We start from the raw sequence: 72089 nt of genomic DNA on the forward strand, positions 1-72089 counted from the left end.
AAATTTTGTTATAACAATAAAATATATCCTTTTTATCCGCAACAATAAGATATATTTTTGGTAATTATTATAGTCTTATATTTAAAAATATAAATGATATCATAGTATTACATCAAAACTTTGTGATCTAAACACGCAAAAATATGGTTTTATTTTGAAATTTTAAAATTATAAAATTATTCTTTACTTTTACAAAATTATGAGTCTAAGTTTAAATTTGAAATATGTTCTTAAAGTTTCTTATAATTTATTCAAATAGCAATAACGGAATATCAAACTAATAACATGTCATATATTTTGTTTAACGCTAGAAAAATCAGGAAGAACCTACAAATTTTGAATTGTTTTTGAAGGTTTAGCAGACAATCAGGAACGCTATCATGAATAGTCTGATAAAATAGAATTTCATACAAAAACCACATCTAGAAGCTTCGAATGGTTATAAAACAAAGTTGGCTTACTACATTGGTACGTATCATACCACTCCATGTTTGTGTGATTTAGTATCAACATTTAACTACAAAAACAGATTTATTAGGAACAACATGCAAAATTCGAGTTTTTTTGGAATGATTGATATATATTTAGGAAAGTTATCATGAACAATTTAAGAAAGAAAAAAACATACAAAAACCCACACAAAAGAGGTGTGAAATGATGTATTTGTTGTTCTCTTTGCACAATATGACCAACTGCTATGTTGGTTTTTGAAGTCCCTATATGAACATGATATAAATTTTGAATAAAATTCAAGAGAACTGAAAAATCACTTATATCACAAACTGGCTTGTTACATCTAGATGAATAAGAAAGAACCTGCAAATTTTGAATTGTTTTGAAAGGTTTAATACATAATTATGAAGGCAATCATGAATAGTCTAAGAAGTAGTTTTGAGTCTCTCAGAAGTTCCAGTCATTATGAACGAAACAAAAACAGAAAAGACAACAGAGACTACCAGGAACAATCCTGTATCGCACTTTTTCGCAGTACAACTTCCAATATTTCTCATACCTTTTACAAAAAAAAAGATGTAACAAATCGAGAGTGAGAATTAATAGAATGCATATATATATCATATGACAAAAAAAAAAAATTCAGGTTTGGTGGCTTACTTTGATCGGCATCGGTCATCGTGTCTCTTGGCTCGATCAAAGAGAAGAATCGTGAGGTATATGACGTAGAAGTATGGCAAGAACTGGTTCAAACAATAGTCTTTAATGCATCTCTTGCAACAAAAGATTATAAAACAGACCAAAGAGATGGAAATGGAGAAAATTTTACGTTACTAAAGAGAGCAGGTACGGTCCAGAAGAAAGAACTTAATCTCAGGAACATAATGAAAATGTCTAGCCAATCCCCACCTGCACCATCAAAATACATTTGATCTGATGTACAACATGTAATATTGATTGTTGTAATAGCATAAAATAGTGTAAACTCACCATCCAGAGGTTAAGAGAAGACTGGTTTTAGTTTCACTAGCTGTTGTCTTATATGTCGCCACAATCTGCAACAAACCGAGAGAATAAAAATTGTTCATACACATAGAAAAAGGTTACGACTTGGAAAAAGGAGTAATCTAACTTCATAAGAGTGTATTATGATTGTACCTTTGATGGGCTTTGCCCCAAACCGAGCATTCCCCGTTTGTCCTCCTGAACTCTTGCCTTTGTCTATCGCAGTCATAGTTTATGTAAATGCAGAGAATCCCCGCCACCAGAATGTATATTGCCAACTGCAAACCAGTGAAGGAGATTATGAAGTCTAAGAGATAGAAATACGCATAGATGTCCCACCTATTGTACCATCGATAGCGTATCACTAATAGAGTCATGCTACTGCATAGACTGATATCTGAAATATATAATCTTGAGCCATAGTACGCAACGACTTAAACATATGTTTAAATTGTAACTCTCTTATTCCAACTGTAATGAAAGATAACCAAGTATTTCAATCACCAGACTTAAAAGGCAATTTCTAGAACTACCTTAGAAAACCTGAATTGTTTTTTCTTTCCCATGAAAGTGGTATCTTTAAGACTTTTTTCATTTGTAACATACAGGGTATTATTTCTAATGTACCTATTCCTTCTATATTCATCTATGAAGTTCAAATATTTTGCACCTGAGTTCCAAGTTGGACTGGGTGATTCACAAGGTACATGCCTGGAGATGTATAAATAGAAGGCAACCACACTAGACAGCCCCAGCAAATGTAGAAGCCAGCTGAAAATCAACAATTATAAAGTATGGAAAAATGACCAATTATAAAGCTGAAAAATCTGAATCATTTTCTTCTGCACCATATAAACAAAACCCGCAAGGATATTATGGCCAAATAGTGCAGCAAATTTTGTTCCTGGTGATGTAATTTTGATATATGTACCAGACGCGTACCTCGGTCATGTGCGATATCCATGCTGTTCCAGTAACCAGCTTCCCACCCGAAAAATTTCGTGACATACACAAGCATTAGAATGGTGTTCACAAGCATTGAATCAGATACTCTCCCATTTAGAAAAGTAAAAGTATAGGGACCACATATTAGAAGGGTGAGGCTCTTTGATCAAATAAGGACTCAAAGAAACATCCAGGTTATGTCGTAACAAAGTGGGAATATATCTAAAAGTACCTGCTTAATGCAGTAGGTGACGGCAAGAACAGCCAAGACATCATACCAAATCTGCAATTAGTAAAAACCTTGATGTCAAAGTTCTTACCAATTCGAGGGTATAACTCCATGACCTGCAAAGCCCAACGCAAAGGATACATTGAGAATAAGTTGCCACAAATTGGATTGTGATAATGATAATCTGGACGCAAAGAGTGAGATAAGTTCTCATCTATGACTGTTATGATAACTATTGAATACTTTATGATCAGCAGGAATAACTCACCCAATAGAAGTCGATAATCAGGTTACCACATGAACCAGAATCACTTGATGAAGGTGCAACATGACCCTGGTACAAGACAAAAAGACAGAGTTTTAAAAACATTAAAAATAAACAAACTCTTCATTAGTAGACACACTTACTTTTACGTATAACAGAACACAAAATATGAAGCATCCGAATATCAGTGCCGAAAATATTGCACCCAAGTGATCGTAGACAATCGCAGGGTTGAATATCCCGAACCTGAATAGCAAAATGCAACTTAACTCATATACGTAAAGCATAAATACTGTCAAAACGTAATCCAACATAAAGCATTCGAAAGAATTAAACATTGCTAACCACTAAAGACCAAGATAGGTGGCTAGTGTCACAAAATAGGCAGCCAAACCATTGTCCTACAAGAACAGAACCACACAGTTGTTTATTTGCATCACACACAAGGCTAACTGATACTTAAGTAGAGCCATCTGTCGAACCTTGTAAACTGGTCGGTTTCCCGTTGGAGAAACTGGGCCTTCAACTCTTTTACCAGGAAGAAGAAGCTGAAGAGCAGCCTTAAATGCTCCGTAGCAAAAGATAATCTTCCAAGTGATGGCAGTGGGTTTTGGCCATATGTTGATGAGCCCTTGAACTCCATTCTCCCACAAGAAGCCAAAGATCTGAACAACAGAACCATCCTGGTGAACCATCTGCATTATCAAGGAATGAAACTAAACATCAATAAAAGAGATGTAAATATTACGTTTCAAGGAGTCTACTGCAGTCAAACTCAACTCTCCATATCTGGAATATAATGAAAGATCTAAATAATAAATTACATAATAAAAATGGCACACAGGTCCCCATAAATTTATAAGCAAACAAAAGAAAATTGTATGGACCAACAAATGTACCACCCATGTTTGCTTAATTTGAAAACTCACAATCTCAGTAGTCCTGGCGTTCGGAAGTAAACCGAACCGAGATTGTCGGTTTCCGGTTTCGGTTTCAATACAGTTTCGATCGGCGACTTGTAAATTCGATCGCTTCTTGGTTCGGTCCATCCCAATCAATCGGTTTAAACTAATCCACGTGTTTTTTAATTCTAGTTTTGCGCTCAGACTTTTCTTTTCCAATCCCAATCAGTTGCTCTCAAATCTCATGAATCGGTAGACCGGAGTAAACAGGATCGAACAAACCGGGATTCTCGGTTTTTAGTTTCAATACGGATTATTGCTAAATACCGATCGGCTACTTTTTCTAAATTCGATCTGTTCTTCCAACCGATCGGTTTACTAATCCACGTGTCACTAACAGATCGACATATTTTTAAATTCCAGTTTCGCCCCTCAGACTTTTCTTTTCTGATCTCAATCAAATCTCCTTTCATCATCTTTTCATCTCTCTCAAAGCTCAAAGATCTTCGTCGTCGGCTCTGTATTTAACACATAGTGATGAATTGATCGAGACAATCAAATAAATCCTTACCAACACTCTGATTCGCAGCTATAGTTCACCAAGCAAAGGCTGAGCGAACTACAAGCAATGCTTGGCTTCGAAGAAAATCATCGAGAATTGGTTGAATTCGTGTAAGCTTCCTTTGAGAATTACCCTAGATCGAGTTTTCTGATTGAGAATTTTGTTGATTTCAAGATATTTTAGAATGTTCAAGAGATGCAGTTAGTGCCTAGTGATGATGACCGGAGGAACGAAGAAGAGATTCTATTCGACGAATCCACATCCACCAACGAAATCGTAGCAGCGGAAAGGGGTGATCGTGTTGTAGAGATAGCTGAGAGTGGTGATGACGATGACGATGACGAAACTACGCATCTCGTTGCTGTAGATCAACCCCAATGTCGAATTTGCCTAGACGTTGGAGGTATGAACAAGGCTTTCTTGATCTCATAACTGAAAACGACTTTGATTCTTGTTGTAAATGGTTGCATTTGCAGGGGAAGATCTGATTGGTCCGTGCAATTGTAAAGGTACTCAGAAGTACGTTCACAGATCTTGTCTCGACAACTGGCGCTCCACCAAGGTATATACTAGTTGCTATCAAGTTTCTTCTTTTTTTTGTCTGTTCTGAATGCTGGTTTATGTTTCAGGAAGGTTTTGCGTTTTCGCATTGTACAGAGTGTAGAGCTGTGTTCAAACTCCGAGCCAATGTGCCTCCTGATAGATGGTGGTTGAGATTGAGATTTCAGCTCCTCGTTGCTAGAGATCATGCTTTCATTTTCATCACTGTCCAGATGGTACACTACTTGTTCTCCTATCTAGACTAGAATACACTTTCTTTTACCTTGTTTATCTGCTTCTTGACTCTCGTTTTGACCAAATCTGTTGTTTAATGTTGCATTCATAAACCGACACATGAGATCCCTTATGTATATTTGGATTTGGATGATGATACCTGTGTGAAGTTAAGTCAATGAATTTATATTGATGAATAAAGTCTTCATCTCTCAACAGGTTGTAGCGTTCTTGGGGTTACTGGTTTACAAGTTCTACGGTGAAGAACTACGTGAGATGTTCGGTTATGAGGAACATCCTTATGGCTTCTACACATTAGCTGGTAACACCTCTTCTCGCTTTCTACCATCATCTTTGAGATATGGCTCTCAATATCCAATGAGTCTATTTTATGTTGCAGTTTTGGCCATTGTCTTGGTAGGACTACTTTATGGGTTCTTCATCGCAATTATATGTGGTCAAAGGATCAATGAGCGGCACTACCATGTTCTTGCCAAACAAGAACTCACAAAGGTGCAGATTTTTCTCTTTTTTATTTACTTACTGTGATTGGTTTCCTTGATATACAACATTGTCTTTCTGTATCAGGAGTATATAGTGGAAGACCGAGACTGCAAGAATGTTCCTGACCTTGACCAGAGTCATGTAATGGAACTTAGAATGTTGGGACTTTATTGAACATAAATATGAGAAAAGAGTTTGCTGGATCTATACTCTTCATTTCACCTGTAAATTATACTCTTCATTGATTCTAAGGTTGTTTCAACGATTCTGTTAAGTGATTTTCTCGAAGTTTATTTTATGTATACTCTTCATTTCAACGATTCTGATGAAACTGTGAGGTTTACACAGTAATGTATTGGATGATCATCTCTTTTTCTTCTTCATCGTTTCGTTATCCTAGCGTTGGGATCTATATATACCATACCCAGCCGAACTGAACCCAAATTGTCTGCTTCTCAATTCAGAACCGGTTATAAGTCTGTTCAGTTTAGTAGTCGGTCCCGTCGGTTGTTTCGGTTAGGCAAAAACAAAATTAATCTGATTCTGATCAAAATTACGCAAACAAACCGAGAAAATGAACTGAACTAACCAAAATTAATTGAAAATAATCAACTTTAAATAAAAAAAAATCAGTTTAAACATAAATTTAACTGGAACAAAAAAAAAAGGTTAAATTTACCATAATTTTAGAATATAAAATAACAGAAGATTGAACCGAAATTTTCTAGTTCAATTCGTAAGTGTGGTCAAACAAACTAACCAAAAACCTAATTACCCAAAGTGATTTAACCGAATAAAACAAAATTGTATGCCTATCTATACTATTAAAAGTGAAGGATTTTTGTTGCACATTTTCTTTTTAGTCCAATCTATTATATATAATCAAATATTATAACTAAGCAACCAAATAATATTTTCTAATATTTATAATATATTGTAACATTTCCTTTAATTCTAAAATTTTGGGACCCATTTATCTTATCTACATAATAATATGTTTCCAAACCTACGCATAGGATCTACAACTTACAAGTGACAAAAAAAAAAAATCTACAACTTATAACATCTACCATTAATGCTATACCAATATCAACACTACTAAAAACAAATTATATCAAACATCGTGGACAAGTAGAAGGTTTTGTATAATGTTCTTAGATTATTGTTGGGATTGCAATATTAAATTAGAAAAATGTGCCAAGTAAATCTAAAATCTCATCAACTTAATAAATGTAGCTTTTATAAAATGCACACAAAATATAATAAGAAAGAGTAAGCTTTAGTATTTAGATCCTCCGACCGGGTATGAATCGATTCTTTTTGGGTCCTAGATATTTACACCAGCTAGGTGTTTGAAAATTTTAGAATTCAGATTAGTTCTTTTTGGGTCTGGATCGGTTCAGAACCATAATTCAAATAACTATAATTTTTGGGTACATGACGGGCCTGAGTCAGTTTGGATATTTAGGACCCAGAAAGATTCAGAGTATCCAAAAATTCAAAAATACCTAAAACACGAATTTTTTCGAAAATTAAACAAATACTTAAAAATATTCAAATACCTTTAATGACCCAAATTTTTTACCCGAAATATGAACCAAAGATCAGATTAAAAAAAAATTTATTCGAATACCCGAAATATATAAGTAAACTTTTGATAGTATCACTTTTTCAACTTAAAAGTATACCTAATATACACAAAATAGGGTACTTTGGGTAGCCGATTAGGTCTAAAATAGGACTTGGATGCCGAGATCCGCGGGTCCAAAAATATATCCAATACGTACTTTGTATTGGATCTGGACTCAAACTGAATATGTATTTCAAGATCAGTTTTGGTTCGGTTTTTGGGTTCAGATAAATGCCTATACCTAATAGAAAGTTGCATAAAAGTATACACACAAAATTTCAAATAAACTAATTAAGTTAAACAAATATCCTTCTTCGATATAATACAATTTTATAACATAATAATAATAATGTACAACAATCCAAAATACTAATCTATATCAAAGTGTGTTTTGTTTATAATCCACCAAACCCGCGCTTTCAAAGCGCGAGTCAAAATCTAGTTATATCTTTAAAAATTCACCTTTTTCCAGATAATTTCATTTACTCCTTTGCATATGTATTGTTTATCTGTATCTAGATTTTCAACTGGTTAGAATGACCTAATTCGTAAATTCTTGATTGGTCTTAATCTTATCTCAATTTAAATTTTGGTTTAGTTGACTTTTACCATTTTTATTCTATGTCAAAAGCGGTCCAAGGTGAGTTGACTCACGGATTCTCCATTAGCTTTTTTTTTCTTGCATACAACTTTTTCATCTCTTTCTATCGCATTTTCCAGGTAAATCTCCCCGAAAACCCGGCTTCTTCGTATGAGTTTGGTTAGAAAATCATTTTCGCTGGTAATAATTTATGTATTCTCTAATTCTTCTATGTTTGGGTGATTTTTAAGTTTGAATCTGAGTTTTCTGGTTCTGTCTAGGATGTAGGATCTCTTCTTTTGTGTTTCTCTAATGTGTGTGTTTTTGTTGATTAGGTCTAAAATACGACTTACACACTTTAGTAAATACTGGAAACTTTTAGACCAAACTGCAATTTCTTGAAACTCATTAAACTCGCATCGATTTAACTTGTAAAGATAGGTGTCGACCGACACCAATGAGAGTATCGATCAACACAATTAAACGCATATCAGTTCAACTTGGTCTTTTCAGCATCATTTCTCTTTAAGCTCTAAATAGTTCCAGAATATCCAAAGTACTCCAACACGTACCTAGACATGTAAATACTCTAAAACGACTCCAAAAAAATAGTTAAGACTCTAAATATAAGGTTTATATCAAGGTCAAAACTCATTAAAATCCTGATATATCAGTGTTTGGAACTTTACTTAAATCGTGTACGATGGAATTACATGTTTGACTTGATGTATGATTTATATGTTAGTGTTTAGAGCATGGTACTTTCTTAAATCTTTTCAACATCTTAACCTGAATCTATTGGGATTGACTTAGTCTTATGTTTGTTGAATATTTTGTTGTTTCAAAATATGGAAGGTATAAAATTGAATGATAATCGTGAAAGGGATCATGAAAATGATGTGATGGATGAAGATATAGAGCATCCTGAACCGAATGTTCAAGAGATTTCAGAGAAATAAAAAGATCTTCTGCCACGCAATAGTTCAGCTCATCTACTCCTAAATTGATCTTCCAAGTCGTTTCCCATTGCGATGCTAGTTCGATCACAACGACACTGGCACCAATTTGATAAGATCCAAAGTAGATTTCTTATCAATACTCAACAATTGTAAGTAGTGATCCTCTCACGAGCTAATCACAACGTCTTACAATCGTCTCTCTCACTCTCAATGTTTACAACTCGATAAACTCCAAAAATAACAAAGGCATAAAGTATTTATAGTTGCAACAATTATAACTGCAAACACTCTTATTCATTTAGAGTCTTTCAATCCTCTGTTTCTCCTCTCTTCTCTTCAACGTTCCCGCACTTTCTCATCCTTTTATACACTCTCCAAGGTCTATCAACCTGTCGTTGATGTAATCAGACGATTGCTCAATGTTCTGTTTAGTTCTTCACCGAGAGATGGAGCTTCTCTGAATTTCTTCGCAAAACCAAACAAAGAGGTTCTTCCCACACCTTTTACACATCCAATCTAAATAAGAACCATAGAAAGTGTAAATCTTTGAATCCTCAAAAACAAAAGTACAATAATAGGATTAACAAACCTGTGTTAGAGTTGAATTTATTGATTATGTCAAATTACGGGAAAGCAAGAGTCTTTCTAGTTCTTGTCCTAGCACGACGGATCGATCATAGCACGGGTTTGCATTGCTGGTTCAAGCACAAATTTCTACACAAACAACAAACATCAATATTAAGTTAAAAATCAGATAACTTTCAAGGGTTATTAGGATTTGTAAAGAATGAGGATGATGTTTAGGGATGAAAGCTCAACTTTTTATAGCTTAAGATGCACCGCCTTTGAAGAGATAAAAGGTGCATTGAATGAGAAAACGTGGTTGCGAACTCTAACCGTAGATAAGGCATAATAGCAAAGCTGCTAGATAAAGATTACTTGGACCCTGAGTATTTGTACTTGTGAATCTTTGAATCTCACAAAAGCTCCAGTGTAGACAAAATTAGCCAGTAGGACGACGTCACTTTGTTGGACACTCAAATATTGATGTTTCCAGACCGCCATTAATTTAGACATAATCTAAAGCTCAATAAAAAAAATATTGTGAATCCTGATAAGGAATCGATAAAGGCGTTAGAAGCTTTACATAAATTACATGCATGTGAGAAAAAAGTGTGGAGACATCGTTGAGATTCATAGGGCAATTTGCTAGTGTAGATTCTGGTTTTGGAGAAACGTTAGTGGGGTCAGCATTTGGGGATGTGGAACGTAGTTTTCTTTGGCTAATTTTTTTATATAAAATTTTGAGTTTTTCAAATAACAGCTATAGGGGGTGGTGAGTTCTATTTTTGAAAAATGATGAAACGCTCGCATCAAATCCTTTTTATAGTTTTGTCTTTTCATAATTGTTTATCTTTCAACAACAATGAATTTGATTTAGTTTTTATAAATTGTTAAATGAATAACTGTAGATTATACAAATGAATGCTTTCACATAAATGGTATATTCAATAACACTATATTTGAGAAAGAAAAATAGAAGTCATTAATATTTGAATAACATTACATTTTGAAAGTAATTTTAAAATAATAAAATCCCTTTTTGACGAATAAGTAACAACGAAATATCAATGATTAAATACTGCAGACAGAACATCCCTTCCACTTAATCCCAACATATTCCTATAACAAAAATTTGTTTTCTTACATTATCATTGTATATGTATCTTATAGTATTTGTGGTTAACTATAAGGTTGTGCACCAAGTTTTTCGAATGCTTAGCAATTTTAAAAGACTTCTTACTTCTATTCTTAATTAGAACAATGGTTTATTCATTTAATTACTAAATGTTAAATAATGTGTATTTATTTCCGTAATATTTCATAAAGAAAGCTCTAGTATATTTCAGATGGTCTTTCAACAAGTAGTTTCTGTAACAAATGTAGTGGAGAAATACAAAATTTAGCATGATATACATGGAGAGTTGGTTTACACTATTAAAACTATTTTGCATTCTTAAGAATCAATTATTTAGTCTAGTTATCTAATAATCCGTGCCCCTGAACCAAACCAAGATGTGATTTAAGTATAATTGAATTTGGTTGTTCCCAAGTTTCTTTTTTTTTTTTAACTAAATATTACAACATCATTACAATCATATAGTTCCCACAGGATTATAGCGCTTAACTGACTCAGAACAACATGTTCTGCATAAATTTCACAAAAGAATCAATCCAAATGAAGAGGAACCCCGGATCCAAGTAGATAAGTAAGTCACGGGATGCAGCCTTGGGTTTCTTTCTTTCCAAATGGCATAAAGACACTAGCTTCATGATCAGTATAAGAGATTTTTTTTGTCTCTGCTATGTTCCCAACTTTCTCAAAGGTTAGAGGTAACGTTTCACAGATTCCGCTACATAGGAAAAGGGTTCACACTATTAGAAGGTAGAAAAGATTCATATGGAGATTCATAAGCAGGTTTCAAACAGTAATCATAAACCAGACGAAGTTTCTAAAGACTAGAAAGAACGATTGGTTGCGATTAGCAATGATAACGGAGGAGCAGAAGCATCCGCACCAGTAACAGGAACCTTCTCCACCCGAACTCTCAAGTTTTGTTTCATCGTTTTCACGGGAGCTAAATATGCTTCTTATTGAAGACTGATGAACAAAAATGCTCCACGCGCCGCCATCATTGGGGGTGATGAAACCATAGCCTTTCCGGTCAATCTCGCCGCGTAGGATCGCATTAAGCCCTAATTTCGATTTTGACCAAAGATCCGCCACGTCAGCTCCCTTCTCTACCAATCAGACTATTTTTCGTATTTATTATGTTGGTCCTTTTTATCTTATTCTTAGCCATGATTTGGACCTGTTTATTATATATATATATATATATATATATATTTTTTTTTTTTTTTTTTTTGAAACTGACCAAAATTTATATAAGATTTTTGACTCCACGTACTAAACTCCAAGTATTGTAGAGCTTTGCAAACTGAAACAAGACAGCTTTTTTCTCGTAGTTTCTTGGGATTTGATAATTATGTAAAGAATATTCTGTCAACAAATTGATAGCTTGCAGCCTTGCACTACTTATCTATGAGCTATGAAAAAAAACCATAACCAAAGAAAATTTGTTTATTCTTTGACAAAACGACTTATTTAGAATTATCTTTTTTTTTTGTAACTGACTTATTTAGAATTATCACTTCAGAAAAAAAGAATTCAACACTTCCGTTGTCAATCAGAAACTGTATACAAAGAGAATTTTTGTCTGTGTCGAGTTTGCTTTTGATCTGCACATAATTATTAAATCAGATTTAATTTTGTTTTTCTTAACTATAGAATATAATGGGGGCATCAAATGTAATAGAATAAATTTAGATGGCTTTTTTAAATATATTTTAGGACCTATTCAAGCAATATGTGAGTTTAATGAGAGTAAGTCTAATAATATTTCAGTGAATAAATAACAATCTAGATAATTTTCTCATAATTTATACAAATTAAAAATCCAAAAATAATTTGAAAAACTTGAATGCATTACTCTCTAAAATAAACCTGGGTTCGAAGAAAGAGAAGTGAGATCGTCAGACGGTGGGGACCGTGGGGTACCAGAGTATCTGATACATGTTTTGAACTCAAAGAGTGTTCGATGGTGACAAAATGAAGAATTAGTATCTGATACCTTTTTTCACTTCAAGAGAATCTGATGCTTCTTTTTGTTCTGGAATGTGTATGGTAATCATCTCTCCCCGGTAGACCAAGAATCTGTATAACTTTAGCCGTCTCTTCCTGTGCTAGTTAGTATTCGTTCTTCACGTTTAACAGAAATCGATTGTTTTTAAAAATATTTGAGTTTTTTTGCTTCATACCTTTTTGTTCCAAAACCTTAGACTTATCATGAATATATTTAATATTGAAAAACTTGGATAGCGAAAGAAACACGTCATGCTTTGACCCAACTGAGGTTCTAATGCAACGAACAATCAAAGTATCAAACGATAAAATTATGAAAAATACAATGTCTCGTAAAAGTACAAAAGGTGGATAATTTGGATTATTACAGTAAAAATATCGAATATTTCAAGTTTTAAATAAAATAAGATGTACTCCCAGATAAAAATATCGAGGTTGTTAATCTGTATGTCATCCAGCTTCAAACAAATTAACTCTGTCAGTTTTCTTATGATTATTCACACTCGATCTCTTACGATATTTTAACAACCTTGATATTTTTATATGTATTGTTGTTCCTTTTATTAATTATGTATTTCATTGTTTTCTTGATTCTGTTTGGAGTTTATGTAATTTCACATTTTATGAATAAATAACTATAGTTGTTAAAAACAAATATCAAGGTTGTTCAGATAGTTTAAATTATTTTAGATACAAAATATATTAGGGTAATTCATTTTTAGATAATACTCTCTCCGTTCTGAAAAGATCTATGTTATAGTTTTTCACACTTATTAAGAAAATATTTAAAATTATATTTTTCAATACATTGTTTTTCATAATTAACTATTCCCAACCAATGAGATTTTATTAAACACAATTGTATTTTTTGAATAGAACAATTTTTCATTAATTAATGTTTTGAAAATGTAAAAAATGTATATTTTTGAAACAATTTTTTTTCCTAAAAAATGTATCTATAAGGAACAGAGGGAGTATTAGATATTAATGGATATAAATGTTTGGCTTAGGTATTTGATTATACTGATGTATATCACATTACTGAAATTAGATTAATATTAGACACATAGAAAACTCTATCAAAAAAAGAAGATGAAGATCTTAAATGAAATTTTTGGTTTGCCTATATTAATAGATTTTAAAATTCAAACAAAACTTAGTACTGTTCTTTTTATGATTTTAAAATTTATTTTAAAATATGTGTTACTATTCTGTGATTTATAAATTCCAATTCAAATCATATATTATTCAATCATACATAAATAACTTCATAATTAATTTTGTATTGTATTTAGAAGTAATCTTTATTAAAATAAGAATTAAATCAGAGCGAAAAGTTCGGATTTGTAATTAAAAGATTTGGATATCAGAAAATCTCGTTTAGCAAAAACCCATCTTTGATATTTCCCTCACACACAAAACACTCTAGCTACTTTGCCAACTCCACTACAGTAAAAAAAAAATGCAATAACGTGCGTGTAATGATTTTATTTCCTTTTATTCTCGCTAAGTTTACATAGCTTAGTTTACTAAAAATCACAGGGGGACAATTGAGTTTTTCTAAGACATTCTATATCATCTAGCTTCAAACTAGGCTATATATTTTAACAATATGGTATAATAGCACAATTACGGTTCGTTACATACCATTTTCTAGATGATATTGTTGGCTAGTAGTTGAAATAAAAAAAGATCTGTACTTATTTTAGCAAAAGAAGAAAGATCTGTCAAAAAAAGAAAAACAAAGATATGTACTTGTTTTTTTTGTAAAAACAAATGTACTTGTTTGACAAAAGAAATGTACATTTACATTACCTCAAAACCAAATGCATTAAAAGATTTATATAAAATTGAAACGTTACGCATGTATTGTAGTAGTTTTCTTTTAAATTAGTATTCATGTAAGATCCATATTCATTACTTTAAATAAATGGTTTTTTTATCTTCAAAAAAAAAAAATGGTTTTTTTTATCGGCGAAGTTTTTTAAGATAATGTCACTTGAGGACTAGTTAATCATATTTGTTAACTCACTCTAGAGACCAATGTTAGTTAGCCAACTTTGAAAGTAATTTAGAAATTAAAATCCCTTTTTGACAAATAAGAAATAAAGAAAATATTAATGATTAAATACTGTCAGCTTTCTACTATTTGTTTGCTAAAAGATATAAACAATGCGATCATTTTCGTTGGGTTTGAACGCAAGTTTGCACATAAAATTAGAAAAGAAGAATACAAACCGGCATGCCAACTTGACTTTTGTCAGCTTTCTACTTTGCAGACATAAAACATTATTCCGACTTAATCCCAAGACATTCTTATACAAAACCTTTTTTTTTCTTATATTTTTACTGTATATGTATCTCTTAGAATTTGTGGTTCATTTTTAAGTGACCTTGTGCACCAAGGTTTCGCATGCTTAGCAATTTTCAGTGGATTTATATCAATCTAAATAAACTTTCATAATACACGCCAAATTCAGAATTAAAAACCTCTACAATAATCTAGAGAATTTGAATGGTTTGAAGAAAGAAAAGAGAGATTATCGGACTCTTTCGAACACAATGATTGACCGACGGTGAGGAATAAAAAACTAGAGTATCTGATACTATCTTGTACTTAAAGATATCTAATACTTTAGCTTTCTCTTACTGTACTAGTCTATGTGCTAGTTAGTATCCCTTGGTTCTCTTGAAAATATAAATTATTATAAATTAACAAATACATAAAAAAAAATTTTAATGTTAAAACAGTTTATTTATTTAATAGACGTTTAAAAAAAATGTAGAGTGTAATTTTACACTGACTTACAGAGATACTGATGTTTAACACATGATTAAGGGTCTGACTGGTTCAAACGCAGCGGTTGCGGTTCCGGGAGTTTGTGGATGCAGACGGTTGCGGTTTCTAGCGGTTTTAAGAGATTTGTACGACTGGTACTACGGTTAAAAATTAGTGCGTTTACGGGTGACTTATGACTGGTTAACTACCAAATGCGGTAACAGTCAAATAATAAATTAACAATATTTATATTTAATATAATTATAAAATATCAAAAATCATAAAAGTATAACAAATATAAAATTTATATTTAGAAAGTTATAATTTTAATTTTTGAAAATTTATTGAAATTGTTTTTATTATAAGATTTTATAATATTAATTAAAATATAATAGATATATTTTAATATTTTCATAAATTCAATTTTAAATTTTTTATTAAATATTTTTACTTTTGTATATTGTTTAAAAAAAAGAAAAAAATTTTACCATCCCGCAACCACCCGCAACCGCAAACGCTAACTGGAGCCAGCTTTTGAATTTGTGAGATTCAGAGCGTTTTGAAGCGGTTTAGAACGATTTGAAAGATTGTTGCAAACCGCCGAAAACCGCTACCAACCGCAAAAGCTGCATTTGCGGGTGGTAGCGGGAAAACCAGTCGCCCCCTAAAAACAATGTATATGCATACCAAATTTTTAAAAGAAAGAAGAAGATCTTAAATGGAATTTTTGGTTTGCGTATTTAGAAATTCAAACGGTATTTAGTGATGTTCGTTTTATGATTTTTTGTTTTAAAATAATGTAGGATTTCTTTTGTGGTTTATAAATTCTAGTTTAAATCATGTATATATTATTCAATCATAAGAAAACTACTTAAAAGGTATAATAGATTTTAGTGTTTTTAAATATTTTTTTTTATTAAAATATGACCTAAATCTGAGAGAAAATTTTCCAAAATTTGTAAATATTAATTAAATTCACAGGGTTGATTTGGCTATCACTATATTTATGTGAATTTGTAAATTTTATATGAACATTTTAAATTTAATAAAATATATAAATGAATAAACAATGGATATGAAAAAATTAATATAAATAATTAAATATAGTCTATATGAATTGCAAATTATTAGCAATTTTCTCAATATACTTATTATTTTTTTTCTATAAGATCATTAATTAATGTGGGATAGGTTTCACTTAAAATCTCCCTATCTATCTCTCTCAAAATTCAAATTCGCTTTGCTAAGCAGCCACTATCCGAGTATAACTAATGGTATATATGTTCTTGTAATTCGAAAGATCTAGATTGACAAGCTTTGATTAAGATAGCTCATATGGTTATTGGATATGGGGTTATGAACTATGATTTCAGTAGTCAATCATCATCAAGTTTGTAAACCTATAAACCTTGTACCTAGGTATCAAACGAACAAGAAATAACAATTATCGAAGATGACAATGAGATGTGCACAGAGAACAGAAAAGAAAACAAAAAGAGTTGGTAAAATAAAAGCGAAATGAAAGATTATTGGAGGTAAAAGACACATGGTAATGTAAGATGAAGACGAAAAGATAAATACTTCAAATGTAAACCACACCATTACTAGCAACAAACAAAAATGTTCCTTTTGCAACTTTCTTCTATATGTAAACATAAATCTAAAGACTCTCTTCTTTGTGAAATGATACTTTGTTAATCACAACCACACGATTAACTATTACGAACCGTTCAAAGTTGTCAAATTGTCAATATCAATTAGACCTTACTTATTTATCTTGGCTTAACTTAAACTAAACCATTATCAATCTAGGGGGAAAAATGATCAAACTGCGAAAAATATTTGTGTCACAGGAACTAAACAGTGTGTGTTTTAGTTAAGTGTAGTGTTACTTATTTGATCCCTCTTTTTACAAACATCAAAATTTTAGTATCTTCTTCTAGGACAGACTAAAATACTGGGATCGAAAGAACTTAACCAAATCTGATCTGAATAATCAGGGCCTTATATCATTAATGCTTTAACTATTTTTTGGACATTTGTTTTTTAAATGGCTTAGCCAAAATACTTTGTTAACTCAAAAAAAATGTGTTTGGATGATACCAATAATTTTCCTGAAAGCCTTAAATAATAATTAAAGAAAACAGTTTTCTTTTTAATAAAAACAAGCTATATAAAGGTTATATTAGTTATATTATAATACTAAATCAGTAAAGGCTATATTAGAATATCTCAAGTCTCAACACTACAGATATCTATCGTCATATCCTAACATTCAACATTTTAATAACTTTAAGTATTCATGTATTCAAATTTTATTTTATGTTTAAAGTGTTGATATTTGTTACTAGAATATTTAAAAAAGAGTTTCTAATTATGGAAAGCCACTACATGTGTTCAGTTCACTGTCTCTATTATCGTCTATTGGTGAAAGTCTCATTCAGAAATCGCTGATTTAGACGAGACGGTCTTATAATCCGATGGCTCGTAAATGTATGAGTTTAGGTGCTCTTGATGGCCATTAACTGTAAGTCACTGACATTCTTTTGTAGGATTTATCTGTTAAGCCGAGGTTTTTCATCAGGTTTCTTGACAAATGTTACAGGAGAGCATCGAGACAATCCGACCAGGTTTAGGCCCTCAGGTTCAGAAAGCGTTCCTTCAAAACCAAAGTCAATTTCAGCTCTCGCCTTCGCAGCAGCAACAACAATAACAGATCTTGGCTCAGGTTCAAGGTCAAGGAAATATGAGCACTTCGTCCATGTATGGAGGAGACATGAACTCGAAAGATTGTCAACAGAATGCAAATGATGGATCTGTAGGTTCCCCTATGCAATCGAGCTCGTCAAAAGTAAGATTTCCTTTTTCAAATCTGTAAAAACTCACATTCCTATTGAATGTATTGAGCTGAATTATACCATCTTCTGTAGCATATCAACATGCCGCCAGTACAGCAATCTTCTTCTCAGGGACAAGATCCTTTACTATCTTCAGAGCAGGTATTTATGTTGATATATAATGTGGTTTGTTGGTCCAAATTAGTATATTCTTCAGTTTGTGAGATGAATGAGCCACAACTTCCGCTTCGTGTGTTTGATAGAACAACCACAACTAACACCTCTCTCTCTCTCTCTCTCTCTCTCTCTCTTTCAGATGAATCATAGGACAACGAAGGAGATTGAGGAACTAGAGCTGACGCCACTGACACAGCCTTCTCTGGAAATGAAGGAAAGTTGGGTTCTCAAACCAACTTCCGCCAAGAAAAAGAAGAAATTTTCTGTTGCTTGCCTCGCAAGCAACATAAAATTACTTCTATGGCTTGGAGGACTCTCGGGTGTGTCTTGCATCATCGCGATAACACTGTCGAAGACTCTTCCTCACGACCACAACGTTCCACCACGAACGAAAGACAATAGCATCATTGCTATTCCATTGGCATTGAAGTTTTTCAATGCCCAAATATGTAAGCTAATCAGTTCTGATATTTTAAATTCATTACTAGCTACTAAAAATGTTACTAAACTTCTTCTTTTTAAATGTTTTTGATGTTCCAGCCGGAAAACTCCCAGAGTGGAATAACGTGTCTTGGCGGGGAGATTCTTGTTTGAATGATGGTGGGAGCCTTTACCCTAATTTGGCAGGAGGATATTATGATGCTGGAGGTTCTATCAAGTCCAGCTTCACTATGTCTTTCTCGATGACAATGTTGAGCTGGAGTGTCATTGAATATGGCTCAAAATATGACGTTTCTGGAGAACTCAACCACGTCAAAGGACTCATAAAATGGGGAAGTGATTATTTCCTCAAGACTTTCAGTAGCAGTTCTGATACAATATCTGACATGGTGTCGCAGGTTAAAAGTTATTTTCATTCCTTGAGTTGCGCATACTCATTGAGTTCAGTCCTAAACGTTTGTATTCGTTTTCCAGATAGGAATGAGTGGACAAAGCAAAATCCCTAATGACAACTACTGCTGGATGAGGCCAGAGGACATTAATTACAAAAGGGACTTCACTGTGTGTCACACTAACTGTCCGCATCTAGCTGCAGAGATGGCAGCTGCCCTCGCCTCCGCATCCGTCGTGTTCAGAGACCAAGTCGAGTACTCTGCAACACTTGTTCGCAGTGCCAAATCGATGTACTCGTTCGCTGAGGCTATGAGTTCCAAAATGAAAAGCTCAGAGCACTGGGATGACCTCATATGGGGAGGAGCATGGATGTATTATGCCACGGGAGATAACACCTATCTTGCGAAGGTAACCAGTCACGAATTAGCGAACCGTGCCGGTGCCTTCTCGCGCGGCCCTCATTATGGTGTCTTCGGGTGGGACAACAAGCTTGCTGGGACACAGGTACATGAGGCTTCTTAGTTATGTTTTTATTCCAACAGCTTGCTTGCTTGCTTACATTCTGTTTTTGTTTGTTTGTTTGTGTTCTTTTTTTTTTCAGTTGCTCTTGACTCGGCTGAGGCTGTTCCTCAGCCCTCCCTTTCCTTATGAAGACATGTTGAAAACCTTTCACGAACAAACCAGCATAGTAATGTGCTCGTACTTGCCTGACTACACCAAATTTAACAGAACAAAAGGTAAGAAGAGTTAGTTAGCTGTCTCAGATTTTGAAACTGCATCAGTCTTTCTAGTGTAAACTTGTGAAACAATTGGATAGTGAGATTTTTTGGTCTTGTAGCTCGTGCTCAATATATTGAAAAGGATTACGTGACTTGTGATTTAGTTAGGATCATGTTTTGATCATAGTATTGAGGGTATGTCTGCTTTCATATCTACAGGTGGTTTGATCCTGCTGAACCATGGCGAACCAGAGCCTCTCCAATATGCTGCGAATGCAGCTTTCCTCGCAACCCTCTACAGCGACTACCTGGATGCGTCTGATACTCCTGGATGGTACTGTGGCCCAAGTTTCTTCAAAACTCAGGTCCTACGTGACTTTTCAACATCTCAGGTATTGAAATCACAAAGAAAACGTTACAACCATTATAATATGATCAAGCGTTTGTGTGTGTTCTTCTTCCCGCAGGTTGACTACATACTAGGCAAGAACCCACAGAATATTAGTTACGTTGTGGGGTTTGGGAAGAAATATCCAAAACATGTACATCACAGGGGAGCTTCGATCCCCAAGAACAAGAAAGTGACTTGCGAAGGAGGTTGGAAGTGGAAGGAGAGCAGTAACGAGAATCCAAACACGATTGAAGGTGCAATGGTCGCTGGACCTGACAAGAATGACGGCTTCCACGACGTACGTGCAAACTACAACTACACACAGGCCACTCTGGTGGGAAACTCAGGTCTTGTGGCAGCCCTTGTAGCCTCGTCCCGAGGGGGTGGAGGACTTGACAGAAACGGCATCTTCGCAGCCATTACTCCTCTGTCGTTGGCACAGCCGTCTCCGGATCCTGAGACTTGATCAAGAAGATCTTCTCTGTTTATTATTGGACTTGTTTTCCCTGTTTCTTCATGTTCTCGACAGTTCTTTATGCTTTCTTCAACTCCCTGATCTGTTCTTTAACATACTTTGTCCGTCACTATCCAACTGTCCAAGTCTCGGATAGGAGGATCTAATGGAGTTCTTGTTTCTGCTTGACTTCTTTCTGAATGTTTCAACAAGGTTGGTCATGTGTTTGACGATCACAACACTATACCGCTGCATGTGTTCCTGATGTGTTGATTCCACATTGCTTCCTTGGGCTATATTTCGTCCTAAAGCAGACGCCGCTACAAAAGCTTCCACGGAAATATTTTTAAAAATAACCTTCCAAAGGATGCTTTATGTTACCTAGTAGTAGTACACCAGGATGCTTCAACCACAGCAGCCTTGCAGAGCTCCATCGCCTTACCTGCAGCTTCTCTCACATTCTGTAGTAGTGTGGATTTGAATCCCCAAGAGTTTGATTCATTCCACCAACCTCCTCCTAGTCATAACACCGTACCACAACTTGAACCTTCCAGACCTGGCATAGCTTTGTCACCAATCAAATGACATTATATATATTATATAACCTGTAGTCTTAATCTTCCTATTGTGGTACGGTGTTATGAGTCACAACAGAATCAAGAGATAAGTGCATTGCCTCCTATTTTGGTACGATGTGGCATAGCTTTGTAACCAATCAATAGACATCAACTCAGTGGATTTATAGTTGAATAGGATTGGTTTCACCAATGGATATTGAAAATTACATCCAGTTCCACTGAAACCAAATTCTAATAAAATTCAATGGATACTGAATAACAATGGATGTTAATGGATTTCAGATTCAATATAATACATACCCAATCCAATAATAGAGGATTTCACTTTACATTTGAATTCTTTTGCTTATAAAGTCTCTGTGTTTTTCCTAAGGATTCGAGGCAATGCACTTATCTCTTGCCTAAATCTGAGTCACAACAGAATCCAGAGTTTCTCTGGACTCACTAAGACGTGTGAAACAGCTGAGTGTGTTCGTATTTCACACAACCACATCGGCAAGCACTCAGTTTTATACATTGTCGAGCAAGTCTTCTACTTTATTTATAGATCATTATATCCTTCAAAAATTTTGGATTCTCTTGATGTTTTTTTTTGTAACATGGAGTCTCTTGATGTTAGATGTTAGATCATTATAAATTGTACGTTGTTTTTTCCCGACAATGTCAAATGTTATAAACTGTAACAGAAGATGTCAACTAATGATGTAAAGAACTAAACCTAGTGGACGTAGTAAAAGGATGGCTATCAAGACAGATATGAGTAAGGCGTATGATAGGATGGAATGGTCATTTATTGAAGCTGTCATGCGCAAAATGGGGTTCTCAGAGATATGGATTGCCTGGATAATGCGTTGTATTACGTCGGTGAAATATAAGGTCCTTATGAATGGTGAGCCAAGAGGAAATATTGTTCCAGGGCGAGGATTACGTCAAGGAGATCCTTTGTCTCCTTTCATTTTTATTCTATGCACGGAAGCGCTCGTTAGCCTTCTCAATTATGCAGAGAACCAAGGGAAGATAACAGGGATGCGCGTTACACGCGCGTGTCCGTCGGTATCTCACCTTCTCTTTGCTGATGATAGCCTTTTCTTCTGTAAGGCGGAGCCCCGTGAATGTGAAGAAGTAATGAAAGTAGTCAGGAGATATGGCAAAGCCTCTGGACAATGTATTAATTTTGATAAATCTTCCTTACTCTTTGGTAAGCGGATTAATGCGGCTACTAGACAACAGCTTAAAGATGTGCTTGGAATACAGAATGAAGGAGGAATGGGAACTTACCTTGGTATCCCAGAAGACATAAGTGGATCTAAGTGCAAACTTTTTGCATTTCTGAAAGATAAGTTGATGCATAGAGTGAATGGATGGACAGGCAGATGGCTCTCAAAAGGTGGAAAGGAAGTGTTGATTAAATCCATTTTGCTTGCCCTACCGACGTACGTTATGTCTACTTTTCTGCTCCCATTAGAGATTTGTGAAAATCTTGCCAGTGCCATTGCACAGTTCTGGTGGAGTTCAAATCCACCAAAGAGAGGGATACACTGGGCGAAGTGGGAGAAAGTTTGTTTACCAAGAGAGGAGGGTGGAATTGGTTTCCGTATGATCCATGAGTTCAATCTGGCCCTGTTGGCTAAACAATTATGGAGGCTACTTCAGTTCCCTGATTCCCTAGTTGCACGGGTTTTGAAGGGAAGATACTATAGATTGAGCTCTCCACTAAGAGTGGATACTGCTAACAACCCATCCTATGTGTGGACGAGCATTATTGCAGCCAGGAAATTGTTACTACTAGGGATCAGACAGAAAATTCATTCCGGATATGAAGTTAAGGTGTGGGGAGATCCGTGGATTCCAACGACCCCCGCGAGACCAGCTAACTCCATAGCGCCAGTCATGCACCCTAATATGCGAGTCAGCGATCTTATTGATCAAGTATCGAAGGAATGGAATATTGGTCTATTGGAGAGTTACGTCATCCCTGAGGACATACCTCTCATAAGGAGTTTAGCCATAAGCTCGACTCATCGCCGAGATACTTTCTGCTGGAACTACACAAAGAATGGCCAATATACGGTTAAATCTGGTTATTGGGTGGCACAGAATGTATTAAAACCAGCAGCGGAGAAAGAAGTTATAGAGCCGAGCATCACAAAGCTCCAAGCCTTTGCTTGGAAGGTAGAGGCGCCAAAGAAGATATGTCATCTTATATGGCAATTGTTGACTGGTCATGTGGCTGTAACGAGGAACTTGACAAGACGCAATATGAGGTGTGACAATTACTGTCCAAGATGCGGAGAATTAGAGGAAACTGTGACCCATGCATTTTTTGAATGTCCGCCAGCTCTTCAAGTCTGGTCATTATCATCGACTCCAACTAGCCCTGATATATTTCCGGTATCAAGTGTCTACACAAATATGGATTATCTGTTTTGGAGGAAGAATAGCATCATCGAGCCAGAAAGAGACAGGGATCCTTATCCCTGGATATTATGGTACATTTGGAAGGCTAGAAATGACAAACTCTTCAGAGGAATAGATAGAGATCCATTGGAGCTAGTTCGACACGCAGAGAGTGAATGTCATGCATGGTTTGATGCTAATGAAGCGGTGCAACTAGTGTTACAACCAGTGGTTCAAGCTAATATCCCTGGGATAGCCCAAGTCATACGTTTGGGTAATATATGCTTGCTAGATGGATCTTGGACATCTTCTGCTCACTTTAGCGGATGCGGCTGGGTATGGATGGACAGTGTTGGGAATATTCAACTTATGGGAACAAAGAATTTCACTCGACGTGAATCAGCTTTGCATTCGGAAGTAGAAGCACTGCGGTGGGCGATGGAAAATATGCTTCAACATTCAACATGCCAGAACTTTGGGACAGACTGCAAGGAGCTGATTGCAATGTTAAAGGACCCTCAAGATTGGCCAAGCTTTGCGACAGAATTGGAGAGAATAGAGACATTACAGATATGCTTTCCGGACTTCAGCATCATTCATGTTCCACGGGCGCGCAATCAGATTTCAGATTTTTTAGCTAAGACTGCAAGATCCTTCCATAGGGAGTTACTTTTTATTGGTTGTTCTATTCCGGTTTGGTTACCCAGACCACCTCAAGTTTGAGTAATAGAATGGCCTTTTGACGTCAAAAAAAAAAAAAAAAAAAAAAAAATGATGTAAAGAACAAAGAATTCCAGTTAATTCCATCCTATAAATCAAAATATAGTCCAAGCAAAGCCACTAAAATCAATTTTAGCTTTTAAAGAATTCAATTAAATTCCACCAAAATACTTTTAGCTACAATTCCATTAAAATCACTGAATTCCTATACCAATAAGAAAAATTCGAGAGGAGAATGAAAGAGTTATTCTTGGTTTTGAGTTTTGGGTGGAAAATAATACAAATGAGGAAGTAACCGTTAAAGTATCAACGGATAGTTTTCGGAATTTTCAAGGGGCTTATCTCATGTGTCAGGGTGCACAATACTAACAATAGTCTGAGCACTTTTTGAGTGACGCAGAAGAATGTGCCTCTGCTAGGGGACTCTCTTCTTGTTCCTATACAAAATTATTCAGTTTCTTATGATTCAAACCCAAAAAGGAAAAATGAATGATATTTGTTATGAATTTTTAATCCGTAACACTTTATTTAAGTTTTCCAACACCAACTAATTTCGTTAATATTTATGATTTTTTTAGTTTGAAACATTCTCTGAATGATTCTGACTCGTGTTTCCAAATCTTAAATAAAGGTTAGACTAAACAGTGGTTCTCTCCAAATCACGTTCTCAAGATTAAGAAGAAAATGAGTTCCTGAAATAGAGATCCAAATCTCAGGATTAAGAAGAAAATGAGTTCCTGAAATTCAGATTCATATCTGAGGAGTAATAAGAAAATCTTGCATCCGTCTCCATCTAGGCCCATCTATTCAGATCTAGATCTCTGCGGTGATAAAAATATGGTTTGTAATTTGCACTTCAAATTTGGTCAAAAACAGCTTAACTAAAGCTAACTCAAAACATAAAATTGATAAAGACAATTGAAGAAGAAGACTTATCTACACTATGAGAATTTGTGTCTTGTTTTCGTTAAAGATATCTTATTTCGAAAACAAGACTAGTTTGGCATTGCTAGCGTGTTAGTTTTCATTTTTATCTTGTCGTATTCTTCTTATGATGTAATAGATTGCAAATCATTATCAATAAAAGCGTCAAAAATTACGACTTCTTTATAAATATTGGAAAATTCTAGGCCAAAGTTACGATTTTTAAAACTTCATTAAACTTGTGTTCGCCTACTTTGTAAGTAAGGGTGTCAACCGACACCAAAGTTGGTGTTGATAAACACCATACCAAATCTCGACTCTGGCTTAGTTTTCAACTTCACTTCTCTTGATGATCCAAGATCTTTCCAAAATCTCCGAAGTACTCTAAAACGTACTCAAACCTGTAAAGACTCTAAAATCAACTCCAAACATATAATATATACACTAAAGTAAAACTATATCATGGTTAAAATCTTTTAAACCATGATATATCAACTTTTCAGACTTATCCTTTGTTTGGCTTTTAGCAAAACATAGATTAAACATGTGAAACATGTTTAGAAATCCATGAACTCACATATTCTTTAAAACCGTTACTTACTATATTTTCTTGTGTGTTTAGGTGCATGCAAAATGCAGTACCATAAGCAACAAATAAAAGGAGATTTTGGATCTTTCAAAATAGAAGCTAGCTGATTTAGAACACACGAACCGTAAGGCCAAGAAACAAGTGCCGATCGACAACACACGAGAGGGAGCATCGAACGACACCACACTAGTGCCGATCAACACCTTACATGAAACATGGTCAACCAAATGGGCCATGCAAGGAACGAGGCTGGACTGAAGATTGATGCACATTGGGCTGTAATCCCTGATGAAATTGTTGCTGTTGAGAATGCTGGGAAAGATGAAGCTGTTCGACATAGAACACTTGCAGATTATAACAAGACTGATAAGTTCTATGCCACAGCGATTAGACCTCCACCATTCCAGAGGAATGACTTTGAGCTGAAACCTATGTACTACACTCTTGTGGGTCATTACCCTTTTCATGGTCTTCCTCATGGACATCATATGGAACGTCTTGAGAGGTTCGAGGATCTTGCATCTAGCATCATGCTAAATGGAGTCTCTGAAGACTATAGTTTCTACAAGTTGCTATCATACTCTCTTTTCGGGAATGCAGTTCATTGGGTCAAGCAGTTGGCACCATGATCTCTCACTACTTGGAATGACACCAAGCATGTTTTTTTGAACAGCTTCTTTAATGATGCAAGTTATAGAATTTAGAAACAAAAGCTCTTCATTTTCTCAGGGTAATATACAAGCATGCAAAACATCATGGGTCTGATTAAGAGCATCCCAGAGAGACTGTCCTATCATGGATTCAATGAAGTTCAACTAGCAGGAATCTTTTTCAATGGCATTGATTAGAGATATCAAATTGCTTTGGATGCTGCGAGTGAAGAAAATTTCAAAACTAGAAGTCTAAAAGAAGCTAGAAGGCTGATTGCAAACTTTGTTACAATAGTACCAAGAATGCAGATCTGGACAGGATGAATCTGCTAGGAATATGGATGGAGGACATATTGCTGAGGTGTTAGGTAAGCTGGATTTTATTCAAAATATTTTGAAGCCATGTTGGATCAGGTCTTAGAGGTTCAGAAGAAGATGAATGAACAATTCAATAAAAAGTTAGATTTTGTCTACATTGAGATGAATAGAAAATTTAAAGCTCAATACACTCATCTGAAGAAATTGGATATTAAGGTTACTCAAACTGCTAAAGTTGTGAAGAGGCAAGAACAAATGCTTCTTGAAAGATCAAAAACAAACCCAAAGGTAATGAGCATCACGAGCCTGAAAGGCCATACAAACTAAGTGAAGCTGACTACGGAGTCACAGAGGTCAATGTCGAGTGGTGTCGGTTGACACCCATTGAGGAAGGACGTAGAAATTTCTCGAGGTGGACCAAAATCGACCTGCAATTTCTATCTCAACACTCAAGGGTTAATACCGCAGTAGAGTGTCGATTGACACCCCTCTTATGTCGATCGGCACCCCTAGAGAAAGGGCACATAGCCTTTTTCAAAGATACATGTCGATCGACACTTACCTAGTAGCGGTAACACTCATAAATGAACATCTTATCTATCTGTGTGATTGCACCTAGTGTAATTAAGGAGAAGGTCTACAAGCCTAAGGTACGTACCATGCAGTACCCAAACATCTGAAACCTCCTATTAGTGCAAAAGAGTTGGCTGGTTCTCAAAAGAGAGTGAAGAGGATCCCAGAAGGTGTCTCCATTGAAGGTGTTTATGATAGATTTCACTTCAGCCAGTTCTTCAAGAACACTAGAGAATCCATGAATTAGGCTAAAGCATTGTATCACCGCATCAACTGGTGTTAAGGAACTGACAACGCTAGCAGACGATGGGCAGTTTGTAGTTCCATGCTTTCTCTCCGTGACCATTAAGAAACCAGTTTGGTATATGAAAGTCAATGAGAATATCACACTTAAAATGTAGCCAAGGCATCAATCAAGATCAAGCAAGTTCAGATCTTCAGGCAAAACCCTAAATTCAACTACAAGCAACCGAGATCCATGGCGGCTTTGATCTTATCCATCTAATTTCTGTAGCTAAGAAAAAATCGATAGGAGAGAGAAGGCTAGAGGAAAATGAAAGAGCTATTCTTGGCTTTGAGTTTTGGGATGGAAATAATACATATGGGGAAGTAGCCGTTTCAGTGTCAATGGATCGTTTTTGGAATTTTCAAGGGGCTTATCTCATGCGTGCGGGCACACTGTTAACAATTGTCTGAGCGCTTTTTGAGTAACAATGGATAATTGTTTTAGTATTTAGACGGACTCTGTTGTAAACCAAAATATGTGTATATTTCAAAGTTTTTCCAAGATAATCTTTTGTAAATGTGTTGACAAAAAAAAATCTTTCGTATATGTAATGGCCTATTTCCATACCTGTAAATTCGTTAACGAAATTATTATCAACTATTTTTTTAACAACATTACTATTAACTATAAAACTAGATCCTCGATCCGCATAACCGTGCATGTGATTATTTTTAGTTATATATATATATATATATATATATATATATATATATATAAATATTTGATTGCTGACAAAAATATATATTTTGATTTACATGATTAATGATATAGGAGCTTAACATTTATCTTATTATAAATAGTTTAATATAATATTTTTAAACACAACAATTTTATAGTTTGCATGCAGTAATTTAATTTATTGTTTCAAATTATTAGTGATATCACTCTTATTAAAACATTAACATTAACTAAAATTTTACATTATGTCTCAATTTAATATTAACTTAGATATTAATTTCCTTATGACTATATTTGTATTTTAGGTTTTGGTCTTACATATATTTTAGGTTTCCATATATGTTTTGGTCATACATATATGTATATAAATAACATATATTAAGTGTTAGGATGTCCGCTTCATTTAAATGATTAAACATTTAAACCAGAAATTGTAACATTGTATTTCTTTTTATTATTTTAAACCTGAATTTTTTTTTATCATCTATGTTTTTTGATGTTTCTTATGTTGTCTATTGGTGACTTAAACTTTTCTACCCCCAAAACTCTTGGATTATTTACAATGAATATTTCAATGTTAAACTTTTATTTGCAATTCTTCATCTATCATACACCATGTTATATAATTAATACTTAAACCTACAACTACATTTGATAATAACCACACTGAAAATAAAAATATTCTCATGAAAAATATTTTTCAATCATTCATCTGTCATTTATGTTAATGACATAAATTGATACAATACATATTGCACATTCAAAATTGCACAGGATAAAACAAAAACAAAAACAAAAAAACGATTAAATTAATGAATAATATTTAAATATGGCCTACATAAAAATAAGCTTGATTTTCTTTTTTTTTTAAAAAGCAGCCATATACTTCTATTATTGAAAATAAAACTAAACCGACCACTATATTTAATTACAGAAAGTGAATGCACTTCCAAATTAGAATTTGTAGACCGATCATTCATATTGATATCATATTTTCAACAGTGTGGTACAAAATTATAAATTAACAAATCCTAATTGTTAGAGATGAAAGATTTAATTGAAATATATTATGTTAAATTAATATCACAAATTTAATACAAAATTGTACATGAGTTTAATATAATTACTTATTAATTAGATACTTAAAGGTTTATTTTATTAAAAATGAAATATACATTTATATTTTAATAATTACAAAATTAATTAAATATTTAAAAGTTTTTTTAAGTGAAAACGAAATATACATTTATATTATAAGTAAATACGAAAGTAATTAAATATTTTAAAATTTTTTCTTTAATGAAAAATAAAATATATATTTATAATGTTAAAAAAGATATGAAAATATTTTATTCAGATGTCATTTAGAGAAAATATGGGAATATCTATTTGATTTTTTTTAGAATAGTTAAAATAATTCAATTATATATAGAAAAATTCATAAACTGAACCAAATTTCATAAATGAAATAGAAACTGAACCAAATTTCATAAATGAGAGGATCCTATATCTTTGGAACGAAAAATGGGAACCAAACCAAAAATCGAATGGATACCCAAATTTCTAAAATACAAATTATTTAACTACAAATATTAATTAGATTCGATCCTAACTAACCAAATATCCTAGAATACTATTTATAAACCAAATATTTAAAAATCGAATTATCAGAATATTATTTTATTCGAAGAAATAAAAATTATCCGAATTACCCAAAATTTAAACTAAAAACCAAAATTATCCGATGTTTTAACGATAAATCCAAAATTAACAAAAAAACTGAATCAGCCGAATCGGACCCATTTTTTCGATATTATTCGGTTTCCAACTTTGCGACCAAACCGGGCCAAAACCCAAAACAACCCAACTGAAACCCGAACCAAACATTGTAAAAACCTAAATGATTCCTAAATTTATAGAACTAAAACACCAACAACCGAAATACCCAAACCAAAACCGAATGATGAGGACCAATAGTGCATCTACATTTAAATAGTGCAAAGAAAGTATTCTATTTTATAAATTATTTAACTCCATTTACTGGGTACATATGTGGTTTATAGACTAATTAAGATATAAATAGTGTTTCTATACCCGATTCGAACCCACGGTCAAACCGTGAATCCGGTGACCATATATAATCCAGTCTGTCTTATATTCTTCATGTAGCAATTTATCAGAGGTTTTACCAATTGATATGTTTTCACAATATTTGGATTTAATAAAAAAAAGCCTCACCAAATAAAATCCGATAAAACCCAAAACCCCGTTTTTTTACCCGTGGCCGACACCAGTTGACCCAGTAAAAACCCAGAAAATGTGATATGATTCAATGGAGTTATTTGTTTCTACTTGAGTTTTTTTTCTGTATGTTTCACAAGGATGGTCATGTGTTTGACTATCACAATAATATACAGTTCCATCTGCTCATGATGTTTTGATTCGATATTGCTTCCTTGGGCTATTTGGTCCCAAAGCAGCGCCGCTACAAAACCTTCCAAAGGATGCTTCAACTAGCCATTTTTTCTCTAACCAGTTTGAAGTAGTGTTGATTTGAGTCGCCAAGAGGCTCATCAAGAGTCTGATACATTCCACTAACTTAAGGATTTCAGAACTGACATAGTGTTGTTACCAATCAAATGACATTATATATAACCTGTAGCTTATTTATCTTGTACGAACAAAAATTATAATAGGGGAAACTGAATAATAGTAAAATATTTGCATAAATTAATTGAAAAATAATATGAATACCGATAAATGAATTTGGAAAGAAAAACTGGTTTGCAGAGGCGAGACACTCTTTCTTTAATTCTGTATACACTTTGTAGTGTGACTGTTTCGTGGCGTTCCAAAATCCTATGATACAACTGTATATATTTCTATCTCCCATCACCGGAGAATATAATATGTCGAACCTAAGTTTTGTGTTGTATTCTACACCAAAGACAAAGAAAAAAAATAATGTATTCAATTCATAGAGTTTGTTATATCTATGAGAAAAGGTGAGTTTGTTATTTATAACAAACCATAGTCTAACGTTTCAAATTAGTCATAAAGGGAGAACTATATTTTAATGTGAAATGATTCTTGTTAATACAAATATTTAATTTGTAAGTTAAACAGTTCAATTCTTGTTAAAATTAAAACTAAAAGAGATAATAAATATGTTGACTTATTCAACATATAACAAATTTTCTTAGATAAAAATAATCTTTTTGTCATATCTCTTTTTTTTCAATAACTAAAGTGTATTTAACGCTTTGAGCTTTGTAAAGAATTCTCCACTTATTTTCTCCTCATACTTCCAATGTGAGATATTTTACAAATGTTACATTTTAAGCAACCTACTTTGAATTTTCATTTCTCATTCAAACTAACTCTATTTTCGACATATGAAAAAACAACTTTTCATAATGCTCCAAACAATAGTTCAAACAATCCCCCACATAAATAGAAATGACTCTAGACACTAGACGACTTGACAGACTTGACTTCCTAGACAAGATTCAACTAATGAACTTTTGAAAGTGAAAACAAAAAATCTACTGCATGATGAGAGTTGGTAGCAATTATTAAGCCTTGAACCAGTGATTGTTAATAGCTATCGGATTTACTCGGTCAGGTAGTGAACATGATGTCTTGAACCACCCGGGCTTTGATGTAAACCTAGACAATAACTATAACACAACCTCATTCTCTCACAGAACTAGGTTCTCTGTTGTGTTCATTTTTGGCCGTGAACATGTCTGGTTAATCATGAGTGAACTTGGAGAATATAGCATTTCATTCATTCTCCTAGAAACTGTCCCATTTCACACTTACAAGATAATTTGCCATTAGATTTGTTTAGAGGATTATCATGTACTACTCCATTCATATCTCAAAACAATGGACTCAAATTATTAAAAGCTAATGTTTATCATCTATTCCTTACATGTAGTAATGTTTAATCATCATAGGAACTGGATATAGGCCAAAGACTGACAGTGCTTTGAGCAGATTTTGTTTGACTTAGTTGTCTCCTTGAACCTATTTCTTGGGATTTCCAGTCATATAGGTAGACTTATTGCTAAACCTCATCTTAATTCACAAGCTATCTATTCCTTTTGATGATATGACCAATTGATCTCATGATTCACCTTTAATAAAATGATCTGAGGTTGTCAACAAATTGAACATAATGTCTTGAGATAGGTCCATTTGAGATCAATTGTCTAATGGTTTATGTCATTTTTTTTTAAAAAAGATACAATTAGAGTTTGACCCGCACGTGTTATTTTCATTTTTGCATAGATGTCGAATATTAGTTGTACAACTCATCTTTTCTGGTTTGTGCTCCTCTTGTTAACTCGAAAAACAAAACTTTGATGTTTATTGATCAATAACATGTTAGAGTTCTCCTTTTAGGATATCTATCCTTTGTCTCTTAGTGAGACTACGATTTCTAAATTTACTTCCAAATTATGCTGACATGTTTACATATTTAAACTACTGAGTTAAGAAAACTTTTTTTAAATAAATATCAAAACCATAGAAGAAAGATGTATCATAATGTTATTTCTAAATATTTGTTCGTAATTTTCATGTCTCCACTTTCTTTTATCTTCAAATTCCATATGATTTGAAAATAAAGAGATTAAAAATAAAATTTTGAAAGTTGTTAGTAATCTGTTTATTAATTTGGTTGAATGAGAAAGGATTAGAGACACACTTCTAAATCTTTTGATAAACATTTAACATTTTTAATTTGTATTCAAATCATTTTTTTTTGAAAACATACATTTTAAACCACTCATGGTATTAAAATCAGATAAAAATTCACCCAAAATTAAAGTACGCACTAGTGCCAACAACATAACGTTGTCACAGATTTTTGCTTTTGTGTTTTATATTTGTTTAGGAAATGAAATATTCCAATCTTTTATATTAGCTAAATATTAGATAATTTGGTGTAGCACATACGATTTTCAGGAAACAATATTTATTATGTATATTGTAATTTCATTTACTAAAATTATTTTTCGTTAAAGAGTAAAAAAAAGGAGTGGTATTCACTTGTAATTCTGTAGAAAAAAATAGGGTTATTTCAAATTTGTACTCTTATTTTAATAGTTTAGATTAACCAATATACACAAAACTCAGTGCATGATACTAGTTTATTTATTAAATCATATTGTGATAATTATCACTAATTTCATTTGGCCTCTTGTCAACAACTTTATATGGTAATTAAAGCTTCCCCCCTCCCCACATTTTTTGACATAACTCAAAATCATTCATATTTTCACCATCTCTTAAGAGTTTAGAAAAACTAATCTACAACTCTTTTGGATTTAAATAAAAATTTAAAATATTATAATTTTTTTTAAAGAATATGTATTTCATGCTCATAAATTCACATTTTACATACAACTATTTTCATAATTCTCTCATGTTGATTTATAAAATCTAACTTGTATGTTTTTAGGATTATTTTTCCAAGGACATTTTTTTGTTGTTGCAAATATGCATATCATGATATTGTTTGTGGCATCAAAACCACCATTCTCTTTGGTTATTTTTAACCACGTTGACTTTAGAAAGTACAATAAACAAGTCATTTTCAGTCACATTGATATGAGATTTTTCATTTTTATTTTTTTCGTGTCAATCTTTCTACTACTCACGTTAAAGCATTGACGTAATATGAATGTTTTGAACAATATCAACAACAATTCTATTTCCTGTGGCAAACGATTTATATGTAGCAGACTTCTCCCAAAATTAGTTTGCGGTGTCGGCTCACAAAATTCATTTTCGTCCATAGAACTTGATCTCTCAAAGATCAGAATGTTGTTTATAACTATGGTACCACCATACTTGAAATTTGAATTTCTTTTTTTTTTCTTCTCATGATGCTTAATAACTAAATTAAGTTTTCCCAAAAAAATCTGAAAGACTGAAACAAGAAATCAAAAACGTTAAGTCATTCTTGATAATTAAAGAAAATATTTATCTTTAACGAAGTCAAAGCATTGAACCAGCCCAAGTCACAATCAAGAGCATATGCCAATAGAAAAAAACGTCTACATTTTAATTCTATTAAACTGACAGAATTTTTTAATTCTATTAAATTCTGCCATTTAATAAAATCAATTAAATACTCATCAAACCCAGCAAAATAGATGTTATGTAATTCTACTCTTTCAATCTATTTGAACTTTACATCATCCGTGTAAAGTGTGAACATTGATTTTATATTACTTTAAAATGGTATTTGTAAAAAATCAACAACATCAAAGGGGATGTATTGGAACAAGAGTTCTACGAGAATTTGGGATTTTGTTAAAATCTCTTGTTATTAAACTAATGATTTTAAAAAAATATAAACATAAAAATAAACATTTCCTTAATAACAGTAAATAGATATCTATATTATTAAAACTGAAGTACCTTTTAGTACTGTTTGGAAACATGGATAAAACATAAATGAGAATTGTTTGGAAACAAGGATATAATATAAATGAGAATTGTTTGGAAACATGGATAGCAGATTAATTACTTTCTTTTATTTACACATTTAGTCATTGCATTTATTATAAATTATATATTTCCTTTTTGTATTTTTTCTTTATAGATTCTGCCACTACATTTAAAATTAATTTAAATTAATTAATTACAATGGTTGTTGTTTCTTTATAGTGAAAATAAAAAAAAAACTAAAATATATAGTATATCTTATATAAAAGAATTTTAAATATAGTATTACTTTATTTAGTTTAGTCAAATATAAAAATTTTGAGAGTTCAATTTTCAAGAAAATAAAATATCATAAAATTAATAATAATTCATAGAAAACTAACGCAAAAATTAAATTTTAGGCATGTTTTCCTTAACAGAAAAACAACAGGTCAATATATGAATTATACAATTACATCAAATTACATTAAGTTATAAAAAAATAATATAATATTATGTACAAATAAAAAAAATTATTATCAAACATCTATATTATAAAATAATATATTTTATTCTCTTTTTTTAACGCTGATTTGTTATGATATTACAATTATGATATGAGAAAGATTACATAGACGATTCTACTCTATATGTACATTACAAAACATAAAAAATATATATGGAATTTTTTAATCAAACGAGCAGTTTATGATTTTATGTTAAACACAAATTAAATCAAACACCCGCACGGGGGTGCGGGTCAAGTTCTAGTTATATATATAAAGCTTGTATAAATATTTAATTTATTTATTATTTCTAAAATTTTAGTATTTTAAATTTTTTTTAAGTTAATTTTACGGATCTCCGCGGATAATATATTATCTAGACGGATATCCGAAATCTGGATATTCAAAAGCCACAAATCCTGATCCGGGTATTAAATCTACTGATCCGGAAATTCTAAATATCACGGATATCCAGATCCGTCATAGTCCTAGGAACGGTGTAATGATATCTTTCTCTATAGAGATTAGTGTACTTTTTTGGTCAAATGAGATTTATGCATTTTTATTTTTTTTATCGACGAGATTCTAGAATTGTTTTTTGGATCAAATGTTAATTATTTGATTTTAGTGCTCTTTTTTAGGTTAAACATCTGCTGAATTTGTTTCTGCAAATGATTTTGCATTTTTTCCCCTCAAGTTGGTAATAATTCAAATAAACTAATAAATAAGCAATAAAACCTTTGTTGCCAAAAAAAAAAAACCAATAAAACCTTTAGATTCGACGCGGTACACAACGGTCATAAAGGTGGAAGCTAAAGGACACGGAGTGAAAGAATGGGATGATGGTTTTAGTGCTCTTATATTTTATTTTATTTTGACGAAAGGTTTTAACCTATTAAAAATATAAGAGCTAGTCTGTAAATAAAAGTATATAATTGTAGCGCTTGCTTTGCATGAAAATAACAAATACATCATATTTGAATACCAGACATATTAATTTGAGGATACTAACTTTTTGGATGAAAAAAAGTGGCGGATACATATTAAATTACGACCAAGAAGGTACATTGCAGCAACAATAATAAGTAGTTTGCTCGTTTGGACCACCTATATGAGTTAAGCAAGTTCCTCCAAGTTCGTAACCCAGATGAAAACATTTTTTTTTGCATGTCAATACCGGCGTCTGGCCCTCGCATTTTCCTTGTGGTTGGCATTCTCCTTCTTTGCCTATTTTGATCATAAAAGTTAACACAAGTTTTAAATAAAAAATTGAAAAATCAGTATATTAAAATACTTAAACTCAACTTCTTAAGTCTTTTCTTTTCAATAAATGAATCAGTTTTTTGTCAAATAAAAATGAATCAGTTAAAAAGTTCTTGATTTTTTCAAAGTATTACAGATTGTATCACATTTTTCTTTTGCTTTTAAGAAAATAAAAACATAAAATAAAATATTCCTTCAATTAAAATAAATAAATATATAATAAGATATATTACCTGTAATTGTAGGAAAAAGGCTTATGAGAGTAAAGACCATCAACAAAGACAACAGAAGAGATAAACTTTTCTTGGTTGCCATGTTATCTTTGTATAAGTTAGAATTACTCTTTACTGAATATCCTTCAAAGAAACAAAACATACAGATTTTACCATGAACATTAGACGAGATTCTGGTGTAAGAACTCTTAGAGAAAAAATTCTGATGAAATACATACTTTTACATATATTAAAACGTATATACATCAATATGAATAAATAAAATTACAAAAAAACTAAAATTTTGTATAGTAAAAAAAAGAAGAATTTCTAACTTGATTTACCTTTTGGTATTATGTATTTTTCTTCTTATTGTGAATTGATCGTATGCTCTCATTGTGTTTATATATATATTCATGATAAATCTTCCATATTTGGTAACACATCTTATGTAATAAATATTTATAATTAATTTCCTATATTCGAATGTATATTGGTCAACATTCTTTTTATTTGCTATAAATGAATGATATAATCTTTTGTTTCTATAAATAAAATACTCCTCATTATGTTATGGTTTTCATAATAAAACTTCCATTGTAAATTTCTGAACGAAATTAATATTTACTATATATGGATGGTATAATCTTTTTGTTTTTAATATATACTAGATTTTGATCCGCATGATTACTTGCTAGTTTATAAATAAAAATTGAAATAAAAATATAATTTCCTAAATATTTTATGTATTTAGGTTTTGTACATTGTGTGTATAAAATTTAAAATGGTTGTTTTTGTAAACTAACTTAAATTAGAATATTTATTTATATAACACACAATCATAATTTATAACGAAATTATAATATTTTATTTTTAGATAAATAAATCATTATATGACATGTGCTGTTTGTTTGTATACCTTTAGTTAAAAAAAAATCCAATAAAAAGTTAAAATGAACCAATAAAAATTCCAATAAACCGGTAAGTTCGTGTTCATTGATTAAATTATTTTAGTTAATGGGCTAATCTGTATACCCTTAATTAGAAATCTATAAAACTGATAAACCCATACATATTTATTGGACATTCCAAGGAACCAGTTTATTTTTTATGGTTTAGTTATTAGTATAGTAAAATCACTAAATAGTCAAAATGAAGAAAAATTATGTTCTTTTTCAAAAAAAAAATGAAGAAATCATTGAAAATAAAAACACGTTTAAATAGTGATATGATCATATATTTGAGTTTCACCAAAAAAAAGACCATATATTTGAAATAAAATATATAAAAGAATTAAGTGACCTTTACATTAACTAAGGGGTTGGTGATATTTTTTGAATATAAATATGAATTAGAAATATTCCCTTAATCAAAACTCAAGGGCACATATTGTAGTTTTCTTTGTAATAACATTGGAAAATTGTAAAATGTACTTTAATTTTAGTAGAACACTAGATTTGGATCCGCGCTTTCAAAGCGCGAAATTTGTTTTTTTTTTAAATAAAAATTTTATATAATAAATTCGAACAGTTATAAATATGGTGCAGGATTGTTATAAATATTTTGGTTATAAATATGATTTGTTATAAATATGGTAAGCGAATTAATTACGGATCAAAAACTTTTTTAAAATGATAGGGTATAAATATAGCAAGTGAATTGATTTAAAAAAAAAAACTAAATTAGGTAATGACACTCTCTTGTAAATAACTTCAAAAACTATGAGCAGAATCCTAGTAGAGATTCTACTTTAATAGTATATAGATACACACGATCATAATTTATGAAAAAATTATAATATTTATTTTAAAATAAATAATCATTTTATGATATGTGTTGTTTGTTTGTATACCTTTAGTCAAAACTATTCCAATAAAAGTTGAATTAAATGAACCAATAAAAATCCGATAAACCAGTAAGTCCGTGTACATTGATTAAACTATTTTAGTCTACAGGTTAGTCTTTATACTCTTAATTAGAAATAAAAAACTGATAAACCTATACATATTTATTAGACATTCCAACGAAAAAGTTTACTTTTTATGGTTTAGTAATTAGTATACTCAAATCACTAAATAGTCAAAATGAAGAAGAATTTAACCATTGAAAATAAAAACACGTTTAAATAGTGATATGCCATATATTTGAAACAAAAAATATAAAAGAATTAAGTGACTCCTGCATAAATTAATTAAGTGGTTGGTGATATTTTTTGGATACAAATATGAATTAGAAATATCCCTGTAATCAAAACTCAATGGCACATATTGTAATTTTCTTTGTAATGTCAATGCCAATTTCTAAAATGTGTTTCAATTTTAATAGAATAGATTTCTAAAATATGTTTCAGTTTTAATAGAATAGATAAACCATTAAATATAATTATGTTTACATGAAAGATCCATAAAATAAAACTTATACTATATGTTTGTGCCAATGGCATGACATGTAATTACTCAAAGCTAAAGAAGGCTATTACAAAAAAGATGTGAGCTGAAATGTGGTCTTAATACCTAGGAAATGGCAAAATTGTTAATCCAACATGAAGCTAAGGTTTATTTTAAAAAGTTTTCCGCAAATAATAAGAAGGGGATAGTCTTGAAGCCGAAAAAATTATTAGGACCTATTACATAGTAAAATGTAGAAAATGTGGTTGGTCAACTGCGAATCTCTAACCTCAGACATACAAATTACAGCTTCAAACCAACTACCCTACTGGAGACTTTGTAAAATTGAAGGCCGAAATATTAGTTATTTTAAAAAAAGGCCGGAAGCCAACACTTCTTTGGCTTGTATCCAGGGCCGGTACTGGGTCAAGCCAATGTGATCACATCAGAAATATGAGAAGACCATAAACTGAAGCACACTCTGTTTGTTTGACACAGTAAATCAAAGAGCATAGAACAACCGTAAGTAAGAATCAAAAAAAGTCAAAGCTAAGAGCTCTCTCAACTATCTTTAAGTTCCAACCAATACTAAAAAAAATATCCCTCTAAGTCTATTCATATCTAATGTACCATATGGATGGTTAAGAGTCACTTTTGGGCAAAGAAAAAACAGTCAAGTATTCACCTGCGCATCAAGAGTATGCAGAAATGTAAAAACCGAATTTTCCCGCCAAAACCGTAAAATCAAGTTTTTCCGTCAAAACCGTAAAAGCAGATTTTTTCCGCCAAAACCGTAGAACCGAGTTTTCTTACCAAAACCGTAGAACCGATTTTTTCGCCAAAACGCAAAATCGAGTTTTCCCGCTAAAACCTTAAAACCGAGTTTTTCCGCCAAAACCGTAGAACTGAGTTTTCCCGCAAAAACCGTACAATCGAGTTTTCCCGCCAAACCGTAAAACCGAGTATTCCCACCAAACCCGTAAAATTGAGCTTTCCCGCCAAAACCTTAAAACCGAGTTTTCCGGCCAAAACCTTAAAACCGAGTTTTCCTGCCAAAACCGTAAAATCGAGTATTTCCGCCGAAACCGTAAAAATTTTAGTTTTCCCGCAAAAGTCGTAAAATCGAGTTTTCCCGCCAAAACCGTAAAATCGAGTTTTTCTACCAAAACCGTAAAAATTGAGTTTTCTCGCTAAAACCGTAAAATTAAGTTTTCTCGCCAAAACCGCATAATCAGATTTTTGCGCCAAAACCAGAAAATGTGTGTTTCCGTCAAAACTATAAAATCCAATTTTTTTTGCCAAAACTGCAAAATCGGAATTTTCAGCATAAATCGTAAAATCAAAATTTTCGCCAAAACTATACAATCACATCTGGGCAATTCTCATAAATAGATAATTTTCAAGTTTTGGTCACAAAAGTAGACCACAAGGAGGAAAGTGACCAAAATGTTTCATTTAATAGGTAAAAGACCCTAATATCCTAGATATATAAAAAATAATAAAAAAAATTAAAAAATAAATAAAAAACTATAAAAATTATAAAAATTAAATTTTTTTATAGTTTTAGATTATATGTTTTCAAATTCAAACTTTTTATAATTTTTTTTTTTTGCAATTTTTTTTTGATTTTGTTTTTAGTTTTTTTTTTAATTTTTCTTTTTGTAATTCAAAAACAATTTTTGAAACAATTTTTAAAATTTTTATTTTAAAATTTTTAATATTTAGTTTTTATTTTAAAAAATTTTAAACCTCAATACCAAATACCCACCCCTTAACTCTAAACCCTAAGGTTTGGATTAATTAACCCTAGGGGTATAAATGTATATTTACTCTTTAATAAAACATTTTGGTCATTTTGATTCTTAGAGTCTATATTTGTGACCAAAACTTTTAGTGCTATTATTGGATATTTCTCATCACATTTTCCTACAATAAATAATTAATTAATTATATTAAGTTAAATGGATTGAGAGGGTCCCCATTAATTTTAAGTAAAGGCCATTTAATAAATGAATCTTAACAAAACTACCCATTTAAAATCCATTTAACTAAATGGGTCTAAATGTGCATTTTTTAACTCATTAAAAACCCGCTAACAAAACCCATTATAACATCCCTAAGTAGAAGCATACGCACCAGTAGCAGGAACCTTCGCAACCCGATCTGAGACCATCTCTTCCGAAGCTTTGTTCGCTGGCGCAACCTTAGCCATATGGCTGGCCTCGCCGCAATTGAAACAACCATCGCCGTTTTGACGGGTGCTAATCTGCTTCATGTTGAAGACTGATGAACAAAAAAGCTCATTGTGCCCGCCATCATCGGGGGTGATGAAACCATAGCCTTTCCGGTCAATCCCGCTGACGATTAGGATCAAATTAACCCCTAGGTTATTTTGATTTTGACGATAAATTTTGCCACGTCAGCACCCTTCTCTATTTACACGTGTGCACTATCAGACTTGATTTTTTTCGTAAAATTGTTGTATCCATAGCAAATGTACATATGTAACATCAAATGTGTTGAATGCACTCAAAAACCCATCTCAACCTTCAGAGACATCAACAAACAATATCAGTGAGCAATCTAAAGATGCACCAGAGCCTTTGTTAGTTGAACAGGCTACTGTGAAAAGGACTTTAAAGAAAGAAAAAAAGGTTCCTAAGCATCTGAAGAGAGGAACTAATGATAAGGAGATGGATAGTTTCACAAAGAGGATTCTAAAGATTCCAATGGACAAGCCATTTAAGGAGGCTTACTTTACCCACATACTATGGATGTTCTTCAGAGAGACCAAGGAGACTAAATAAGACATTAGGAGAATGTTCTACCAGGTCAGAGAGAAGATGAGACAGAGGATTACACTGAAGAAGAAGAAGAGCGATCTTGAAAAGTTTGTAGTACCATGTTTGATAGGAGGCATCGACTACCCTAGTGCGCTCTGCGACACATGTTCTTCAGTCAACATTCTACCAAAGGTGATGGCAGACCATCTAGGTTTTGAGGATAGAGCCTTCAGAGGATTCATTCAGTTTTGTCAATTGTTCTTACAGGAATTCAGGAGGAATCATCAGAAACCTTGAGGTGCAGATTGGTAATGCCCTAGTTCTAGTAGACTTCCATGTCTTGGACATCAAGCTCAACTGGAATTCTTCTCTACTACTTGGGAGAGCCTTCATGGCTACTGTAGGAGCACTTTGTGACATACAAACCAACAAGTTGTGCCTGACACTCATAGAACCTACTATCTATTATGATCCAATGAAAATTGTCAAGCAACAGGCAGGATACATGGAGATTAGAGATGATCCAGGATTCATTGCAGTTTGTTACAGCAACAATGGAGCTGAAGTGGAATTGGAAAATGAAGCATCGATCGACACTCAACCTGAAGCATTGATCAACGAGAAGTCTGAAGAGACAATCGACAAAGCGTTGGAAGCACTGATCGACAGTGACCACCATGTGAATGGGAAAGACGATTTTCCAGAAAGATCTATCAACAGTTGGGAGAATGATTATTACTAACCAATCTTCTCGATTCAGAAAAATCGATATAGATCTATCAACAGTAGTACAATTTTATTAGTTATACATAACCTGATGTCCTCTTTTCAGTGCACCGGAACCAGATGAGTATGATGAGGACTACAGAGAAGAAAAGATCATTGAGTACCGTGGCCTTGCCATGGAAGAAGCATGAGTTCTACAGATTTCCCATGACACTAGGGGGGAACATCAATCAACGGAACCCATAAACCATCGATCGATACTAATCAGTTTCGAGGTCGAAAACGGTTACGACGAAGTTAATGTCCAAACCTCCACAAAAATGAGCGTGAGCATCTTATCACGAAAGTTATACTTCGTCAAAATTTCATTACAAAGAACTCTGCGGTAAAATCTTGTTCTAATCTCGATCGAACCAAGTACTGATTGTCTCAAGGCAACATACACGTATCTAAATCAGCCACGGATAAGCTCGAGTATGGCAATCGGACCACAGACAAGCCAAGCTCGGTTGCTACGCAGCGACCAGGCATGCACATGGCTCGGTCGCTACGTAGCGACCAAGCTTGAGCCAATCTTGGTCGCTACGTAGCGACCGAGCACGCGACGTAGCGACCGAGCCGTACTGACCGAGCTCGAGCCAAGCTCGGTCGCTACATAGCGACCGAGCGTGCGTACGGCTCGGTCCGCTACGTAACGACCAAACTCGAGCCAAGATCGGTCGCTGTGTAGCGGCCGAGCACGCGTTCAACTCGGTCGCTACATAGCGACCGAGCACATGTATGGTTCGATCGTTACGTAGCGATCGAGCTCTCTTAAAACATCGATACGACACGAATCCATGCATTCTCGTCTACCCTTTAATGCTATCTCCCGAAAACCGTGGCTAAACCATTTCATGTTTTTTTGTCACTCGGAGTCATGAATCAAACTTACCGCGGAAATTTTGTTTTTATCGATGAAACCGTAATAAACGTTTCGAGTCAAAGACGGCCCAAAGAGGCCTAAAACGCAGCTCGAAGCCCACTTACAATTTCTTAACAAAAAGCCCATAAGCCGTATGACGGATTATGCTTGGTTCGTAAGGAAAGGATAAACATCAAGTTTGCGCGGATAAATCTGAAGTTTCCGAAGATAATCATGAAGATCGGGAAAAACAGAATATCTCCATTTTTAAGCTATGACGGCTTAAGGGCAGAAGGGAAAAAGCGTAAACCGGCTTACGAGCGAGTATATAAGGAGTCCTAGGCGACATGCAGAGAGAAGAACTTTTTCACAGCAAAAACTTAGCACTTACCTTGTTGTAAACGCTCAAACGTAGGCACTTACCTTGTTGTAAACGCTCAAACTCAGATTCGGAATAAGAACTATCTTGCTCTCTTTTTTGATTTTTGATTTTATTATTGTTCTTGTTTCGCGTTCGGATTTCTTGGCATGTGGTATTAGCAAATATCCGGGACCTCTGGGAAACTAGGGTTCTCCTACTTTCTTAATTAAAACGGAAATCGACAGTGCGAATTTCGGTTTCCACAATCACAGAACATAGTGAGATACAAGAGCAGAAGATACTGCAGGTTTTGGTTTATCTCAGAGCAGATGAGTTTGGTGTTTTCAGAGATTCAGAAGGACAAGCACGTGCTCTGGATGGACGAGTTACATATCTCTGGAGACTTCGCAGACATTATTTCAAAGGCTACAGAATCAGAAAACCTTCTCAGCCAGCAAAACGAAACAGAGGATCAAGAATCAATCGATAGGAGAGGTCAACCACCGATCGACGAAAACTTCGAGTTTGGACAGAGAGCATATGATCCCAACGACAACAGAAGATTCTAGTGGGAAACAAGAGATGAATACGACGTATACAAAGACAAGCATGGAAGCGCACGAGCTGTAGATGTCAGAATCATTCATTTCTCTAGGGAAGACATCAGGGATGTTATGGAAAGAGCTGCAATTGATGGACACACTCATATCTGTCCACCAGAATATGCAGAGAAAGCCACCAGAACCATGCCAGTGACAGAAACCTACCAACCTACAATCGTGCTACATCGATTTTGGGTAGTTGTACTCGGTATGTGAGAGGCGCTCGTCGATCGATGCTAGGAGGTGACTGTCAATCACCAATTGAATATCTCTGTTGATTGGCGTCTAGCTCATGGTGCCGATCGATATCCTTCATGGTTACACAATAGGGATTGGGTGTATGAGGGTGTTTAGATGCAAACTCTTCATGGGTCATGATCCATACTGTCTCGCATGATGCAACTGGCTCCATATGAACCGTCAATCGATGTTGGACATCAGGTATCGACCGGTGTTCATGTGACTCCATCGGTTGGTGTCCCTCTCTCGGCATCATTCAACACCAATGTGAAGTTTCGAAACTCATAGAGCTCTGAACTTTGAAATCTCCCTCCTGAAACTTCTCCTCCTTAACCACTTGCCAGAAATCATCCTCTATGATGGCATTCACTTGATACTTCAGTGATTCATCTTCTTTACCCTTGATGAAGGTCTCTTGCCTCTTAACAGTATCTCCTATCTGAACCACTTGTATCTCCCGCTTCTTCACATGTGTATTCAAAGTTTCAAACTTTACATTTAGATCTGTGTAGACAACTTCTATCTTTCCATTGATATTCACCATCAGCTTATGCTGCCCTCTAGAACTTGATCAATCATTGCTTCTATCTTATTCTCTCGAGTCAGTGGTGGTACGTTCTGATAGGAAAAATTTCCATAGGGTTTGTTGCTGATGTTGTTGAAGTTGCTGTTGTAGGATTTCTAGAACTTTGAATTCTGGTTGAAGTTACTCATTTGTCCATTGCCACAAGATTTTCTGTATCCATTCTAATTTCCAGGTTTCTGATTATGAAAACCAGTACCATTGATGAAGTTCACATCCTCCTCATCACTGCATCTACACCCTCTACATCTTCTACAAAGCTAACATGCTTCTTGAGAATCTTGTGAACACTGTCCAGCATGGCCTTAATATCGTCCAACTCCTCCTTTTCTAGGGTGGACGATTTTCTCCTCTCAAAATCAGTGTTTTTGGTGTTATTGTTAGATCAGTCTCACAGCCTCTTCTGGATTCCTAGTTTTGAAGTTTCCTTCACTAGCAGTGTCCAGAGCCATCTGATATGCCAGCGCGATGCCTCTGAAGAAAGTGCTGAGCAGCTGCACTTTGTTGAATCCATGGTGTGGGCAGTCTCTCTGATAGCACTTGAATCTGATACATGAGCTTCTGAATGACTATGTAGGCTCTTGTGTGAATGTAGCAATCTTTCTCCTAAAGTCCTCAGCTCGTGACTCATCAAAGAAGTTACGCAGGAATGGGTTCTTGATGCCAGCCCAGGATGTAAGAGATCCTTGTGGTAATTGCTTAAGCCAGCGCGAAGCTTCTCCAGAAAGTGAGTACTTGAAGAGCTTGCAGAAAAGACAGTCCTTAGGGACTCCATTGGCTTTAGTGGCAGAAACCAGATCATCAAATCGCTCCAGATGGCCCATAGGATGTTCGTGTGATTAGACCACAATATGGTGTTTGCGCCAAGAGTATAAAGTACTGAGGCTTCAGTTCGAAAACATTCCTCTGGATAGCTGGGGGACGAATAGCAAATCTGTTGTCGTAGTACTGATCTGGACGGTTGTACTCAACCAATGTTTTGGGTCGTGTAGCCTCGTCTACAGCTTGAGCAGCTGCAGCGATATCAGCATCATGATCAGGAATTACAGTGCTATGATCATCAATCTCTGAACTGCTGCATTACCCAGATGACCCTCCTGGTCATGCAGGTCTCCATTCTCATCTCGCACTAAGATAAGGGTCGCAACCATGTCTCGCGAATGGGTGTTGATCGATGTTCTGATAGAAGTGTCGATCGACAGTATCTCACAACTGTCGGTCAATAGAGTAGTAGGATCGGTCGACGTTTGCTTAGAAGTATCGGTCGATGAACTGATGTTGTTGTCAATCGATGCATATTTATTCTCTTTGCGGATCATATGTTTCAAGAGTGCAGGATATGAGAATAACAGTGATTTTTTCTTGTTACTTCTGGTACTGCTGGGCATGCACCTGAAAGAAATTTAAAAAAAAAAGATTTTTTATCAGAATTCTTGAATAGTAGAAAACCTAGACTAAATCTAATTAGATAAGATCTAATGACGATCAAAACTTCCCGGAAATAGCGCCAAATTTGATATCACTCAAATTATCCTAATGAGTGATTTTACTCTCTCAAATAAGAGGTTCAATTGTAATACTTAGGAATCGAACCCACAAGGAGTTAGGGCACACAATAGATCCTAATCAGCAGTGATTAAGGTAGGTAAATTATGAAAACAGTAAATTGCAAGCAAAGCGAACAAGGCACTTATTCAGTTGATTGGTTTGAGGTTTGTAAAGAGTTATTAGAAAGCGCTAGATCTAGGGTTTCTAATTAGGTAATCAAGATTATAGAGGTATAGAATACTTAGGTTGTCAATTCTTGAACTCGACTTCTAGTATAAAGATATCCAGCTTTCGTATGTGATTCTTATGTATTGACTAAGTCTAATATCTCAGCTGACGCCTGTTGATACGGATCGAACGTCGATCGATGTTATGGTAAGAACGTCGATCGATGTTCTCTTAGATAGGCCTTAACGAGTTGATTGATAGATTCACTAGTATTGTGTAAATCATGTTTTGCTTGTTTTTAGCAATACTAGCTCAAAGGAATTAATTCTGATGCAGAACCTACCGTCGTAGTTGTCCTTTCAAGATTCTAGTTAGCTACTTTGCAACACATGCATTAATAGCAATTTTTTGAAAGATATTTATCACTATATTTTGGGTAATCTCTTGTAAACTATTTGAACCCAAAAGTTAACAGATGAATTACTCAGACATAGCAAAATAATTTATAAACATAAACTGAAATTGCATAAATAGAGTAGAGCTAGAAATACTGGAGTTCTAATACAGATCTCTGAAGGAGTATTGGATCTTCTCTCCAAACTAATAAAAACCCTAAGTATTGTTTGCTGTGAAAAAGTAGAAAGTATAAAATCATATGTTGCCTAAAATAATGGCAGAACACATAAATATTAGGTTAAAAGTCGGCCAAAAGTATTTTTGTAAATGTGTTGTGATTTGGAATTTAAGTCGGCTGAAAACCTAGTAGGATCATGCGCGCTTTGCTGTCGATCGACGGTACATGATGTGCATCAAAACGCACCAAAATCACTACTTTTCTTCAAAACACTATTGAACTTACAAATGTACTAAAAAAACTATAAAACATAATAAATAGTTCCTACAATACATATATACACAGACTGCTGTGGTTTGCGCAAGGGGTTCCACGATTCGCATTCACTGCTTGGCTGGCGATTAGAGACCAGCTCCCTACTGGAGTTAAAATGCGTGCATGGGCTCAGGTCCAAGACTGTCTGTTCCGGTGAGCAGGAAGAGACCAGAGACCACCTATATTTTGCGTGCCCTTACACCTATACCCTCTGGTTGGAGGTGATCGGTACCCTTCTGCAACATGCTCCAACCCCTGATTGGGAGGAGAATGTAAACGCTATTATGGCAGGTTTACATGGTCTCGATTTATTATATATGGCGAGAAAGAAATGATAGAAGACACAGCCGGCCTCCTCGACAGGTGGGTCAGCTTGCAAGGATCATTGATAAAACCACAAGGCAGAGAACTTTATCCACAGGCTATACTCAGAAACCAAAGCTGCAAGGTTTACTCCAACACTGATTTGGTGCTCACATGGATCATAGATAGGCTGTAGGAGATTTATTCTTAACATTCTTTGTTGTAAATAAACTTCACTTTGTTCTAGCTGATCAATAAATCTAACATTTCAACCAAAAAAAAAGGTAATATCCATAGTATATCACTTGACATACGCAATCATTTGAAGAATAAACCAATAGTCATCATCAAATCTTCCCTCCGCCAGAATTCCACAAATAATTCGCAAACTCATTCACGATCATTTGAATATACATAAAATAAATCACTTCCGTGATCATACAACTTCTCTAATGACACATCAAATTTCTACTATATTAGTCTTTCACCAATTGCCTTATGGCAGACAAAATCTTTAAACAGCCAAAACCATTCACCCAGTCCAAATGACAACACAGTTAGCAAATAATAATGGCTTACAACAAATATTTTAATTCAATTAACGAATAATGTTATATATTCTCCAGTTCTTTTTGATAAAAAAGAAACAAAAAATTTGATCAAAAAAAAAATTCTCTAGTTCTTAAGTGAGGAAAAGTGACCTATTACTTTTTCAAGTTTGAGCGGTTTTACTCCACATATTTGTTTTTGAAGAAAACACTACAAGAAATCGTTTCCGTAACGATGAAAAAAAATTATAAGAAAAATTCTTCTTCGTAAACTTACAAGTAGTTTACGAGACTGTTACGACGAAATGGATATTTGTCATAAAGTAGACGTACAATTACTAGGAAAACCATTTGTCGTAAATGCCATGTATATTTACGATGAAAGTACGTCGCAAAGAATATTCAAAGAATATTCAATATTCGTTGTAACTGTACGAGGATATTACGACGAAACATGTAACCATTATTTATTGAAGAAAATGTGTATGCAATGCGCTTTGAATTACCTAAGTTCGTTGTAAACTCATTGTAAAACAAATGTAAGAGAGATGTAAAACCCTTGTAAATTTTTTTGTGTAAAACCGTTGTTATACTCACCTACCAAACTCGAAAATATTACTATATATATGTCATTTCTCACAACTAACTCTCTCAAAACACACAAACGAAAACAAGAAAAAAAATTTCCAAAAATATTTCAAAGAAAAAAAAAATGACGGATGGCGGTAGTATTTACGAGTTACGGAGTTGGATGTATTCCCATAAAGATTCGGAAGGGAGAGTGACGAATGCATTTCTGAGCGGGCTAGAGACATTCATGTACCAAGCGGGATCTACAGTGATCACGCAGGAAAGCGATAAGATGTTATGCCCTTGTCAAAAATGTAAGAATTCAAAATTTGCACGTAGTGAAACTGTATGGGAGCATTTAGTAAACAGAGGATTTACACCATATTGTTATATTTGGTATCAACACGGAGAGGGTTATGGTGGAAATGAAGCTAGTAGTAGTAATAATAATTTTGAGGATGCCGGTAATAATGAAGAACCGAATCATTTGCATAATGAATATAGTTATCATCAAGAGGAGCAGATGGTAGATTATGATAGGGTTCAAGACATGATTACTGATGCATTTTTAGAAACAACTACAACAATAGCTGATGGAACTGAAAATGTAGAAGAACCTAATTTGGATGCAAAAAAGTTTTATGAAATGCTAAATGCTGCAAATTAACCAATCTACACTGGTTGTAGAGAAGGTCTTTCAAAATTGTCTCTAGCAGCTATGAATATTAAAACGGATTATAATTTACCTAAGAATTGCATGGATGCATGGGCGGAAGTTTTTAAAGAGTATTTGTTAGAAGACAACGTGTTTGCTGAATCTAATTATGAGATTCAGAAATTGGTTTATAGTCTTGGCTTGCCTTCGGAGATGATAGATGTTTGCATCGACAACTGCATGATCTACGGAAAAGATGATGTGAAGCTAGAAGAGTATCGATTATGCAAGAAACCACGATTCAAACCGCAAGGACGTGGGAGGAATAGGATACTGTACCAAAGGATGTGGTACCTACTAGTTACAGACATGTTGAAAAGGTTATATCAATCTGAGAGGACTGATTCATCGATGAGGTGGCATGCTGAATATGTCCACAGGGATGGCGAGGTCGCTTGTTGGGGTCAAAAACGGTTACGACGAATTATATAATGATCTCGAAAAAAAAATTTGTTCGAGTCCCGGTTGGATCAAACACAAGCTGTCCCAAGGTAACGAAACATATCTAAACCAGCCACGGATAGGCTCGAGTGACGATCAGAAGATGAACAAGCCAAGCTCAGTCACTACGCAACGACCGAACATGCACACGAGAGCGCAAGTCTTTCTCGGTTGCTACGTAGCAACCGAGCGCGCGTCCCGCTCGGTCGCTACGTAGAGACCGAGCTCGAGCCAAGCTAGGTCACTACGTAGCGACCGAGCACGTGTCCCGCCTGATCGCTACGTAGCATCCGAGCTCGAGACAAGCTCGGTCGCTACATAGCGACTGTGCGCGCGTCCCGCTCGGTCGCTACGCATCCTTCTCGGTCGCTACGTAGCGACCGAGCTCTTCTGAAACATCGATACGACGCGAATCCATGCATTCTCATCTACCCTTTGATGCTATCTCCCGAAGACCGTAGCGAACCCATTTCGTGTTTTCTGTCATTCGAAGTCATCAATCAAACTTTACGATAAAAACCGCGAAAAAATCATTTTTATCGAAAGAAGTCGTAATAAACGCTTCAAGTCAAAATACGGCCCAAAGGGACCTAAGGCATGACTCGAAGCCCACTTTACAATTTCTTAACCAGCAGCCCGTAAACTGTAGGACGGTTTACGCTTGGTTCGCAAGAAAAGATAAATGTCAAGTTTCCGCAGATAAATACGGAATTTTGAAGATAAGAACGAAGATCGGGAAAAATGGAATATCTCCATTTTTAGGCTATGACGGCTTAAGGGTAGAAGGGGAAAAGCATAAACCGATCTAGGAGTGAGTATATAAGGAGTCCAAGGCGAGAGGCATGGGGGAGAACTTTTTCACAGCAAACTTATCACTTAGAGTAGTTTAGGCAATTTTCCGTTTTTGTTATTCGAGCTGTGACTCAATTAGGTTGTTGCCGTCTTAGGGTTTTAGAACTAGGAATCTCGCCGACAACTCTCGAAGCCCAGGCTCTTACCTTGTTGTAACGCTCAAACGCAGATTCAGAATAAGGTCTACTTTGCTCTACTTTTACAATTTTATACTTTATCGTTGTTATCTCGTGTTCTGAGTGCTTTGCGTGTGGTATTAGCATATATGCGGAACCTCTGAGAAATTAGGGTTCTCGTAATTTCTTTATTTAAACAGAAATCGACAGTGCGAATTTCGGTTCTCACATCGCTCATCCATCAGATGCAAGATGATAGACCAATGATTTTAACCATTTTTAGCCATGGTCTATATGTGTTTTAATATATATTTACTATTATATAGAGTCTATTTAGAGTATTTACAGGTTCATGGACGATTTGGAGGAATGTGGTGATTTTGGTCCCTTTTGGAGTTATTTGAGGTGCAGAACTGCACAGACGCGTCAGATGTTTAGCTATGGATGGAAAACTTCCTACCGTTAGATTGAGCCCATCGTTTGACACGATATAGAAATTTGAGTTAGATTTCCAATGAAACCGGTCTGAGGTCAATCGGCATCCTGTAGCAGAAGGTATGCCCGTTTTAGTGAAGAGTGGTCAGTCAGCATCGCGAGAGGAAGCTGTCGAGGAGATGAAGTACTGTTGATCGATGAAACAGAATTAGTGTCGATCGACAGTGATGTCAGAGCGTGGGCCAAGCATATTTCAAGACCGATTGAAGCCAAAAGCCACACAAAGTTAACAAAATACCCATGGACGACCATAAATACTATTTATGTATTTCTAAGCCATTGTTGACGGCTACACGCATTCTATTATCCTATTCTATTGTTTTCTCTTAAGTTTGGAGAGAAGATCAATTCTCCTTCAGAGATTGACTGGAACTCCATTGGTTTTATCATATCTATTATATTATTGAGAATATGATTTGTGTTGTTGCTTATATGTCTGAGTAATCATCTTGTTAGGATTAGGGATTTCATGAGCTTAATGTCAAACGGATAATAAATTAGGATTGCTAGATTTTCTATAGATCTATACACCAGGGTGATTTGTAATACTAAGATCTAGAATAGTTAGAATAGCACGACAGTGTGACTAATTGTTTGAACCTAAAATCATAGGATAGTTGAGAGGCACGAAACTGCAATCAATTAACGGAACCCGAACTCTGCTGGATTAGATACCTAGGCGCATACGAGAGTTGGTCTAGGAATCTAGTTGAACTTAATTGATTAGGTCGTTAATGCTTGTCTGAGGAAGTATCGATCGACGCTAAGGCCATAGCATCGATCGACACTCGCTCCAAGTCAATAAGCGAGAGCTAAGACTGGACTTAGACATCGGATTAGCAATGGCTTGCGAAAGATATATTGCTTACTTATTAAAATCGAGTTCTAGAATTGAATCTATAAACCATTAGCATCCTTGAATTGTAGTTTTGAAACTCTTGATTGATAAATCCCTAGATCGAGCTATTTCTCCTAATTTTTTGCAACCTCAATCAACCAATCGAAAAATTATTGTTCACCTTGCTTTCATTGATTTACTGCTTTATAAACTGTTTGCCTAGCTTAATCTTGATTTATATAGTCTATTGTGTGCTCTAGCTCTCTGTGGATTTGATCCCTAAGTATTAAAATTGAACATTTTATTTGAGAGAGTAAAATCACTCATTAAGGTAATTTGAGTGATATCACAAGAGTCTGGAAACATTTCAACAGGGTACACCCAGATTTCAGTAAAAATATTCGGAATGTCTATCTTGGGTTAGGCACCGATGGATTCAGTCTATTCGGAATGTCTGGGAGACGATATTCTTTGTGGTCAGTCATTCTTACACCGTACAATCTGCCGCTGGAAATGTGCATGGAACAAGAATTTCTATTCTTAACCATATTAATTCCTGGGCTGAGGCATCCAAAATGGTCGCTAGATGTTTTTCTTCAACCATTGATACAAGAGCTAAAGGACATGTGGTCAGAAGGGGTGAGGACGTATGATTGTTCCTTGAAAAATAATTTTACGATGCGAGTAGTTTATGTTGTGCACGATAAGTGACTTTTCTTCTTATGGGATGTTGTCTGCTTGGACAACACATGGAAGATTATCTTGATCATATTATCTTGGATCGACAGATGCTTTTCAACTGAAGTATGGTAGGAAGAGTTGTTCGTTTGATTGTCATCGTCACTTTCTTCACATTTCTCATCCGTACAGAAGAAATAAGACATTGTTTAGGTACAAAAAGAGTTGTCAGAGACACTCTTCCTCCCACTACAAGAAAAAAGATTTTTGATAGCAGTAGAGTATATCGTTTTTTACCTTTCTGCTATGGTTGACATACCTCTTAACTTTAGATAGCGTTTGTATATTTGAAACGCTAAAATAGAGTGATATATTTAAAAACGCTATGATAGCATATTTTTAATAGCACATAATTAAAAACGCTATGTTACCTTTTTAAATCCCTAAACCCTAAACGAGTTTTTAAACCATATATTCTATATACAAATCTTAAATTCTAATACACTAATAGTCTTTATAATGTTTTATAACTTAAATTCCAAATCTTAAATATAAAATTATAAACTTAAACATTTTCAAATTAAAACCAAACCCTATATACACTAAATCCAAACTCTATATTATACATAATCTTTAAATCTAAAATCGTAAACTTCATATCTAATAGTTTAAAATATTCAATCCTAAAAACATACACGTTAAAACCAATATACATTTATCATATTCACAGAATTTCAACTCAAACCTTAAACTCTTAAACCCTAAACAAACTCAATCCCTTATATAATAAAGTACAAGTCACCTATCAAATCAAAATTTGACATTTGGCAAAAGATTTATATAAAAAAAAATAATTAAACTTTTTTCATCTCCTATTTTTCTGCATTAAAAACAAAATAATATTTAGAAAAAAAATAAACGTGATCGTGCAACAGTTACTCAAACCACCACGATCATTTTTTGCCCACTATCATTTTTTCCATCCTCTTATATCTCTCAAATTCTCTCAGATTTGGTTAAAATATGAGAAACTACCAATCGATCAAAAACAAAATATGAGTTAATATTCTCCTTCTTTGATTACAAAATCCTATTGAATGTTCCGAGAGCCAGTGCTGAGTTCAATTTATAAGTAAGCATCGCAACATACGATACATATATTATCTCCCTACTTTGTACAGTTTTGTTGGTTTGGCGGAGCGGGACATGCGTTCTAGAACGGGAAGAAAGAGAGAAAGAGGAGAAGGATAGAAGTTAGCAACAAATGTAAACGTGGTAGAAGTCGATTGGTAAAGGTATATACTCTTCGTATATGTATATATTTAAATATATTTGTGAGTATAACTTTAGAGAATGGTTGACAAAATCTAAAACATGGAAAATCATTATGTTTATGTGACAATGAATAAGGTATTTAATCTACTGTCCATGGTTTAGTTTTGTTGACGAGTGACGTGGGCTTATAATTGGTATCATATAATTTAAAAGTTATAGGAGCAAGCATGCATTAAGTTTTTTTTTGTATAAAAAATCAATATTTTTGCATGTACAAAGTTAAGGAAAACATTAAAAGAACCAGACATAAAAAGTAAAATAGGAAGGTTCAAACTAATATTTACATTCAACAAGCTATTTCAGATCAATATAAATTCTTACAGGCAGATCAAACTTAATTTTATACGTTTGTGGTTAATTTTACATTCAACAAGCTATTATAGAACACATTTATTTTATACCTATCAAGTTTAATTAACTGAAATGTGTTTTAAGCAAAAATATTCCCATGCGAAGCATGGGGTTAATACTAGTACACTTAAAACCTTAAAACCTTAAAATTCAAATTCTATTTGTTTTAACAAAAACACAAAACTAACAAATCAGTTTTTTTCTTTAATTAAATAACCACAAAATTCAAATCCGCAAGTTTATATTTGAAATGTTAAATATGTTATCTATTTTTTTAAGTTCAAACAATTTATAAAACAACTATAGATAAAATAAAGGTTGTGTTGTTTTTCTTGGACCATTGATTAGTTATGATCTAAAGGCCAAAACTCATTATCTTGGTGCTCCTTTCTTATTGGTTGATTCTTTGAAATCACGGATCATTATTTTTGGCCATTGGATACATAAATCAATGGCTAAGAATCAATGTATTTTTTCTCATCTATCTTACTCTGTACGCTTTTCTCTCTATCTCACTTCATCTAAAACAAAATACATCATCTTTCTTTTCTCTCTGCACATTGGTTCATCCATGGCGTAAGGTCCACCATCTCTCCCATTCGCCACCGTCTTCTCTCACCACCACCAGTCACCTGCAAATCACATTCGTGACTTCACCGAACCGGGGCGTCCAAGACCAGCCAAGCTCTGTCAAGAGAATCCTCAGAGATTTCGCCACCACCGGATAGTCCCGCGGCCTCAAATCACCGGAAATCGAGAGGACGTCGGTTCCCGAAACCCTAACCTCTGTATCTCGCTTTGCAGAGTCGCCGCTCAAAGTCCGAGGAAGAACAAGCCTTCCACAGTTCCGGTCCATGAGAAGAATCAACGCCGTCGGAGACAAAGCCTAGAACCCCATCGTCCTCGAACGGAGGCAACCACTATTGACCGACGAGACACCAAGACGCTGGATCTTTCTTAGGGAACCATCGCTCAAGGCCCACCCGACGCACAGAGACTGTTAGTATGCTCCGTCAGGTTGACCGGATTCCGAGAAGCAAGGGGGGGGGGGCATCTACGCAGTGGTGGTCATTGGGTTTGCGGCTACGAGGTGATGGAGAAGAGATAAGAGGTGGTGGTCATGGGGCTTGTGGCGAGGAGGCGACGGAGAAGCTGGTGAGGAGGCAGGCCCAAGAAGATTAGGTCTTGTATTAGGTCTAATTAAGATTAGGTTTAATTTTTACAAAATTTTGTTTAGTGTAAACCGATTATTATTTTATATCGAATGTAATTTTTATTGTTTAATAAAAACAAATTTTTATTTTTTATTTTGAGATAATTAACGGAAAATAAATAAATTTAAAATTAGTGATTTTAAAATAAATAACTATTTAAATAAATTAATTTTAATTTGAACAATAACAAAAAAACGCTATTTAAGAATTTTTAATTGCACATAAAAAAACGTTATAGTTTATCACAATATCATAGCAATGCCAAAAAGCCCTATCTAAAGTGACTGACCTATTATGACGGGCGATGATAAAGCGCTTGTAAAACCGCTATAAAATCTTTAGATAGCATTTTTCGGCCGCTAACAAAAGCCATTTTTCTTGTAGTGTCCATATCTCACCAGCCAACATATCAAAGCGGACATTGAATATTACGGAGCTCAGAAAACTGTTAAGGTTGGAGGAAACTGGCATGTTCCTGGAAACATACCTGACGGGTATGGTGTGGCGCACAATTAGCATAAGAAGAGTATATTTTGGAAGCTGCCTTATTGGAATGATCTTTTTTACGTCACAACTTTGATATGATGCATACAGAGAAGAACTTTTCTGACAACATCATGAATACAATATTGATCGTCCCTGAGAAGACAAAAGATAACAAGAAGTCAAGGATGGACTTACCAGATATTTTCTCAAGAAGTGAGTTACATATCAAGAGCAATGGAAACGTTCATTTTCCTGTCTTTCGGTTGTCATCAGAAGCCAAAACAACTTTGTTTGAATGAGTTGCATCAGAAGTTAAGTTCCCTGATGGTTATGTTTCTAATATGTCAAGATGTGTTGAACGAGGTCAAAAGTTCTCAGGAATGAAGAGTCATGTGTTTATGCAGCAACTACTTCAATTTGCTTTTGCCGAGCTCCTTCCAACAAATGTACAAGAAGCAATTTCAGGTCAATATAAATTTATAATTTATGTACATATATCCACCATCATTGTTATTGATTGGGTTACTTTTGCAATATCCAGCCATAGGAGCATTCTTCAGAGATCTTAGCACACGTACGTTCAAGGAAGAAGTAATCGAACAACTTCATGAGAACATTCCGATCATATTGTGCAATCTGGAGAAGATATTTCCACCATCAATTTTTTCACGTCATGGAGCATCTAGTTGTCCACCTCCCGTATGAAGCATTGCTTCGTGGACATGTTCACAACGGATGGATGTATCCGTATGAGCGTTCCATGAAACATTTGAAGGGGAAGCTAGAAATCTTGCAAAGGTCGAAGGTTTTATAGTTTTTGGGAGTTTGACAGCAGATACATCTAACTTCATATCATACAACTTTTCTCCAGCTGTTTATACGAGAAAAAGAGTTCCTAGAAGATATGATGATGGAGGAGTACCGACATCATATGCAGTTGATGATGTTCCTGACATTTTCTGTCAAATTGAACGGTTTGGTGGTAAACTGAAAGAAGTATGGTGGTCATGTAAAAAGGATAAGCATACTGCCCACACTTATATTTTTCTCAACTGCGAGGATATAGTAACCCATTCATTTGAAAGGTAAATATTCTTGTGAATGTTAATTATATGAAAAATGTTAATTATATATGCTATAATGCATTCATTTTATTTACAGCATGTTTGTATCTCAAGTTGAAGAAGCAATACCAGGAATATCCTCAACTAAGGTGGATGCACGGAAAGATAAGCACTTTGTCAAGTGGTTAAAAATGTTAATATATCATTCAAATATTAAAATGGTTTTGATACAGTAATATAATTTTAACGGTGATGCTTTTTGCAGGTTGAGTATGACGATCCATATTATTCCGTATGGTTTCACGATTTTGTCCAAGGTACGGTAGCAAAGGTCACCATAGCACCTATGTATTTCACACGAGGTTTTACCTTTCACACATACGAGTATGGGAAACATCGGGCAACAAGTAACTACAAAATATGTGTGAAAGACGAAACATACTTTTACGGGATCTTACATGAGATTATTGAAGTTGAATTTCCATGGCTATTGAAGCTAAAATGTGTCATCTTCAAATCTGAATGGTTCGCCCCGTTGTGAACCGAGGTGTTTGGGTTAACAAATTTGGTGTTGTGGATGTCAATTCTGGGAGAAGATACAACAAATTCGAGCATTTCATCCTAGCTTCTCAAGCCGAGCAACTTAGCTTCTTTTCGTACCCTCGCCTTTGAAGTTCTGGGATAAACTGGTTAGGTATTATAAAAATTACACCTCATGGATGAATTTCTGCTGGAGATGAACCACCTTTGCAAGAACAAGACGTTATCAATGAAGTTGATGTACCTGATCAACAACTTCATGAAATCCTTCTGATCGACCCGGAAAACCAACAATATGTAGATCTTCCTGAAGATGTGACAGATGAAGGACGTGAAGACGAGTTCGATGGAAGCGACGATGATCATTGTGCTGATTTTGATGAGAAAACAATTCAGAATGATGTAATATATGTAAAAAATGTTGTTTTTCTTTTTCATTTTCTCATTTTAATGTATGTGTATCAAATAGTTTTTTATCATTTAAATGTATGTGTAACATATGTTATTTTATATAATATGTATTTTTTTGGTTTTAAAAAATTAATTTGGAGTTTAGGGTTTAAGTTGGCTAAAGAGGAAGAAGATGTAAAGAAGAAGATGATATTATAAGATAAGTAACTTTGGGGTTTACGGATTTGGTTTTCGGGGGTTAGAGTCTACCCTCGTAAAGTCGTCGTAAAGGTTTCCTTGTGAATTTATCGTAAATATCCGACGTAAAGCCCTCATAAACGAGAAAAGACGGGCCTGGTAAATTCGTCGTAATTAAAAAAACGCGTGCCTGGTAAATTCGTCGTAAATGAAAAAATGCGAGCCTGGTAACTTGTCATAACTTTAAGATGACTTTACGAGGAATGCCTTTTCTTATATATAGGTGATGCCTCAGAACGAGCCTTTGCTCGTTCATTCCTCCCAAACTCCTCTAAGGTAACAACCTCTCCCTCTCCAATTTTTTTTATATTGTTTAGTTTTAGGTGGTTAGTGTAGGTAATTAGTTTAGGTGGTTAGTATAGGTAATTAGTTTAGGTGATTAGTTAGGTATCGGGAAAATACTTTTTAATTACGTAGTTGTTGATAAAACTAATTCTAATTCTTTTTCTTTTTGAAATTTAGATGGGTCCTAGAAGAAAGCCAGCAGCACCTACTTACTCTCATATGTTTACTGATGGTGTCGGGACATCTTCTTCCAGTCCATCATCTTCCGAGGCAGTTCTGGACTCTAAGACATCCCAGAGAGTTTCTTGTAGTCCTCCCCCTCCTGCACCTCAGATGCTTCCACCTCCTCCTCCAGCCGTTGCACCTCAGCCGGTCGCAGCAGGTGCAGTTCATCTAGATTTGCGTGTGCCTCCATCTGCCCCATACGCGAGATATACAGTAGAGGATTTGCTCACCCAGCCTGGACGAGAGGGTTTGGATGTTCTGGATCCCGATAGACCACCGGGAACTTATTGGTAACTTATTATTTTTAAGTACATTAAAATTTAAATTATTTTCATTTTTAGCAATTTGGTTCTCTTTTCAGGTTTGGGGCCAACAACCGTGTTGGCCGAAGCGTGTCGGAGACGATCAAGGGCTACTATGACGGAGCCTATCCGAATTGGAGCAAGACTCCAGAGCACGTTAAGACGACTTGGTTTAAATGCTTTGCGGTAATTTTTTTTTCTTTACACATCTCATTAAATATTTATTTAATTTTAATTTTTTCAAATTTTGTTTGTTTCAGCAAAGGTGGCACTGGTCCTTGGGAATCACCGAGAGGGTGAAGAGGGAATTCGTTGCAAAGGCAAAGACCCGCCTTTGCAGCTCGGATTGGAAAGACAAGTGATAGATTTACGGCTATGACGGAAAGCCCACCGAGCTCACGAAGGATGTATGGGATAATCTCATCGCCTTTTGGAAGCTACCCAGTTCGATCCGTAAGGCCAACTCGTGCTCCGCTTCCCGAAGAACGAAGGACAAAGATGGTCATTTTCCCATGGTTCACAGAACCGGACAAAAGCCTCACATCGGAATCCGTCTAGAAGCTGTAAGTTTGTTTTTATTATTTATTTTCTATTTTTTAATTAATTATCATTTTCATATCTAATTTTATTTAATTTTTTGTTTGTAGTATGAGAATACAAGACTCTTACCATCTCTGTCTGATCTATTCAAGCTGACTCACGCCACATCAGACGGGAATTTTGTGGATCCTGCATCAGAGAAACTCTTCAACGCAGTGGCTGCTCGGGTTGAAGAGCGAGAGACACAATTAACCCAGAAGTCTGCTGATGGATTACCCGTCAACTTACCACCGAAGAGGTCGACAGGATCTTTGAAAAGGTAAAACTTTAAAAACAAATTTAAATAAATTTAACTATTTAATATAATTTAACTATATTAATATGTTTTTATAGGTGGCTCCAAGAAAGAAGAGACAGACAGTGGGCAGAGGCCCTGTTAATGAAGTTGCAAAGGCAACTTCTTCATACGCTTCGAGACGGGATGAAGAGAATACAGAGAGCACTAAATGAGAGATGAGCAGCTCTCGGGGTGCCAACACGGAATCCCGAAGATGCCGATCCAGACCGTTCTCACCCGAGCACCGCCACTGACTACTTCGATTTGTATTATGAATTTAAATATTATGTTATGAATTTTAAATAGTTTTAGAAAATATGTTTTGATTTTCATATTTTGTTTTATATTTAAAATTTTAAAATTTCGAATATTGAATAATATTGTACTTTTAATTTAAAATGGTAAGAAACAATGTAAATTCGTTGTCAACTTTACAAGGAATTTACAACGAAATACTCGTAAGGTCGTCGTAACGTTTACGTGGAGCTTACACTGGCGGAGTTGTAAAATCTTCTTAAATGTTACATGGAGTTTACATCGAAATAATACAAGTACTTTACAATGAAATGTTATGTCCCGTTTACGACGAAATGTTTCCTTCCGTTTTACGAGCACTACAAGAAAACTCAAGCTTAACGAAGAAAATTAACGAGGAAAATCAAACCTCGTAAATTTACGTCAACTTTACAAGGAACGTACGTGAAAAATAGTATCATCGTTATTTCCTCGTAAAATAACGAAAAAAGAAATTCGTCGTAAAGTCGATGTAACGTGACGTGTCATTTACGAAGAAATACTTTTTCCTCGTAAATACGACGTAAACTTTGAGTGTAATTTACGAGGAAATAATTTACGTGTATTTAACGAAGAAAATTTGAATCCACCAACTTTGTAGGTGTTACACGTTTTTTTGTTGGCACCTAATTAATTTTCGTTGTAAATTCATAGGAAAATTACAACTTACAGATTTGAAATTTCCTATAAATATGGATGTTTGAACATCATTTTAAACACAACAACAAAAACCGTAAAAGAAAAAAATGGCTGGCTCCGGAACTATTTACGAGTTGCGGAAGTGGATGTATATGCACAGAGATGCTAACGGGAGAGTGACGAAAGAATACCTTGCGGGGCTGGAGACATTTATGCATCAAGCAGATACAACACCGCCCGCCCAAGAAAGTGGTAAGATGTTCTGTCTTTGTCGGAAATGCAACCATTCGAAACTGGCAAACCGTGAAAATGTTTGGAAGCATTTAATAAATAGAGGTTTCACGCCAAATTACTATATATGGTTTCAACATGGAGAAGGTTTTAATTATGATCAGAATGAAGCTAGTAGTAGTAATAGCAATTTTCAGGAAGAACCGGTTGATCATCATTTGCATAATGAACATAGTTACCATCAGGAGGAGATGGTAGATTATGATAGGGTTCATGATATGGTAGCTGATGCATTCGTAGCCATGATGAAGATGAAGAACCTAATATAGATGCAAAATTTTTTTACGAAATGTTAAACGCGGCGAATCAACCACTTTACAGTTGTTTTAGAGAAGGTCTCTCTAAATTGTCGTTGGCTGCTAGAATAATGAATATTAAAACTGATCACAATCTACCTGAAAGTTGCATGAACGAATGGTCGGACTTGTTTAAAGAGTATTTGCCGGAAGACAATGTGTCTGTTGATTCTTATTATGAGATTCAGAAACTGGCTTATAGTCTTGGGTTGCCTTCGGAGATGATAGATGTTTGCATCGACAACTGCATGATCTATTGGAGAGATGATGAGAAGCTAGAAGAATGTCGATTCTGCAAGAAGCCACGATTCAAGCCGCAAGGACGGGGACGTAATAGGGCACCATACCAAAGGATGTGGTACCTACCAATTACAGACAGATAGAAAATATTGTATCAATCAGAGCAGACTGCTGAGAAGATGAGATGGCATGCCGAGCATACTCAGACGGATGGTGAGATGACTCATCCATCAGATGCAAGAGCCTGGAAACATTTCAACAAAGTATATCCGGATTTTGCTAGCAATAGCCGCAATGTGTATCTCGGACTATGCACAGATGAATTTAGTCCGTTTGGAATGTCAGGGAGACAATATTCATTGTGGCCAGTCTTTCTTACACCATACAATCTGCCACCGGAGATGTGCATGCAACGGGAGTTGCTATTCTTGACCATATTAATACCTGTTCCGAACCATCTAAAAAGGTCCCTGGATGTTTTCTTACAACCACTGATAAAAAAGTTGAAGAATTTGTGGTCAACAGGGGTGAGGACTTATGATTGTTCAATGAAGACGAATTTTACGATGCGAGCGATGCTTTTGTGGACCATAAGTGATTTTCATGCCTATGGGATGTTGTCTGGATGGACTACGCATGGGAGATTAGATTGTCTATATTGTAATGGAACGACAGATGCGTTTCAACTGAAGAATGATAGGAAGACAAGTTGGTTTGATTGTCACCGTCGGTTTCTTCCCATTGGCCATCCTTACCGAAGAAACAAGAATTTGTTTAGGCACAAAAGGGTTGTGAGAGACACTCCTCCTCCATATCTAACTGGAAAACAAATTGAAGCGCAAATCGACTACAATGGAGCTAACGAAACAGTTCGTTGGGGTGGTAATTGGCATGTCCCTCGTAATATGTCTGATTCTTACGGTATTCATCACAAGTGGCACAAGAAGAGTATATTTTGGGAGTTGCCATTTTGAAAGAATCTTCTTCTACGCCACAACTTCGATGTGATGCATATAGAGTAGAATTTATTTGAGAACATCATGAATACAATATTGAATGTCCCAGGGAAGACAAAAGACAACATAAAATCGAGGTTGGACTTGCCGGATATTTGTTCAAGAAGCGAGTTACATATTAAAAGCAATGGACAAGTTCCCGTTCCGATATTCATATTGTCTTCAGAAAAAAAGTCGGTGTTGTTCAACTGGGTGGCATGAGAAGTGAAGTTCCCCGATGGGTATGTTTCGAATCTCTTTAGATGTGTTGAAAAGGGTCAAAAATTCTCCGGGCTGAAGAGTCATGATTGTCATGTCTTTATGCAAAGACTACTGCCCTTTGCATTTGCGGAGCTAATTCCAACAAACGTACATGAAGCACTTGCAGGTACGTAGTGTATTATATCACAATAATTTTATAACAGTCTAATTTGTAAAATAATATATGACTAACAATGTGTTTAATTGTTTTTGGAATATAAAAGGCATTGGAGCATTTTTCAGGGATATGAGCACACGCACTCTTAAAGAAGAAGTTGTGGAACAGCTTCAGGAGAACATTTCCATCTTATTGTGAAACCTGGAGAAGATATTTCCTCCCGGTTTTTTTGACGTCATGGAGCATCTAGCTGTCCACCTTCCATATGAGGCATTGCTTCGTGGACCTGTACATTACGGATGGATGTATCAGTATGAGCGAGCCATGAAATATATGAAGGGAAAAGCAAAGAACCTCGCCAAAGTTGAAGGTTCTATAATTGCTGGAATTTTGACGGAAGAAGTTTCTCACTTCACATCGTACTACTTTGCGTCAGAAGTACGTACCCGGAGAAGAGCTCCAAGAAGATATGATGATGGTGGTGTTGCGCCAACATATGCAGTTGCTGGTGTTCCAGACATCTTTAGCCAGATTGGGCGACTCGGTGGGAAGTCTAAAGAGGTTTGGTGGTCGAGTGAACAAGACGCTCATAGTGCACACACTTATATTCTACTCAATTACGAGGATCCATTGATGCATTATTTTGAAAGGTAACATATATATGGACACTTCGAAACACATCTAATTAAGTATAATAAGTTATATTAATTGAGAGAGATTCCTTCCTATAAAATGTGATTTTACAGCCTATTTGTTTCTCAAGTCGAAGAAACATTTTCTGGTATATCCACAAGTGACGTAGACAAAAGGAAAGATCAACACTTCATTAAGTGGTTGCGAAATCAGGTATTAACTCAAACTCTTTTTTCATACATGATCGGTATTTCAACATTCTCTTTACTTTTGCAGGTTGATTATGACGACGATGAAGATTATCCTAAGTGGTTACACGAAGTAATTCAATCTCCACTTGTAAAGGTCACCACATCACAGATGTATTTCCCGCGAGGCTATACTTTTCACACATATGAGTATGGTAGACCGCGGGCGACCAGTAACTATGGAATATGTGTGAAAGGGGAAACAGATTTCTACGGGATCTTGACGGAGATTATTGAAGTCGAATTTCCAGGGATACTGAAGCTGAAATGCGTCCTCTTCAAATGTGAATGGTTCGACCCCGTCGTCAACAGAGGTGTTCGGTCAAACAAATTCAGTGTAGTTGATGTCAACGGTGGACGACGGTACAACAAATTCGAGCCTTTCATCTTAGCTTCACAAGCAGACCAAGTTAGCTTCCTTCCATACCCTCGGATGAGAGATTCGGGTATAAATTGGTTAGCAGTGATCAAAGTTACACCTCGAGGACGAATCATCAGTGGAGAAGAACCACCACTGCAAGAAGAACAGATAAATGAAGTCGAGGAACCTGAACAAGAAATTGATGACATCCTTCTCATTGATCCGCATAATCACGAGTACGAAGATCTTACCGATGATGCCACAGACGAAGCTGTTGAAGACGAGTTTAATGAAAATGATGATATTTCTAGTGAGGACGAAAATGTCGATGTATCCGATTGATGTATTTGATTTTGTGTAGTTTGTTTTATGAATAAGGTAATGTGAGAGTTTGTTTTATGAATAAGGTAATATTATGGGAGTTTGTTTTGTGAATAAGAAAATGTGGGAGTTTTGTTTTATGAATAAGTAAATGTGGGAATTGTGGTTTGGAATGGAAATAAAGATGGGGTTTGGAATATATGAAGTAGAAGATAAGAAATTGTGGTTTGGAATGAAAATAAAGATAGGGTTTAGAATATATGAAGTAGAAAATAAGGAATATGGGGTTTGGGATTTCGGATTTTAGGGATTTAAACGTAATACTCGTTAATTCCTCGTAAGTTGACGTCGAACTTACGCCGCAGTCCTCGTTTATTCCACGTAGACAGAATCGTCGTAAAGGACTCATTGGCTAATGTGAAAATAACGACGAAATTAAAAAAATAAAGAAAGCGAAACCCCGTTAATTCCACGTAGACAGAATCGTCGTAAAGGACTCGTTGGCTAACGTGGAAATAACGACAAAATTAAAGCAAATAAAGAAAGCGAAACCCGTTAACTCCACGTAGGAGAGAATCGTCGTAAACACCCCGTAAAGTAAATGAAGAACGCGGCACTCTTTAATTCCACGTAGGACGGAATCGTCGTAAACACCTCGTAACATATATCGTCGTAAACACCTCGTAGTGTAAAAACTAGAAAAAAAAAGAAAAAGAAGAGAGATACCAGATTTACATGTGGCAAGATTTCCAGCAATTATAATACTTAAGTCTCGCCCACATAAATTCCAATATCTTCTTCTCTTCCTTTTTTTTCTCAAATGTTTATAATTTGAATAGGAATTGATTTGGGAGTATGATGTGAGATAGATAGGGTGTGATTTGGGAGTTTGTGTGTGAGTTGGGAAGGAGAGTTACGGGTATATTTATAGGGAAGCTTTCCTCGGTAATTCCACGTAAGCTAAATCGTCGTAACTTCCTCGTATCTAAAAAGAGGGGCCTTTGTAATTCCTCGTACAATAAAATGCGGGCCTTTGTAATCTGTCGCTGTTTCGTCGTAAAAAAAAACACGGGCCTCTGTAATTCATCGTAAACTTACGAGGTATTTGCGACGGTATGTAATCTTATATATACCCCCGAGCGCTCACTCTTTCTTTCCTCTCTATTTCCTCTCCACTTCCTCTCCATTTCCTCCCTGTTTCGTTGCAATGGTAAGTCTCTCTAATTCCTCTCTAATTTAGTTAGTTCATGTTAGATTAGGTGGTTAGTATAGGAAATTTAGATAGGTTTACGGATCTTATGTTATTTAGTGTTGATTAGGTGGATAATGTTGAGAAATATACTGTTGACGAAAATTTAAAAAATTAAATTTCTTTCTGAGGTTCGAAAAGGTAGACTTACTGCCCATTACAGAAAGATGTTCGGTGAGCCGGGTGGTCGTTTAGACCCGTCGTCTTCTTCAGCTCCCAGTTCTTCGGGTCAGGAGACTGTCCCCGAGACTCACTACATTCAGAGAGTCTTTGGGTCTCCTTCTTCTAGTGCACCATCGGTTCCTCATGTGCCTCCCCCGATGGCTCCTCCTCCTGTGCCTCCTCCGATGGCACCTCTGATGCCCGCCGAGATTCATCCCGATTTGATGGTGCCTCCGAGTGCTCCTTACTCGCAGGACATTCTCCGTCTGCCAGACATAGAAGGTTTACCAGTCATCGACCCTGACCGACCGGACGGAACTTTGTGGTATGTTTTATTATTTTTTTTATTCGGTTTAAATTCTTTTATAACTTTAAAAAATAATTTATATTTTAAATTTGTATTTTCAGGTTTGGGATTGACGGATGTCTTGCATCGGACGTAACCGACACGATGAAAGGATACTTCTCCATGGCACATCCGAACTGGAGTAAGACGCCTCACTACGTCAGAAAGACGTGGTTCAAAATTTATGCTGTAAGTTTCTATTAATTAATTATATATCTTTATATTTTTTCATGATTTATATATATATTTCTTTCTGAAAAACTAATTATAAATTATTTTTTCCAACAGCAAAAATATAATTGAACCTTTGGGATCACTGAGAGGGTGAGGAAGAAGTTTATCGCGAAGGCGAAAGTTCACTTGTTGGACATTGTCTCCAACTGGAAGGGTGACTGGATCGTGAAGGGGTATGAGCGTGGCAAACCCGCTGAGCTCACCACAGATGTCTCGGATGGCCGCATCCGATATTAGCGTCTTCCTGATTCCATTAGAGTCGCCCAGTCTTGCTCTAACTCCCGTAACACAGTCGATGAGCACGGGAACGGGCCGATGCTTCACACTAAGGGCCAAAAACCCCACGCCGGTGTCCGTTTGGAAATGGTAATTAAATATTTAATTAAATTAAAATTTTAATATATTTTTATATATATTCTAACAACTTTCTTAAATGTTTTTTAGGCCAAACAGACAGGAGAACTCCCGTCTCTTATGGAACTTTACGAGAGGACCCACAAGAACAAGGCGGGCCGATTTATAGATGGCAAGTCCGAGCAAATCTACAAAGATTTGGCTGCTCGGGTTGAAGAACGCCAGACCCAGCTGACCCAGCAGTCCACCGATGGATTACCCGTCACCTTATCCACACCTGAAGTGGATAAGATTTACGAGGAGGTAAATTTTTTAAAATTTTAATTTTTTTTATTATTCATTTAATTTAACTTTAAATTTTTACTAACAAAATTTATTTTTGTTTTAAGGTTGTCCCAAAAAAAAAGGGACGGACGTTGGGGATTGGTTCCGTCAACGATGTTCCGAGAGCGACATCGTCTTATGGTCAGCGACGGGATGATGAAGTCTCTCAGCTGCGTAGGGAGTCCGATGAGCTGCGTAGAGAGTCTGCTGAGCTGCGTCACGAGTTGAGCTCGACGCGATCTCGTATGGGTGGACTCGAGGGCTTCTTGGACGTTGTAGCGGCCACAAATCCGGAATGGGAGACCTTGTTGAAGACCATGCGACAACGAAATCCTATTCCAGGCGAGTCAACATCCGACGACACACATGCCGAGGCAGATGTAACGGCGAGGAGTGATGAATTCTACCGGGTGATGAACGACTCTTAGTTCTTTTTAATTTCGGTTCTTGTATTATGAATTCAAAACTTATTTATATATAAAATATTTTAGTTTTGATTTTTTTAGAATTTTAATTTTATTAATAATTTAAATTATTTTTTTAATTATAATTTTTTTTTATTTCTGTAAAATAACGAAACGAAGTAAATTCGTAGCTAATTTTGCGACTTCTGTACGTGGAAGCTTAACGAAGTTTTTACGAGGAAAAGTTTACAAGGAAATGACGTGAAAAGTTCACGTGGTCTTTACGAGGAAACCTATCAAGGTATTTACGTTTACTTTCGAGTTATTTACGTGGGTTTTACGAGGAACGCGTTTCGAGGTATTTACGAGGAAGTTTAGCGACGTCCTTACGTGGAATCTTTCCGTGGTCTTTACGACGAAGTGCTTTTCTTCGTTTTTACGACGAAATTATTTCTTCGCTATGTTACGACGAATTAGCGAGGAAATATGCTTTACGACAAAACGTTTAACGACGAAACGGGTTTCCTCGGTAATTCCTCGTAAACTTGCTTTTACGACGAATTCACGAGGAAACGCGCCCTCGTAAATCTTTAGTTTTCTTGTAGTGGAGGAATGCTGTCCTCGTAAACTTTACGAGGTGTTTACGACGAAACCTCCGTTATGACAGATGTTTAACAAGGAAACATGTTTCGACGTTAATTCGTCGTAAGACCCGTTTACGACAAATTTACAAGGAATATTACCCTCGTAAAAAAATTATTTTCTTGTAGTGAAATATTTATCGGAGTCTTTGTTGAGTTTACAAAATAAAGGCAAAAGAAAGTCCACATTTACTAATTAATTGAAGATATCCACTTACAACATATAAAGTTGATTTTTATATTAAGTTCTAAATTAAATTGTCAAAAACTTTCACAACATAATTTTTTTCTTACTTTCAAATAAACAAATATTTTATCTAAATTTAGAGAAATGCTTTCTCTTTATCTAAAACATAATCAAATACTTTATTTGCAAAATAGTTTTTAATTTTTAATTTTCATAATTATAAATGAAACTATTAAATTATTATTTATTGCCTAATTTAAAGTCCATTTTTATTTAAAGAATGATACCTTACATGTAAAAGTTTTTAAAATTATAACTAAAAATTTATAAATTAAAATTTTGAAAATATTTGCTTAATGTTTGTACATCTTTACACAACAACTGATTTTGAGCCTAAAATCCACCCAGTTGTGTTTTTGAAATGATTTTTAGTGGGTTTTGTATAAATATTAATTATAATATTTAAATTATTTTCAAATAAAATAAATAAATTTTTATTATATATATCATATAAATAGTAATTGTTCTTCATATATTTCTTAATAATTGGTTTTTGATACGTCAAAGAGTAAACAACTTCTTATTTTGGTTAATTGCTTTCAAATCTATATAATTCATTAAAATATTACTCAAATGAAATAGAAGGAAGAATAACCTTTTGATTTTTTACACTCCAAGTTTGCAAAATAAGTGTCGAGTCTTTGTCGAATTTGAAAATGAAATACACAAGAAATTTCATGTTTACTACTTAATCTTACATAGTCTCTACTACTGATGAATTAAAATAATTATTTTAATTTAATTGTTAAGGTACAACTGGTAACAAACAAATAAAATTTTAATAAATACTTATAATGTGTAATACTAAAATTACACTTATAAGTTATATGAAGTTGTACTTATACAAAAAGGCAGTAATTGTATAAGTACGAGATAATTATACCAGGTTGTACTTGTGTAATGGTAGAATTTGGAAAAATTTACTCTGAGAGAGATATTGTAAGTTTTCAATTACTCTAAAAGACACATCGTACATATAAGACACTTTCTCTTAGCAAATTTACCAATATAACCTTTAGCTAATAGGTAAAACTGATTTGCTTTTTGTCTTTCTAAAACAAATAAACAAAAAAAAATTTCAAAAAAAAATTGAAACAAATTCATAACATTATCTCTCCAAAATCCCTAAATTGAGAAAAGTCTCACAAAGCAAACCCTAACCCCTTTCTGCCTTTCGACATCTTCTCGATCTATAAATCACTCAGACATGAGAGGTTAGAGAAATTGACTATAATCCCACATCTTCTCGAATCCACATCATCTCAATCTGAAATTGACCCTAATCCCCTTTTCATCTGTCGACATCTCTCGATATCTACCGCCGCCTATTCTTTGTTGCCGTTTGTTTTGCAGATAATCTCCGACATGGATGCTGACATATCTCTGTGATGGAGATGAACACTGATGAAGTTCTGCGCAGCCTCTGTCATCGACGCAGTGCCGCGTACGAGAAGTGAGATTCCTAGATGAACCGCAAAGGGACACGACAAAGACTTATGTTGTCGACACCGTAGTTTCAGTGGCGAGTATCTTGGGAGAGGGAGGAAGAACCAGTGTTGCGGATGTGACTGTTGTGGACAGAGGATGTGTGGGTGTGATTGATGTGGACGACAGTTGCGTGGATGTGGTGGTTGTGGACATGAGAGCTGGGGGGTCAAGTGCGATGTGGTCAGATAAAAGGTAATCAGGTGAGATATGGATAAAAATGAAGATCCCGCTTGCGTCTTCCATGCTATGTGTTAGTTTCAATGGAGAGTGTGGAGATGTGTGAGGTGTGGATGTGACTGCTGTAGACAGAGGATGTGTGGATATGAACGGTGAAGACGGCAATTGTGTGGATGTGGTGGCTGTGGACATGAGAGTTGGGGGGGTGGGGTCAAGTGCACAGTGTTCAGATAAGAGGTGGTCAGTTGAGATATGGATAACAGTGAAGATCCTGCTTGCGTCTTCTATGCTCTGGGTATTTACAAAATTCATATAAGATGATAGTTTCTGCACTTTGTAAACCTTGGTGTTTTTCTTGCATTATACAATAAATTTTTTTGTTCGAATACTTTTTGTATAGAAACCAGAAGAAAGACTAATAGTATAAAAGTTAAAACCGTTAAACTAAATTAACAAAACTTCAAACCCAGAATTTCACTCGTTAGATTTTTTAGTTTAACCATTTATCATTTATTGTAACTAAACTCAAAATTTTACATTTCTTATAACGTATATTTACTTATTATTTATTTTTTCTTATATTGTTGGACAATTGTCTCAAATAGGTCTGGGCATTCGGGGTCCCAATCGGGTTTTGGTTTAGTCCAATCGGGTTTTGGTTTTTCGGGTTTATCAAAATCAGCTCCATTCGGGTTATATGAAAATTCGGTTCGGGACCGGTTCGGGTTCTATCGGGTTCGGGTCGGGTTTAGTAAATCTTCAAAGAACCGGTACAACCCAATTTACTTTCGGGTTCGGGTCCCAATCGGTTCTTCGGTTTAAATGTACCTGATTTATATCTACTTGTAACCAAAA

At 34.8% G+C, this 72089-nt stretch overlaps 2 protein-coding genes, 2 long non-coding RNA genes and 1 pseudogene across 7 annotated transcripts; 2 read left to right on the forward strand and 3 right to left on the reverse strand.

The window, feature by feature from the left end:
* Positions 1-754: 754 nt before the first annotated feature.
* LOC106363733 lies at positions 755-4056 on the reverse strand (annotated as a pseudogene).
* Positions 4057-4237: 181 nt separating this feature from the next.
* Positions 4238-6017, forward strand: LOC106368829 (E3 ubiquitin-protein ligase MARCHF2). 4 transcript variants are annotated; one of them, XM_013808884.3, is made up of 7 exons: positions 4238-4471; positions 4545-4764; positions 4838-4923; positions 4991-5137; positions 5355-5457; positions 5536-5648; positions 5724-6017. In XM_013808884.3, exons 2-7 carry the CDS (start codon positions 4557-4559, stop codon positions 5811-5813), a joined length of 747 nt encoding a protein of 248 aa, XP_013664338.1. In that variant the 5' UTR covers positions 4238-4471; positions 4545-4556; the 3' UTR covers positions 5814-6017. The 4 variants fall into 4 exon arrangements, with proteins under 4 accessions (XP_013664338.1, XP_022575167.1, XP_013664337.1 ...); XM_022719446.2 differs by having other exon boundaries at positions 4254-4471; positions 4555-4764; XM_013808883.3 differs by having other exon boundaries at positions 4254-4460.
* A 2901-nt stretch (positions 6018-8918) lies between these two features.
* LOC125609552 lies at positions 8919-11680 on the reverse strand. The gene is made up of 2 exons (XR_007339773.1): positions 9398-11680; positions 8919-9324 (listed from the first exon to the last, which is right to left on the reverse strand). It is a non-coding gene; the product is annotated as an uncharacterized LOC125609552 (long non-coding RNA).
* Positions 11681-17901: 6221 nt separating this feature from the next.
* LOC106363731 (endoglucanase 25-like) lies at positions 17902-21027 on the forward strand. The gene is made up of 7 exons (XM_048781029.1): positions 17902-18141; positions 18221-18753; positions 18845-19143; positions 19220-19642; positions 19740-19875; positions 20077-20249; positions 20325-21027. The coding sequence occupies exons 2-7, from the start codon at positions 18357-18359 to the stop codon at positions 20712-20714; spliced, it is 1818 nt and encodes a 605-aa protein (XP_048636986.1). The 5' UTR covers positions 17902-18141; positions 18221-18356; the 3' UTR covers positions 20715-21027.
* A 15326-nt stretch (positions 21028-36353) lies between these two features.
* On the reverse strand, positions 36354-37203 carry LOC111216037. The gene is made up of 3 exons (XR_002664754.2): positions 37182-37203; positions 36859-36981; positions 36354-36589 (listed from the first exon to the last, which is right to left on the reverse strand). It is a non-coding gene; the product is annotated as an uncharacterized LOC111216037 (long non-coding RNA).
* Between the last annotated feature and the right edge of the window lie 34886 nt (positions 37204-72089).

Source organism: Brassica napus, chromosome A5, assembly GCF_020379485.1.
Source record: "Brassica napus cultivar Da-Ae chromosome A5, Da-Ae, whole genome shotgun sequence".
NCBI lineage: Eukaryota > Viridiplantae > Streptophyta > Magnoliopsida > Brassicales > Brassicaceae > Brassica > Brassica napus.

Coding starts and splice junctions, on each gene's coding strand:
- LOC106363731 (XM_048781029.1), top strand. CDS start 18,357: ATGAGCCACAACTTCCGCTTCGTGTGTTTGATAGAACAACCACAACTA. Junction 18,754..18,844: donor GTTTTTCAATGCCCAAATAT/GTAAGCTAATCA, acceptor TTGATGTTCCAG/CCGGAAAACTCCCAGAGTGG. Junction 19,876..20,076: donor CAAATTTAACAGAACAAAAG/GTAAGAAGAGTT, acceptor TCATATCTACAG/GTGGTTTGATCCTGCTGAAC.
- LOC106368829 (XM_013808883.3), top strand. CDS start 4,428: ATGCTTGGCTTCGAAGAAAATCATCGAGAATTG. Junction 4,461..4,544: donor AAGAAAATCATCGAGAATTG/GTTGAATTCGTG, acceptor AAGATATTTTAG/AATGTTCAAGAGATGCAGTT. Junction 4,765..4,837: donor AATTTGCCTAGACGTTGGAG/GTATGAACAAGG, acceptor TTGCATTTGCAG/GGGAAGATCTGATTGGTCCG.